The following is a 72,089-nucleotide window of genomic DNA, read 5'->3' as shown; positions in this document are numbered from 1 at the left end:
AAGAGGATCCACCTTCAGGACTTCATGTGCCAAGAAACCTTACTTTTGGATCTTCCATGCCAAGAAGTCTTGCCTTCCAAACTTCCTCATCTTGCCAAACATTTAGTCATTTTTGACCTATGGAGATATAATCCATCAAGTATTAAGTCGTTGACATATTTGAACATCTGCTTGTCAAGTATCAGTTCTTGACCTACTTGACTTCCACTTGTTAAGTATCTCATCCTTAATCTATATGGACTTCCACTTATCAAGAATCTGATTCTCGATCCACTTAGGCTTCCACCTGCCAAGTATCATGTGTTCAAACTACTTGATCTTCCACATACCAAATATCTAATCTTCAATCTACTTAGACTTTTACTTGCACTTGCAATATCAAAGTCACATGCACAATTGAGACATCATATAAGTAATCACATTATAATCATAAGTTAAACCTTTATTCAAATATCAAAACCACACACTTGAAGGCATGATTGCTCCAACAATCTTCCTCTCTTAATGTTTGATAACCTATTTAAGTTAGGTCATAGAAAAACAACTTTCATGTCTTGCAATTCACAAAAGTGTTATGTGAATCACAAAGTGAAAATTCCCATCACCTCTCTCAAAGTGAAGGTTAACTTTATGTTTGGCAATTCACTTCTCCCAAAAGTGGAGGCTCTTAACTTAAACCCATCACTTCTCCCTTTTTTATATGCATAAAAAAATCTCCCTTCAATGAAACATGTCAAAAGTCGCTCAAAATTTATATGACCACTTTTCCTCCTAGAAAAAAAAAAGATTTCAATACTCATATAATGGGTTCACTTGATAGTAGTTGTAGTTAATCAAGGTGTTCATTGAGATATAAGCCACTTGTAAAATCACATTTACAACTGTGCCACTTGTTGAGATAACTCGTACTAGATCTAAATCTCATAAGATCAAAATTTCAACCTTGAATGGTGATAAAAAAAAATGCTTGTTGTGAGATACCCATGAAAAATGTACTACACATAAGAAAATTTTTGTGTATGGTGCCTTTTGAGAAACAATAGATAAATGCAATGGTCAATGGAATAAAGATTAAAGTTGAAGAGGTTCCCACTAAGCCAACAATAGAAGTGCTAGTTAAGGAACGAGTTAAAAAAAACGTCCACAAGATGTTGAAGCAATGCTTACCTAAGTCTAAGACACCTAGTAGGTTAGTAGAGTTTGTAAGGAGTTGGCGAAATATGGATCTCAAATTTCTCCACATGGTGATGTACTCCTTTTGGTTAATCCTTAATCGAAATTCCAGGCTTAATATTGGAACAAATCCAATAGACAAACAATATTCAATGGCAAAAAAAATTGCTTCAATGAGAACAGAAAAAGTTTGTCTAGGCTTAAGAAAGAACACAGATGTTTGAATTCAAAACTTAGCCGTATGCCGTGAAACAAATGAAAGGCAGCATCAATGAGAACAGAAAAAGTTTGTCCTCTAAACTGAGTTTAGTTTTCCATGAACAAGAACAAAGAGAAGAGAAGCTAATCACGCAGTCTTAGGCTTGATTCTCTTCACCCTTGAGTAGAGGAAAACTCCAGCAAGGGCAATCCCAGTACCTGAAATAGACAAGTTTTTTGATGAAGGAATCGGGAATAAGACATGGCGGGGTTTTCACAACCATTTGGCTAGGTAGATGGACAATGTAAGTCTTACCAAGTGAATTGATGGGTGAAACCGGAGTCCTGAAGAAAAGGACGGAAGTGACGATGACAACAACACGCTTCACACAGTTGCCGACAGAGTGGGTTACAGGTGTTACTCTTGCGAGTATCATGTATGAAACCTAAGAAATCAGTTTCAGTACATGAGTTAGACCTCACATATACATGTTTTTCAACACAGCAATTTCATACATAATATTTTCTGCTAGTGTGGATATGTCTTTGTGACATGTTGATTACTCTTTTGTTTACAGCTTTCATAGATGATAACCTTTTGAAAGCTTAAATACGACTTTGCTCTAATATGTATGCCGGAATATAAAATATCATACCTGCTGATAAGCATGGAAGCACATTGCAGCAATAAGTGATCTCAGATATAATTGCTTGAGATCCAAACCCTGAATAATTGAACCAAACAAGAATAACAACATTAGATATTTGGGAAAGTCATTCAATTGTTGATGGACTTCTAAGGCAGCAGAATGTAACTTCACATTATCTTAATGCTAAATCTATAAAAGAATAAATCTTCTAGACACTTACAGCGGACAGCACATATGAGGGGGTAACCTTGATGCCCTCCACAAACAAAGTTGCAGGAGCAAGAAGGAAAAATGACATGACAGTTATTATGGAGAAGAGATTTATGTTATCCAATGATTCCTGCAGCAGACAAGCAAATCGCATGAAAATCTGTTTCCAGAACATTATCATTAATGTTAAATCCCTCAATAAAAAAAATTAATTACCTCTTTCTTAACCATGACTTTCTTGCTAAGCACATTGCGAGATTGGAAAGTTACATTAGAAGCCATTGCGCTCCAGAATCCAGCCCTAATTAGAGTCAAAGAGATTTGGTACAAAGAAAAACAATGGATGTATGCATATTTTTGAAGAAAAGCGAAGATGAAAAAGGACAGGAAAAGCCACAACTGATTCATGCAAACATTAGAAGGTTCAATATTTGTAAAAACCATAATACCTACCAGTTAAAAGAAGCTTCAGTGAGAGAGGCCAAAGCAACACCACCAACAATGGGCATAAGAGATAATACAACCCATATAGTAGGCATCTGCACAGACATCAATTAAGAAACAAAAAATAAAATAAAATATATTAAAGCTACAAGTTCCAAATTTGAGAGAAATTAGAAAAGTTTTCAGCTAGCTTCAATCGGCGACCATGAAGAAGATTGAATCATAAGTAAATCTAATTGTTTTATCCTATCTCAAATACATGAGATCCTGATTCAAGAGAAGGAATCACCTCTCCTAGAAATAAGGCAGATAAAAGGACTGAGAAAAAGGGCTCCATGGCTTTGATTGTATGTGTGAATGAAACAGCAACCTTGCCAAGGCTCATATTTGTAAAGAGGTTGCCCATTGTGTGGACCGCAGCCAATGGTAAGATGGCAGCAAGCTGAAGAGAATATATAGTAAGATAAAAGGTTGTCATCAATCTAGATTTTGCATCTCACAAAATAGTACCTGGGAAGCAGAAATCTTAGGACGCTTGTATAAATTAGTGGCCCACATGAACAAGACAAGAGCAGCTCCAACAGCAAATTGAACTGTCGTGACAGTAAGTGGGAATGGAAAGACCTTCAAAACCTGTGACATACACAGGTGACTAGCATGCCATTTATGGAAGATGAGATAACAGTAAACATAAAATAACCTTATGAAGAAAAATCATCATTTAGCGCACAAGTGGTGTTTCAACCATGTTCACAACAAACTAGATACTTAGAAGACACTAATTTATCAAAATTTGATGTAATGCAATCAACAATTGTTGTTTTATTCAATAATCGAATAACTAATAGTTATAACCCAGGAGTGAAGCAAAATATAAGATAGTTTCCACACTTTTTAACTGAAGTTGTTGACTCACCGTTGATAAGTTTAATATTATCATGTCAAATCCATGCTATGTATAAATTGCATCGACTCCGAAAAATTTCATGCATTTGGCAGCAAATCAAAGACATAGTAATCCCAGTCTTAAGATAACCCAATGAAGTGGACTTGCATATATTTTTCATCTAGTTCAGAATTATATGCTGCTATAAAATGATCAGATACTTTCAACATGTGATCTTAGGCTTAGCAGATTGCGTTCAATATTATCCGCCGAAAGTAGTTCTCGCTGTTTTGGTGTTAACTTGTAATTTCAAACCATTGAAAGTGTAGTAATCATAGGAATGCTCAAAAGCACCCCCCCCCCCCCCCCCCCCCCCCCCCCCCCCCCCCCCCCCCCCCAACCCCCAATAGAAAAAAGTGAGATGAAGCAATATTAAGGACCTAAATCACACTAACTTTTGGCTCTGTAAGCATTTGCACCAATTAGAATACAAAGACAAAAGGCTGTCTATGATCTATCCCCACTATTCAGGGTCCCTTAACATAGTTCCTATACTACTGGAGCCTCCCACATTGTCCCCTCTATCCAAGTCATTCAGGACACTCCATCAATATAATAAAAGCTGATGTAATGCCATTTTTTACATGATTTATAGTCAAATTTGAGAAACAATGTTCAAGTTTTCTCTAATTTGAATTTAGACTAGAGAAGCAGTGCTAGTCCAAAGCCATATCAAGTTCTAAATTCCTATAAATTCACCACAAATATCCCATACAATCCTGCACTAAAAAATATAATATTAAGGAAATTCCAAAAATAATCCCATGAGGCCCAAAGATATGAGTCAATAAGTAATGTAACACAATGAATGAACAAGGACACGAACCTCACCTAGAGGAGCATCTCTTACACAGTGACATAATTGAAAATTGTATTAACTTAAAGATGAAAAAATTATAGGACTTTGTATTTCTTTTATAAATTCGACTAACAACAAATGTGGAAACACATTACTATAATTATTCCCTGTTTATTACCAAAACAGAAAAAGCTTCCAAATTAGCAAACAACATAAATCTTATTTAAAAGTCGTTGTGGACACGCCATTCTCAAACATTTTCTAGTTTATTTTATTTTATTGTAAATGCGTCAATCTTGAATTAATCTCCAATTTAATTTCTGCACTTATTTCCTTTGCAATGCCAATTTATTTCCTTCTTGCATTATTCTCCCTCACCAAGAAGAACTCAACTCTATTGAGTGGAGAGATGGAACTAAGAAATCAATTTCAGTGATGGTGCAACACATAGGTGCGAGGTAGAGGTGCCTCTCTAGCTAAATCAATTGAATCTTACTCTATTATTCAAGAAGCTTGGCTCCAGGACAAGATGACAAAGCTCATCCTTAGTGATCCAAATGTCTTTAATCTCTAGGAGCTCTTTCCAACTACTAAGTACCTATGAAGATATCACCATCTGGATGTCCAAAATGTGCTCAACCAGATGAGAAGATTGTATCACCGATGGGAGCAAATTGTTGGCGCTGTTGATATCCAACATGCAAGCAAATCAACAAACAAAGAGGAAAGCTTAATGTTCCCCAAAATGGAAAAGTCTTTAACATCGAAAATAAAATTTGAATGATAATTGGATAGATATTCAAATCAATAGGTAAGTCAACATGTGCATTATTTACAATTTTCCTCACAATTGGAATGGATTAGAGTAAGCATGAAGTTTTTTAAAAAAATCTAGGAAATACTTCATGGCAAATGCAAACAAACACATGCTCTCCTACATTATACTCAAACTTATAATGTGCATTTCTTAAACTTTTTGTCTAATCACTCAATGCATTTTTCTCCAAACAACAGTGTCTCTTTTTTATGTGCTCAATTAATCTCTCATATGACTCAAATGAATGGGAAGTAAAAGATAAGAGAATCAAAGACAAGCTTTCAACCAAGATTTTGAAGGACTATAACGGAAAGATTGGTTAATTGAATTGATGAAAGCATACTTGGCAAGTGGCAAGTTAGGCAACTATGAAATGGTCACCTCATTTGTATAAGGACATTATACCTCGGCATATGTCTACATGGGATTGAATGGATATCAACTCTAAAGCAAAAATATCAAGTTTACATTTTAAGAAAGAAACAAATTTATGGTAAACTGAAAAAAAAAACATGTAAGAACTAGAGAATTTAATAGAGAAATTATTAGAGTTGTTTACTCCAGGTAATCCCCACTTTCATTATTGTCTATTTACACACAAGGCCATACACCATGTGGTATATACAATTAGGTTCTTAGGTCCATAACATTCCCTTCAAGCTCATCCACAAATATTAAAAAAACCTTGCTGATATACAATTTTAGAATTTCATAGGAATTTGATTAATTAATCTTCTATTGATCATTGAACTTATATATTAGGTGACATTAACTGGAACTTAGGTTATGCCTTCTCTCTGATGAAGCAGCAACCAATTACTTAGGTTTCATCTTCTTATAGAAGACTAGAAAGAGACTATGGGAATAGCAATTTAATTGTCACTTTAAAACCTCATAAGCTTTTTGGTGTATCCCAAATACGTCCAACTTTTACAACAAGACTCTTTATTAAATTATACTTCTTACGCAACCTTCATAATTAGTGTGTGCTCTCTGTTTCTAGTTCATTTTAAAACTTGGTAGATATTACAAAGACTAAATGATTTTGAACTAATCAAAATAAGAATGAAAGTGAGTGTGTGAGAGAGAGGCGGATAGGAAAAGAAATATATAAAGATGGGGAAAAACAGGGATAGAAAAATTGACATTTATAAAATATTTAAATTTTTTACAAATTTAAAACCATAAAATACTTTATTAACAAATTTCAATATCACTTCTAAACATCAGAAAATATTATTTGTTTTCTTGTAAAAATGTTCCTTGCAAAATATTTGACATAAATTATTTTCTAGCAAATAAATGGAACCTATGGGTACATTCTTATTTATTGGCTGGCGAAAAGAAAGCCTAATAAAATACCTAAACTTAAGAGAAATGTCTAAAAAATAAAGTGAACTACTTAACGTTATCCCTGTGAAGAAGCTCATAGATACACTAATTGGGTTTTAATCTTGGAAAAAAAAAGAAAAATATAAAGAAAAGTTCTTCATATCACTTTTTAATAAGGAACACCATGTGATTCTAGAATAATCATCAATGAAAGCTAAAAATCTACTTGAACCCAAGAGTGGAGCTGTTACAATTCAGACCCGAAAAATCAAAATTAACTAAAGCAAAAATGCCCAATATAAACTTATGGAAACTATTAAGGAACCAAGACCTAATAATTTGCTTAATTGACATGACTCACAATTAATAGACTAAAGACTAGACAAATTAGAAACCATATGTTTGAGCTCTGAAGACTAGGATGATCAAGCCAATTATCTATCCAATGAGGTGATTGGGTCATTAGAAGAGAAGACGACACTGAATGCATTGTCAACCAGTGTAGTGTACAAGACTCACATTCTACACAAATTGCCTTGCTCATCCTTAAAATCTTAATGAAACAAAAATTAAATAATATGTTATAAAACAATTCGAAAATTTATGAATTAACTGATGGGAAAATAAACTTAATGAAATCCAAATATAGAAGCACAAAGGATAGAAGCAACCAAGGTGAACAAGAAATACTTTGAATGCCCTTAACCTATGAATGAGACATGTTAGTGGCATAAGAACAAAGAAAGATAATACTACTAGAAATGTGCTCAGAGTCCTCTAAATCTAGAATCCAAGAGGATAATGCACATGAACATTGATGTTAGAGTTAATTGGTGGAGATAAAGCATTAGTGACATCTTGGAATTGGAGGAAGCACGAATATTTCTTAACTTAGACAAATCATATTGGACAGTAACATTTGATTGAATCGCATGAGTTGTGTATAAAGGATGGTTGGTAACTAGCTATGGAGAGTAGGACACTTGGCCCTGTTTTGTCCACCAACACAACCTCTCCGATGGCCTTCACCACTGTCATGTAATCCTCCATATGGTGAGTAAAGTGCCAAAGTAGATCAGATACCGAGAGATCAGAGGACAATAGATTTGTGGTAAAAGCTCACATCATTTGCATGTAAACATCTGAAATTAATGGGCATTACAAGTGTAGTCAACAGTATTAGTATCGACATCGATATCAATCAATCAAAAATCCCAAGTACTAGCTGTATGGAATCAATGAGATCAAAGTGAGAACAAAATTTTCAAAGTTATATGGTAATGCATTACAGATATAATTAATAGTAGTACATTAATATGATTAATATTATTTACTAGCTAAAATCTATTATCTTTACAATAAATAAGTATCAAAGTTATTCAAATTTTAACTAATGAATATATATAGTTAATGGATAATGCTAGCATAACATCATTTATTGACAACATAATTATTAGCTAATAATTATAGCATGAAATATGAGTTCTTTAATCTGAAAATATGAACAATAATTAGTACCAATTCATAAACCTATCAATATTATACATAATATAATTGAGACAACAGCACTATTATAGTTATTGACACTCTAATTAATCAAATAACCATCCCTATCCACTTTATCACAATTTTAAGATCAATTTTTATTTCCCACTATTAATATTATTACTCTTATTGTTAATATAAATTAAAATTCATTAATATAAATAAATCATATTCTTGATATAATTATGCAGATAAATAGTAGTAAATATACAATTAGAATATCACAATCATATTTTTGATAAATCATATTCAATTATTATTGAAATTTTTATTATTAAATTAATCATTAAATATATTTGGTAATTGTATGATTAATAATATACCATAATGTAATTAATAAATAAAATTAAAACTGAATATACTTTAACAGATATTTACAAATTTTATTAGTTGAGTTAACAATATCAGAATAATACTAGTATTAGTCTAATTCTCTAATGGTACTAAAATACAAGGGTTGAAATCTCGAACCGTATCGCGCGATACCAGCGACAAATCTCGTTCCACCGACGGACCGGCACCGGCACAAGAATTCCAGCCGAGATTCTGTCTGGAGGCGTCGCCCGAGCCCAGCGACACCACTAGAGGCGTCGCGCGGGTCCAGCGACGCCTCCGGAGGCGTCGCGCGGGTCCGGCGACGCCTCCGGAGGCGTCACGCGGACCGCGCACCCTCGTCGCACGCGGTCCATTGCAAACTTTTTTTTTTAACTTTTGATTTAATCAAGATTTTAATAATCAATTCCTAGCTATAGTTGGAGATAATTCAAATAAACTTAATTAAAACTCATAAAATTATCCTATTATTTTTACAAAATATTTTATTTTTTATTTTTTATTTTTAAATATTTAGATTAAATTTTTTATTTTAATTAATATATTTTATATTTTAAAAATACCGAAACTATACCGACACGGTACGATACGATACCGAAACTGTATCATTCCGGTCCGGGACCGAAATCTCGACATGACTCTATATTTTAAACCTTGCTAAAATACACTATATCATCATACATAGATTTACTATTACTAATTAAGGGACTATGGTTTGGGTGCTTAGAGATACAATTCTACATGATTCAAATTGGACTTTTCTCCCTCCTTAATGAATTCTTTCTTTAAGTTTGTTAACTTTAGTATAGGCAAAAAAGAATAAGGTGGTGGAACCTTTGGAAAACAATGTGGTAGTAGATCAAAGATCAAATTAGGAGGCCCAAAATAAAAATGTGGCCTCAATCTAGAGGATTCTGGTAAAACATAGCACAGAAAGAAGTAAAATAATAAGAATTGAGTGGTTTAAAGTTAGAAACAATTGACAATTAGAAAAAAAATTCTATTAATTAATTATTGCTCAAGGAATTACAATATTATTATATTTACTATTAATCTATTTTTTAATCTCAATAACCCCATTACACAATATCAAGTTCCCATTAGAAATTATATCATATTTAATATAAATCTCTGCCAATATATATATACAATTGTTTATAAATTTGATAATTTTTATCAAATAGTTGTTGAAAACTGTATTTTTAATTAAAAAACACAACTATAAATTGTAAGTATGTTATGCATAATAATTATCATAGTAATATAATAATTAATTAGTGTAGAAATGAAATATTATACAGCTATAACTTATAAGTAGGTTATCCATAATAATTTTCATAATAATATAATAAAACTGATTAGTATAGAAATGAAATATTATATTTAATGTGTTTCATAAAGAACAATTATATGCATTTATAGACTTAGATAAATACTTTCATCATACAAATTCTATTAAAATAACTAATTTTATCCAAAACATAGGCATAAGAATACATAACTTTAGACCAGGTTATAGCTTGTAGCTTGTAGCTTGTAGCTTGTTACAAACACCCAAAAAAAATATCTTAACAAAAAAAATTGAAATTCTATCAATATGGTCACCAAGTGAATAGCAGCAAAACCACGTTAGGCGACTTGATGTCTATAGTTTCCAATGACTCAATTATTCATAAAAGGGTGACATTAATGTCTATTGTTTCAATGGGGTAAATTATTCATAAAAGGGTGACATTAATAGACCCGTTAGGTGGCGATGATATTGACTTCCAACATTTAAGCAGTTGAAGGTAGAAGAGGTTGAAAAGCATAATTTTTGCCATTATTGTCACCATACATGGAGTGCAACAAAGTACAAAGGATATGGGTTATAGTGTTGGCTAAGCATGATTGAGATGACATACACTTGTGAGGCATGCATCACCTCTTTTGAAAACCTCTAACCTAAGAAAAAAGCTTTGATACCATGTAGAAATAAAATATTATATTGCAATGTGTTCTATAAAAGGTAAAAATCAAAAGGACACCCCTAATTATCGGAATCGTCAAAAGAGTGCCTCTTTTTCAAAAAAAAAAAGTTAAAACAACACCCTAGCATATTTATATCTTTATTCTAGTGTAGTTGTGGCAACTATGTTGTAGATTCTATAAATGTGTAGCAGTACGGTATACCTGTTACAACGTAGTAAAATAAATTAACTCAACTTAATCAAAATTACCATATATAAAGTACTGTTATATCAAAATACTCTTTATCAACTTTATTAAAATTGCTCAAACATGATTAAGATTGCTTCAACTTAATCAAAATCACTTTAAAATTGTTATCGCAGCTACATAATAGCTACTACACTAATTTTGAAAGTGATTTTGACCAAGTTGAAACAATTTTGATAAGTTTAAGCAATTTTAACAAAGTTGATAAAGTTATTTTGATATAAAAGTGCTCCATATATACTATTTTTGACCAAGTTTGATATTTCACAAAAGAAATCTCTTAATTATTATTACAAGAAGGAAGTCCTATTTATATGCAAAGTTAGGACATATTCTAAGAAATAATTAGGACTCTATTCTAGGAAATAAACCAAGATTCGATTCTAAGGACTAATTTATATTTTTGATAAAATACAAATTATGATGCCAAATTATCCCTAGCCATATTTACAATATTCTAACACTCTCCCTTAAGCTAGAGAATATAAATTATGTGCATCTAGCTTGTTACATATGTAGTCAATTCGGAGACCTTTTAGTAACTTAGTGAATATATCTGCTAGTTGATCATGTGAGTTAACAAAACTAGTAGATATCTCTCCCGATATGACTTTCTCTCTGACAAAGTGATAGTCGACTTCAATATACTTTGTCCTCTCATGAAAAACTAGATTCGAGGTGATATGCATAGCAGCTCAATTGTCACATATAAGTGACATTTGTGTAACCTCTCCAAACCTTAGTTCCTGAAGCAACTGTTTAAGTCATATAAGCTCTTGACTGGCTATGGTTATTGCTTGATACTCTGCCTCTGCACTGGATCTTGCCACAACATTCTGCTTTTTGTTTTTTCAAGAAACAAGATTATCTCCGACAAATATACAAAACCCAAAAGTAGGTCTTCTATCAGTGGAAGATCCTGCCCAATCTGCATCAAAATATCCTACGACTCAAGTATGTCCTTTATCTCCATACAAAAGACCCTTTCCTGGAACGCCTCTGATATATCGAATAATGTGAATCACAGCATCCCAATGTTCCTTGCATGGAGAGTTGAGAAACTGACTTACTATACTTACTACAAATGAGATATCCGGACGAGTAATAGTAAGGTAGCTTAGTCTCCCTATTAATCGCCTGTACTATTCAGGATCTGAAAGAAGCTCCCCTGATTTGGCAGAAGCTTGACATTAAAATCCATGGGGTTGTCAACTGTCTTTGAATTTAACATTCCTGTTTCTTCCAGAATAGTCATTGCATACTTCCTTTGCGATATGATGATCCCATCTTTGGACTATACTATTTTTATCCCCAAGAAATATTTGAGTTTGCTGAGATCCTTTGTCTGTAAATGTTTGAAAAGATGTTGTTTTACCTGTGAAATCCCGAGATGATCACTACTTGTGATAACAATATCATCAACATAAACCACTAAGTAGATACAACCAGTAGATGAGTGGCGATAAAAGATAGAATGGTCAGCCTTGCTCCAAGTCATGCCAAATTGTTGAATTACAATATTAAATCTAACGAACCATACTCTGGGTGACTACTTGAGGCCATATAAAATTTTTCACAAGCGATATACAAGACTAGATTAGAAGCGGTGACTGAACGCGTCGCGAGGAGCAGCAGGTGCCGCCAGATCAGCAGGCCCAGCGGATCGGAGCAGATGCTGGCAGAGGAGACGCGAGGTCGCTAGTCACGTCACGATAAGGAAGCGGAGTCGTCGCCGCGCATTCGCAAGGTAGTTAAGAAGGCTGTGGTCGCGGGAGAGGGAAGCAGAAGAGGAAAAAAATCAAAGAAACCTAATTGACTCTGATACCATGATATTTCACAAAAGAAATCTCTTAATTAATATTACAAGAAGGAAGCCCTATTTATATGCAAAGTTAGGACCTATTCTAAGAAATAATTAGGACTCTATTCTAGGAAATAAATCAAGATTCTATTTTAAAGACTAATTTATATTTTTAGTAAAATAAAAATTAGGATAATTTACTAAAGTATCCCTAGCCATATTTATAATATTCTAACAAAGTTAATAAGGATATTTTCAAGATGAGGAATAGGCTGGGACATTGTTTTAGGAGGTGCTCTTTTGATTTTTGCCCATTTATAAATGACTTTTAAGCATAACTAATTTTGTTAAGAAAACTAATTTTATTTAAAATATAGACATAAGCATAGGTAGCCTATGACTACCTATGCCCCATCCTACTTACCTTAATTAAATATTATATTTATAAATCCAAAACATTTAACAAATACTAATCTCCTTGTAATTGATAAATACATGCTTGCAACTCATAATCCTATCATACATGCACCCTGTCCAATTCAAAATATACTTATCTAACTTAATTATTAAATGTAATATAATTTTATCACCAAAAATGATGTCACCAATGAACTCTGACCATTCATCTTCTTTTCTACATGCATGGACAAATCAAGCACATGCATCTCCTCCCAAGCAGCTGGTCAAATGAATTTCCCCACTCGATCTCACACCCAATACAAAGAAGAATCTCCTTATTGTTGGAAGACCTTAGGTCTTGATTGGTTCATGAAAATTTTTTATTTTAGTTTCCAGTTATAAAAAATAAAATCATAAAAAATTAAAAAAAAACACGCATTAATCACATGATTCACCTTTTATAAATTCAAATGTGTTAAAAAAAGTTAATTCTGAATATTTATTTGATTTTTTTTTTAGATTTCAAATTCTATTTTCTACGAAACGGAGAAAATTTTCAAAGATTTTTCTAGCCAACAAGAGCCTTTGGTTGCTCCAAATTGTACTCCTTTGCATGAGATCATTATGTTGATCACAATCCAACTGGGCCATTCCTATTGGAACTAGCAGATACTTATAAATATGCTCACAAGATCTCAGTTCTCACAGGTTCTAACTGTGGATGGACAAAGTGAAGGAACGATGGAAGAGTTTGTCAGAACAATCTTGCAGAATTCTAACAGTGATTTAGAAGATGTTTAGTAGTCAAAAGTCTAAAATCTAAATTGCCTCAGTCGGAAGAGATTGTCAATCACGCCATAATCTCAATGGTTGTAAGTTGTATCCCCAACCCATACCCAAGTCTCATAGTAGTAGTAAAGGCAACAAAAGATGCTCATGAGGTTGGGACCAAGATTAATCGAGTGTCATATAAGAACAAGCAATTAAGCATCAATTAACTCCCATTAAACTCTAGTGGACTCAAAAATTCAGACAACACCAATCATGAGGTTTCATAGATAACCTTAGTCCATCAACCAAACTTGAATGGTTGCAGTTCACAAAGGATTCTTCCCATTAAGCTTCTTTATGGTGATCATTATGGATCCATAAAGACTTGGAGAATTGGCGGTAGGAGGCAAATGAAAAGTAGTTAATGAGTTTGACATTATAAATCGAAGGGAGCTTTGGAGGTTGCACCAAATAGGAATAATGCTTGAAGCCAAAAGAAAGGGGAAATTATTTATGTTCCAAAACAATGCGGTTCTTGCTAGTTAGAGTTGGACTAATGGAAGAGAGATCCAGCAGATTCCTTGTTGACAAGGAATGGGAGAATGTGAGTGACTTGATAGAGTATGTTCTCTAGTTTCTTTCCAACATGAACAAAAACGGATGGGTCTGACTTGATGTGGTGCTAAGAGGACTGATGCCATACATCTCATGGGGGAAGTGGTGTTTCTCAGTGGATTCTCACACATAGACTAGGTGTGGTGGGCATCATTGAAGCTGCTCGGTGCTATGGGTGCTCAAAGTGAACAGCACAAGCAACCGGAGGTTGACAGTCGCATGGTGCAAGAGAGTGTGCATGTTGTGACCACTAGATGACTGACAATGTGTCAAGAAGTGCAAGCGAGCTTTTGCAGTTGTGACCAGTGTAAGGCTCCTTGCAGTTCTTCCTATGTTGTCCAAGAGAACCCACTAGAAGTCGATTGGATGAGTTGGGACGATATCATGATGATGACCATGATATTATCCTACCATTTAGGATTCAATGGGGAAATTATTTGGCCTTCTCATTCTAGGAAGTCCCCTACTTGTATCTACATTTGTTATTATATCTTTAAACTTAACACACTATGTCATGTAAATATTAGGTCCCTAGGTGCATAACACAAACGAGTAACACCAACACAAGTTCCTACCTTGTTGAGGATAGGTATTCCAGTATGGAACATGTTGGTTTAACCATGGCATGAAGGTTGGCATTTTCACCCATGATAAATCGAAATGCTAAAAAAAAAAAATCAGATGTCGATTGATCATATGAAATTAATGCTTACCTAAATCTACCGAAGAAAAGTAGTAAAAACAAAAATAAATAAATAAAGCCAAAACTTTTATCTTGTGCTTGCCAGATTCACTTAAGCATCTTTTGGGATGTAAAAAGACTTGAAAGAAAAGGATCAGCACTACAACAGTTGCTGCTCGTAAAAGAATATGGCCAAAAGCTGAAGGAATCAGAAAAAGGAAATTAGCACGTACAAAACTACCGATCCGAGATCTAAAAAGGCGAACATTTTTGTGCATAATAAATAAAACATAAGGATTCTGGGATCATTTAAAATGTAGTTCTAATTCTTGTCAAACGGATCTGAAGATCCCAGAAAAGGTTTTACTCAGGCTTTATTATAGCACAATCATCGGCAGCATCACATGACGCAAGCACAGGAAGGCAGGAAGAAATAAGAAAGCGCAAGGGGGCGGCGTACCTGCTTGTTGTAGATATTAAAGTAGATGTTGAAGAGATACCAGAGACCGAACAAAGCGCCAAGTTGCAGCGTCTGCAGCACCCCACCGGAGTCGGAGGAAGCGTCCCCATCGCCGGGCGAGGCGCTCTCGGGGACGGAGGTGGCTCGGTACGCGAGGGCGTCCTTGCGCCTCCGATCTGAGAGGGAAGGGAGGCAGACCAAGGGTCGGAGAGGCGGGAGGCCTTGGAAGGAGGATGAGGCATAGGAGACGGGCCGGAGGCGGAGGAGGGGTTGTTTCCGGGTGCGGGGATCGTGGGGTTTAGGGCGGAGGAGCGGAGTGAAGGAGGGGGAGAGAACGGCGCTCTGCATCGCTGGTTCTGGTGTGACTAGAGAAGCGCGTCGGCGTCGGCGGCGGCGGAGGGAGGAGGGAGCTCGCGGTCGTTGGGGAGTGGGCACTTGAAAACGGGCACGCAAAGTTAGCGACTGAGTTTCCAAGGAAATGACCAAAAACAGTCCTCGTTACTATTCGATATTTCCGCCACTTTATTTTATTGTATTTATTTATTTTGGCAGTTGCTATGAAAAGTCACTTAGAAAAATCTTTTTTTCAATTCAGATCTCTATTTTGGCAGTTGCTATGAAAAGGCCCCCGGGACATAGCTGAGTTGGTTACGATGTAACAGAGTTGCAGAAGATGACAAGGGTTCGAATCCTGGCGAATTCAGGCAACACCCTCCTGTGTTGTGACCAACTGCAGTTTCCCGATTTACCTCCTCACAAATGGTCGGGGGGGGGAGGGCGATCGTGTGGGGCCACTAAGGTGGCAACGGTAAGGTTGCTGCCATGTGACCTAGAGGTCACGGGTTCAAATCATGGAAACAGCCTCTTGCCAAAGGCAAGGTAAGGCTGCGTACAATGGATCCTTTCCCCGGACCTCGCATGGCGGCAGCTTCGTGCACCGGGCTGCCCCCATCTCTATTTTTTTTAGATACTTTTAGACCTTTTAAAAGTTAAAAAAAATAATCCAAAAACACTCATATATGATTTTTTAATAATTAAATATTAAAACAATTTTTAAATAAAGAAAATAATGATTTTTTTTTAATTTAGAACTGATAAAATTTTTTAAAAATATGTCCAAATAATTATTAAGGAGACGAAAAATTCCTTTGAAGTGTTATTGAATAGTTATAAATGAATTAAATATTAATTGATATATAAAAAATTAATTAAATCAATAAATTTAAATAATTTATTAAATAAATAAATAAATTTATTCCACTCTAATATTCATAAATAAAAAATAATATTTACATAAATAAAATTTATGAACTATATTCAATAATAGAATTATTATCAAATCTCAAAAAGAATAAATAAATTTATAATATCAAATTTATTAACCAACTAAACAATTTTAAAATGTCAAAGATTGGAACAATCAAATAAATTTAAATTCAAAATTTGATAACATCTAAATAAATTAATCTTAAACTCATAACAAAATTAAGTCAAACTTGAATAACTATTTTAACGACCTCATTCATTTTAAACTTGATTTGAATTAATTCATGTTGCTTATTAAATAAATTTAAATAATATAAAGTTTAGGTAGTTTAAACCGTACTTGTTATGTAATATTACAAGTGCATATATTTACTATTTCTAATTCTATTACGATCATTTTTATTTTAGAATTTAATTATCAAAATTTAGTTGATTCTCAAAATATATTATAGAATTTTTAAAAATCATATTAGGCATTTTAAATAATAATAGGATACATGACCTTTTTTAAAAAATTATCTCTAATTTTAATTTATTTATTTTTAAGACTCATCGTTTTTTTAGAATTTTTTTCTTTTGGTTTTTCAGGAACCAATTTTTTTATATTTATTTTCTGGTATTTTTTGAAAAAAAATATCACTAAAGCATTAGTGAAAAAGGATTATAGTAAGTTAATAATCACACCTTTTTTTGCATATTTGACCCCTTTTAAAAGAAAATTACTTAAAAAGGGTCTTAATTTTCAATCTTTGATCAAGAAATTAATTTCTTTTTCATAATTATCCATCTAAAATCCTTACCTCTGAAATAGTCGAAACCCATTAACCCTTGTATACAATTAAATTTTAGTTAACCTTAGTTGAATGATAAAAGATAATAACATCTTTTCATATATAATAAATTTTGGCATTCAAAAATTTTACTTCAAGTGTTGTTGAGTATTAAAACAACGAAAGTTAAGTTGGCTAATAATTTTTGTAAAACCAAATTATGTAACCAGATATTAAAATATTAAATTTTTTATGTTTGATACGTAGTATTAAGCATTTAACTATGTACTTGATAGATGTTCTCTATACTTTCATATAGTAATTAAAAGTCTATTTATTATCTTTAATGGTTATTATGATTATTTTTGAAATTTACATACTTTAGAAATGAAATTAATTGTCAAAATATACTATATAATTATTATAAAACATCCTAAATATATACTTATATTATTTTTATATTTTCACCATTTAATTAAATTTAGTTACAATACAAAATTAGAGCGAAGAAATATTATAATACTTGAATTATTAAAGTATTTTGATCAAATAAAATTATTTTAGATGTTAAAAAAATATATCAATTTAGTTAGCAAAATTATATAGGGCAAAAATTAAAAGGGTGCCTTTTTTTAAAAAAAAACATCACATGGGTGGCCCATTTAAAGTGAATGATCTGAAATACCTTTAATGCATGTCTGATTTAAAATTTTTATATTTTTGAATCGGATTTAATAGTTTAGTTTTCTAAACAGTCTAAAATAGACTTTGTAAAAGCTAACAACCAATTGTTACATGTTATATTAGCTACCTACTAGCTTCTACATAATCGATCATGATCAAATAATATTCATTTAAAATATTATTTGTAGTATGTGTCATGGAGTTGCCTTCATTTGGTTTGCTCATTGAAATATTATATTAATTAGTTTATCACTTTTTAATAAATACAATCAAAATGATATAATGATCTTGTTTAGAAGTTAACAACTAGTTGTTACACGTTGTAGCAGCTACTTATTAACGTCTACACAGTCGATCATGATCAAAAGATGTTCATTTGAAATGTGGGTGTCATGGAGTCTCCTTCATTTTGTTTTGTTATTTGAAATGTTGTTTTAACCAAGTCTTATAATGACACTTTGTAGAAACTAACAATCAATTATTACATGTTATAATAATTACATGTTAGCTTCTACATGGTCAATCGTGATTAAATAATATTCATTTAAAATGTAGTGGATGTCATGGAGTCCACTTCTTTTATTTTGCTCATTGAAATATTAGTTTAACTATGTTATCACTCTCCAATAAGTAATGTCAAAATAAGATAATGTCACTGTTATAGAAGTTAGCATCTAGCTGCTACACATTATAGCAGTTATGCGCTAGCTTTTGCACGGTCATTGTGATTAAATAATGTTCATTTGAAATGTAGTGGGTGTCATGAAGTCTCCTTCGTTTATTTTGCACATTAAAATATTATTTTAACTATGTTATCACTTTCCAATAAGAAAAATCAATATAAAATAATGACAATATTGTATAAGCTAACAACCAATTGCTACACGTTGTAGCAGTTACTTGCTAACTTCTATATGATCAATTGTGATCAGATTATTTGAAATGTAGTAGATGTCAAATCTCATTCGTTTGACTCATTTAAGAACACATTAACAATAAAATAAAATACAGAAAACTGAACTTATTAGAGTTTATAACAAGAAAATCTATTTTTGAAATAAGAAAAAAGAAAAAAAAAAGTTGTCATGCAAATAAGATCTTAAAAAAACCTGCAAACGAAAAAAGAAAAAAAAGCAAACCCTACATTGGGAGGAAAAGTTAAACCCTAAATTAAAGAAGGGAGGAAGAAGAGAAGAAGTTTTTAAGTTGAAGTTCCAGGAGGTTAAAGCTCAAACCTTAGACACTAAATCCGGTTTGGAAATATAAAAAATTTAAATTAGATTTACATTAAGCGTATTTTGGACACTTCACTTTAATGGGGTGCCCATGTGATGGTTTTTGAAAAAGAGGCACTTATATGATGTTTTGATAAATGATGGACACCCTTTTGATTTTTGTCTAATTATATATATATAATATTATTTGAGAATTTTAATAGAGTATCTAGGTGTTTTTAAGTTGAAATAGACTATGAATGGGTTTCTAAAAAACATATTTTAAAGGTTTAATATAAACGAAGTATTAAAAATATTTTATCAAAGTTTTTTATATTAAAACCCTTGATTTATACTTATGCCTTATGATGCTTGACATAAGTCGCTTTTAAATTTTACTAATTTTCTCCTTTTGAAGGTCAAGAAAACTCTTACAATATATCTTCTTTACAATGAAGGAAAAAAAAAAAGAAAACATACAATAATTGAGACCAGAATTATACAATGTGAGTATGAAAATGTAGAATTAAGTACAAATTTGCCAACCATAATAAGCTTCCTTGCAGGGGCGGAGCCACGAGGGGGGCAGGTAGGGGCCACCGCCCCCCCCCCCCCCAGCATTTTATTTTTTTGAAATAAATTACTAATATTTTAATATATTTATTTTAAAATTAATAATTAATTATTAAATATTTAAAATATGACTCCCCCTCTCGTGGAAACTTGCCTCCGCCCCTGCTTCCTTGGTCCTCTATTATACAAGTTGTCATCAAACATGTGTCATAATTTTTTTTGATTCTACAATAAGCTAGTCAACTCAACCATTTCTAATCAACTATTTTTATGATTGTTTTAACCTTTTGCTTGACAATGAATCTCTAAGTCGATTCACCTTAACTTTAGTCTACTATTTTACTTTTACCTGACAATGACTCTTTAGTTATCTCACTCACAATCTAGTTAGATGAGCGACTTTATTGTGTAAGTTATCTAACGACTATAACTTTTCTTTGCTTGATCAATAATTTTTTATAAACTTCTCTTAGGGATTCAGTTAACTGCCTATTCGACTCAACTTGATCAAACGATTGTTTATTTGACTGCATTCCAAATAGAAATATTTTATTTACAAGTAGACCATCTTGAGTCAACTCCTAATTGACTTAGCACACTACTCAATTAGGATCAACCGCCAAACGATTAGATTATTGACTATGACAAAACTAATACTCAAGTCATTACCTAAGTCAAGTATATACTACTTGAATTCCAAAATACAATTTGCTTGCTCTCACAAACTCACATTAGAGTTTACCTACTATACCTTACTTTGCCAATGAAGCTATCTCTTATTGATCATCAATCTCTCAGATGTATCAAACCTTCGAAACATTTCATGTGTCATCCTCCACTAATTCATCTACGCAATCCATCTTTATTGGTTATCATTAGGGTTGCCACCTTGATGCTCTTCACCTTAGGGTATTTTGGATGTTTCATTCCATCATTTATCGATCTCCAATGGACCTTGTTAGCCATCAAGTCAAGTTCCATGAGCTTTGAGCATAGTTTATCAAGTCCCTACTACACGACGTCATGCACATTATGAACAATTCTAATTTAAATTATTTACCCATCACATCAAAAATTCATGATCGAGCATGACCAATTAGAGCACCAGTGTACTAATATAGCATCGATCATCATTCATGCCCATTGCACTCCAGCTATTGCTGGACGCTTGGAGCTACACCCAATGCAAAAGTTGACTCCTACTAAATGCACTATTATATTTATTATTGTCGCCCATTATTATTGTGCTCTTCTCTCCTTGCCATTCTTATAGAGGTCTTGTTGGTAGTGCTTTTTTTATTTTCAGGAATGATTGAGTTAATTATTATGAAACATATTTACTACAATCGACAAGAGTCGAATTTCGACGAAGTCGAAGTAATGCCCTCTTCGTAATGACTAATTGTAGTTTTCTGATTTATCTCCTCACCGATAGTTGTGGGATCAATCATGTGAAACCATTGAAGTGATGGTTTTCTTTTTTTACTGCAACATTGGTGTTGTTGGTGTTGTTAGATCAAAGTTTTGAGCAATCATAGTTGGGCAAACTTATAATTAAGTTAATATGCCAAAATTAATTAGATATTTGAAATTTAAATTAGATGATAACCAAGTGAATCAAACTAAGTATTTGGCAACGACAGGGAAAGTCTAGCAAATGATGTTGGTAGGTGAAAAGTAGAATAAATGTTGATAAGCGAAGAGTCCATGACCTGGTAATAGCGAAGGTCCAACCAAGGTTGATATTAGATTGAGTGGAAGACATTAAAGATAAATCTTGAGAAAGTGTTGAAGAATTGAGGAAGAAGAAGAAGAAGAAGAAGAAGAGAGGAAGGAAACCCTTAAATAATAATGTAGTAAAATTGATTTCGTTGGATAAGAAGACTATGCTACTTCAGCATGGGAACCAGATAAATGGATTTGACCCGACCCGAGTCGAAGGAACCAAATCCGCATGGTGGCGCCGGAGGTCCACACCCCCACATGGAACCGCTGCATGTTCCTTCTCCGTCGCTGCTCCTCCGAGCGCCACCTCCGTGCCGCCCACGCCCTCTTCCTGGTTGGTAGCCTCCACCTCCACCCTTTTGCCCTCAGCCGCCTCATCCTCGCCGCTTGCTCCCTCCGCCCACCCGCCCTCCCCTACGCCTCCCTTCTCTTCCACCACTCCCCTTATCCCCCCAACACCTTCGCCCACAACGCCCTCATCCGCGCCCACGCCCGCGGCCCCCATCCCCTTGCCGCCCTCCCTCTATTTCGCCGCCTTCTCGCCTCCGCCGCCGCCGACCATCTCTCCTTCCCTTTCGTTCTCGCCGCCTGCGCCGCTTCCGGAGCCCTCGTCGATGGCGCCCAGGTCCACTCCCTCGTCGTCAAGAACGGCCTCTCCTCTGCCGACCCCTACGTCCAGACCGCCCTTCTGCGGCTCTACTCCCACGCCATCGACGACGCCCCGAAGCTGTTCGACGAAATCCCCAACCCCGACGCCGTCCACTACGACGTCATGATGAACGCCTTCATCCGGCGCGGCGTTCCCTCCGAGGCGCTTCGTCTTTTCGATCGTTTGCTGCTCTCCAACTTAGAGCCTGACAACTTCGCCGTCACCACCGCCCTCACTGCCTGCGCCCACGCAGGCGCTCTCGAGCAGGGCGTCCAAATCCACAAATATCTCGCCGCCAAGGACGCACCCTATCCCTGTGAAGGACACCTTCCTGGGCTCGGCTCTCGTGAGCATGTACGCCAAGTGCGGCTGCATAAAAGATGCCGTGGAGGTTTTCGACGCGGTGCCTACAAGAAACAACCACATGTGGGCGACCATGATCGGGGCCTACGCGATGCACGGCTTCCCGGAGAAGGCGATCGCTTGCCTGCGGCGGATGCAGGAGGAGGACCAGTTGCGCCCGGACGGGGTCGTGCTGCTCGGGGCGCTGGCCGCCTGTGCGCATGCCGGCCGCCTGGAGGATGGCTTGCTTCTATTGGGTGACATGGAGGCTAAGTACGCAGTGTCGCCGGAGCACGAGCATTACAGCTGCGCCGTGGATATGCTGTGCCGGGTGGGGAGGTTGGAGGAAGCTCTGCGGCTCATACGCAGAATGCCGATGAGGCCGCTGGCCTCGGTGTGGGGCTCGTTGCTGACAGGATGCAGGATACAGGGAAATGTGGAACTGGCGGAGACAGCTGTGGCGGAGCTCCAGCGCTTCACCGAGGGCGATGGAGACGACGAGGGGGTGTATGTGCAGCTGTCCAACATCTACCTGAATGCCGATAGGAAAGAGGAGGCTTGCAGGGTTCGGAAGCTGGTCGGGAGCAGAGGGAGCAAGAAGACGCCCGCGCGCAGTGCCATCCATGTGGAAGGGAAAGCGAGCTCCTTTGTGGCAGGGGATCAAGCGCACCCTCGGCGGACGGAGATATGGACGATGCTGGAAGCGTTGACAGATCATATAAGCTCCTGCGCTGAGGATGACAAACCTTTTCATGGATCTGAAATGCATGCATGATGCTTCTCATCGAAGTGAACCATCCACAGAAAAGAGAAATTTACAGAATTTAAATGATCAATCCTTCTTCTGGACCTCAGTTACAGAGATGAGCAAAGTGGACAGAAGATTTCACTAAAATAGTTTATATATCAACGCTCGTTTGATCGATGAGATCGCGGAATGTGGAAGCATTATAAATCTCTGAGATACATCAACTTTCAGTGTATTTGGATTGATCGCGTGGCTTTCATTTAGAGCAGAAGAATTGAAAATTCTTTGTAAGAGCATTCAACTACATTGTAGCAGTCTCTTTCTAAGAGCATTCAACCACATTGTAGCAGTCTCTTTGTAAGAGCATTCAACTATTTGGATCATTTGTCTGCCATGGGCAAGTTTGCAGACATTCTCGTCAATAATACATGTTCTATAAAACCACTCACACTTCAACGCCATGAGACAAGATTCTCTTAGGTTCTTGACCCGTTTAAGCTACATAATCTCCTAGACACTATGAACACGAAACATTTAGCCTTTACGGGGTTCAAAATGCTTGTATCTTACTCATTGGTTTATGACTCATGATTAAGTCACTCCCGGAATCCTTCCATCTTTTCTCATTCTCGAATGTCTTTCAGAGGTAAAAAAACCTCTTACAATCTAAGGTCATAAAGAATAATAAGAAAGATACAAATAAGTAATATAATAAATTAGAATAAGAGCTAAAGCAAGGCATTCTTCATTTGTCATTGCTTTCTTGCACTTGTTTTCCTTGCTTTCACTTCTATATGATTGCTCAAGAATGCTATCAAATTCTCCTCTTATTTTCCTTCTTACGGATTTCTTGTTCTGAACAACTATTTGCTATTTCCCACTCAATTAGTCGATTGCTAACTTATCTCAATCAATTGATCTCATGACTATTTTAGTCAAGTTGATTGCATTGCATCTAGTTGACTACTTGACTCCTCAACATCTACTTGAGTCAAATGATCTATCATCTAGTCAACTAATCTTTTGTAGCTCGTAAACCATCCATGACTCTTGTCAATTCTAGCAAATCAACTATCATCATTGTCAATTCTTGTTGTTCCATTAGTCAATTGTTCTTATCCATTAGTCAATTAATCTTTCTTCAATCAACTGCCTAGTCTACTGATCTATGTACAAAAAGAATTTTATTCATTGGTGATTCAACTTGAGTGAATTGTTTAATCGACTTCCATTAGTCAAGTGAATTCAAGCTTCAATTGATTAGATTATAAATTCTAACCAATTCTAAGGTTAAGTCCTGTGCAAACATATCTTATCTTCAAGACTTCCTCATATATCTAATATCGACCAACCTTGACCTATAAGAATTTTCACTTGCCAAGAGACCTAGTCTCTGAGATTTCAGCATGCCAAGAGGCTTGCCTTCAAAACCATTATTTATCTAATTCTAGTCAACTTTAACTCATTAGGATTTCCATTTGTTCAATCTTAGGTTCACCTTTACTCACTAAGACTTCTATATGCCCAAAAGCCTTGCCTCCAAAACTTTCTTCACTTGCCAACGTCTATTAGACTTGTTCCTTGTCATCAATAGGATTGTTGGAATACCAGTAACAAATGTGTTTCACTCAGTTTTGAGGTTTAACAGTAAAATTAAAGTGTTGTGAGAAGTTTTGAAAGTTGAAAGCTAAATTGTGGAAGTGGAGTGAAGTGACACATGGATTAGGGCATTTAGAAGTGATCAAATGGTTTGAAAATTCAAATGGTGAGTGCCACTTCATTCTAGAGACATCCTAGAGTGTGTATGAATTTCGTGCAAAGGCAACAAGAAAGATAAGGGAACAAAATTAAAGCCAAAAACAGTGAGTATCAAGAAGTGTACAAGAAATCTGAAATCCAATTTTGCCAAGGCTATTTTGAGCGAATATTGTTGTTTCTTTAGCATGTAAAGCATGGGAGGTTCTCTATCAGTTAACTAAGGAATGAGAAGTGTTTTTATTTTGGGAAATACAGAAGTTGAAAGGGTTATAAACCTCATGTGCAAGTTTTTGGAAATCATGTGCATGTTTTTGGATTTGTGCAAAATTTTGGTTTTCATTTTTGAAATTGTCAAGTGTCTGACAAAGTTATAGTGGAAAATAGTAAGGGAAGAAATCAGATTGAAAGAAAAAAAAAAAAAAACTGCAGAAATTCAGAAACTCAAAATGCAGAATCTGTTTTAAGTATTTTAGCTGCTGTTTTGAAGGTGTTTGAGCACTGATCTGAGCTGAGCTGCAGGGAAATTGTAGTATGATGTACAATGGAAATCAAGTGACAAAGTGGAAAAAGAATGGAAGGAAATCAGGAAGAAACAGTAGAAAAGAAAAGAGAAACCAGAAAAAATTCCAGAAAAATGCAGAAATTGCAGTTATTTTCAGCTGGGTTTTGGAAATTTTTCTGGCTACTGATTTGAGCTTTACTTGCAGTAAAATTGCAGTATGATGAGCATTAGTAATCAATCTTCATGATGGAAAAAGAATGGATGAAAAACAGTGAAGAAATTGAGAGAACAAAGAAAGTATCAATTTGGTTTTGAATGGTTTTTGGATTTTAAGTTGCCATTGATACTTTGCAATTATGGTTTCATGTGAATTGAATTTTGCTTGCTGATGATTGGTTGCTATTTCTTAGCTCTTGTGAAACTTAAATGTGAAGGAATTGGGTTTGTTTTCAAAGAGAAACAAAAGATGGCATATTTGGTGGATTTTGAGCAAAAAGAAGAAAGAAAGAGGAGTTATGTATCAAGAAGAGGAATTGGCAAGGGTTTAGATCAGAATTTTTTCATAGAATTGAAGAGCAAACAGAAACAAATGTGTTACAAAAGAAATGAAATAGAAAAGAGGGCAAGAAGTCATTGATTAGCATTTAGTTGTATCCATATCTACCACTATCAATTCCTTTCCTTTCAAGCACTTTTCTTTGAAATTTTCTTTCTACAAAAATTCATTTCATTTGTTTCAGTTCATGATTTGCTTTATTGTCTTCAATAATCCTTAATAGGTGTGGATTCCAAATCATGAATGCTAGTGGAGAGTAGATATCAAGCAAGCCTATGGAAAGCATGAAACATGAGTGTTTGAGTGAGCTCCACTCTACATTGATCATGACTTAGCATTTAGGATGAGAGCCACTAAAAACTATTTAATAACCTTGTGAGCATGAGTGTGATACATTTATCTCAATTAATCATGAAGGATGAAATTTGCTAGGTGGTTAGCCAAGAACAAAGGTCTAATTCATGGCTTAGATTTTTGATACTTAATAATCCTAGATAACTTTCTTTCAATAGTTTTCTAATTATGATTGAGGATGATCTAGGGGGGTACGATAGTAGGAGTTTTTCTTAGTTTTATTATTTTGGATTGAGCGGGACGCTCAAGGGTAAGTGTGGGGGAATTTGATGAGTCAAGGTTTTTATGCAATTTTTAATCAATTCAATTCTGGATTTTTACATGAAAATAATTATTAAATGAATTAATTTGATTATATTTGTGTCATGTGGTATAATTGAAGATAATATTATAATTTCTATAATTTAATGGCAAATTTTACATTAATTGGGTTTATTTGATTTTAGGGCTCAAATCGGGTCAAGTTCGAGCTCAACCAAGATCAAATCGAGTCAAATTTGCCAAATTGATCAAGCCAACATGGAGGACATGATCTAGATCGAGCCCGATCAAAATTCCAGAATTTTTCGCAAACCCTAAAGCCCTAGATCAAGTTCAGATCATCAAAATCAAAATGGACGGCCAGGATTTCATGATTAATCAGGGATTTGCTATATAAACAGAAGCTTAATCAAAAAACGCGGCGGCACTGTTCTTCGTTCCCCGCCGCGCGTCTGCCCTGCCTCGCGACGTAACTCCACGAGCGCCCGACTCCTCCCAAATCAACTCCATTGTATTCCTTGATCACCAAAGAAGCTAAAGCCGGCCGATTGGGTATAATCCAGCAGCTGGACGAGGCGCAAAAGAGAGGGTTTCTCCGGCGGCTCATTGCACTGTTCCAGCGAGTTCCGATCGTTCTCAGCAAATTCCAGCGGCGCCGTCCTTTGAGGGGTCCTCTAAGGATTGCGGAGCATCCCGGTATTACCAGAGAATCAATCGAAGCAAACTTGAAGCAGTGAAATCCAGATTGCAGCATCTGATAGCTCCTGAACCGAGCTCTGTTCACGCCGGACGAGGGTTTCTTCGGCTGTTCACGGTTCGGGCATGCGAGCGAACATCACAACGACCAAGCTGAAGTTTCAAAGGGATTCGAAGGAGAAGAGGGAGTTTATCAGTTTAATTTTTTTCCGTTTCTGAAATTCTGCACTTTCTGTTTTCTGTTGCTGCAGTTTAAGATTCTGAATCTTGATTGTTAGATTGATTACATTCTTGCATTCCTGTTACTTAATCTCTAGCTAATATTGGTTGTCCTAACTTGTTTAAGGTGTTTCCTAAGTCTTGTTTTAAGATTTCTTGCGCTGAATTGATTGAACTGAATCTGAATTTTGTTACTGAACTTCACGGTTTCATGCCAAACAGCACTGTTTCCGTGCCAAGTTCTTCATCAGTGGGTTAGGTTTTTACAGGTTAAGTTTGCAACCTTGATGTTGGTAAATTGAATTTGAGCAGCTAGTTGTTTAGCCGAGTTTAACCCTTTTTGCAATAGGATTTGTCATTTCAGATAACTTGAATTTGAGGTTACTGTTGCGTGCCAACCTAAATCTTTAGTTTAGCTAGGTTAAGAACTCTCAATGCATTTTAGGATTCAGCCATCAAGTTCCATTAAATTGAATTAAATTGTTTAATTTTTCTTGCATCAATAGCTTTGAAATCCAATTAGATTGCACTTAAGTTTAGATAGTTAGGTTTCTTCTAGTTTTAGTTTATTTTTGCATTTCGGATTAGGAGGTAATTTGATTTAAATTGCATTTCGTTAAACTATCGCATTTCATTCATTTGCTTGCCATTTTCAGTTCCATTTCATTCAAAACCCCAAAACCCCCATTTATATTCGAAAAACCCAAAAAGAACGACACAACCAAGCTTGAATTAAACAATTTTCTACTAGTCCTTGGAAAAATACGACTCGAGGCCCCTATACTTCATTTAGTTGAATTAATTGTGGGTTTTCGATAAATTTATAAATTCTAATTTGAAGCCCTATCGTGACATTCTTCTTGGACTTTCTCCATTTTAACACTTATTGGACTTTTTACTCGCTAAAACTTGTTAAAATTTTCATTATCAAGTGTCTAGTTAATCTTGATCCACTTGGATTTCATTCATTGTCAAGTATTAGTCAACCTGACTTAAATACTCAAATAAAACATATTAATCAAATATTAAAATTCCTTGGTTTAACAAGATCCTGCTATGGATTGTTGCATGAAAAACTCCCCCTCTTTCCCTTTTTGATGTTTAAAAATACGTTTGAGTAAGATAGTTAAAACTACTCTAATTCCATTTTATATGTTAAGGTTAAGTGAAATTTTATAACTTAAATGTTTCATTTCTTGCCCTTTGACATGTTAGTGTTGAGATCATCCCGGTACAATGCGCGTATTTACATGTTTCGTAAATGTGCGCAATGGAAATAAATAAATAATTAAAGTTAATTATTATAACACATGCATGCAAAACAGGAAATAACAGAGTACGAGGCATGATAGAAATTAAAATTTTGCAGAATAACAAATTATTCAACGCGTACCTTATTGATGATGTTGAGTGAAGTTGGCATCAATCGAGTGGTCTTTGTCAAAGTTTCGCCTCTACTGGTGATCCACGTTAAGCTCTCGTTTGGATGACTTTGGAAGCCACGAGTCGCGTCATCGTCTTCGGTACTAACCGATGATCGATAACAATCGATTCGAGAGAAACCTGTTTTCAAAAAACACGCAAAAACCTTTGTCGCGATCATTTTTCGGGCTTTCTAATTATTACCAGAAATCGTATTCCCAGTGTAGTTTTCAATGATCAATCTTTGGCCGCTGAATTAGGACCAACTATCAGAACCTTTCCGATCTTAATGGAACGTTATCTAGAAGCTTCACAAGCTTTCGATGGTAAAACCCCGATTGTAACCTGATAGCGACTTCGACAACGACTAACGACTACAGTTAATTGTCTCTCCGGTGGCCAAAAATAGTTTCCGATGATGGAGAGTTTTTCGACAGTAACCCTGCGCTCCGGAGCTCTAGCAACAACCTGGCGCTTCGGCAACAAACCCAAACCACAAAACTAACAACTTCACAAGCTGCTCCAGCGGCTTCATAAGCCAGCTCTGATAGTTGGTCAGCTATGATTTCTCTGTTTGGGTCGCTTGCAATAGGAGGCATCGGGCACGAGTTTGAGAAAGGAAGCCACAATCCTTTTCTTCCCTGTTCTCACACAGGCGAACCCGAGGCTCACCCGATCCCTGAAGGCGGCAACAAGGGTTCTCCAGTCGTCGGAGAAGGAGGGCGACGATCGTGTTCGGGAGGAAGAAAGCACAGCTGGTGTGGCACCGCGCACGGGAGGAAGAAGGAGAGGCTACGGTTTGCTTAGGGTTCCGGCCACAGGGAGAAATCGAAGGGCGTCAGGTGCGATTTTAAGGAGGAGAATCATGCCCTATTCTTCCTCGTGACCTCTTCCTCTATTTCTTCTCACACGATCAGGGGATGAAGGAATACCCATTCCTCCTTCCTGTCGTCGATGAGGCTTCACTCGAAAGAAGCTGATCGGTTGGCTCAACCAGGCGGAGAAGGGCACACCACCAAGTGTTGGGATCGTCCTGGTGCAATGTGCGTGTTTACACGTTTCGCAAACGTACGCAGCGGAAATAACATAATAATTAACAGAAAATTATTATAGCACATGCAACACAAGCAAAAATAACAACGTACAAGGTATGATAGAAAATTAAAATTTTTGCAAAATAACAAATTATTCATTGCGTACCTCGTTGACAACGTTGAGCGAAGTTGACATCAATCTAGCGGTCCTTGACGAAGTCCCGCCTCTACTGGCGATCCACGTCAAGCTCTCATCTGGATGATTTCTGAAGCCACGAGTTGCGTCATCGTCTTCGATATTAGCCGATGATCCATAATGATCGATTTGAGAGAAAAACTTAATTTTTGAAACCACACAATAACGTTTGTTGCGATCATTTTCTGGAGCTTTCTAACTATCATCGAGAATCGTATTCCCGATGTAGTTTTTCGGTGGTCAATCTTTGATCGCTAATTTATGACAAATAATCAGAAATCCTTTCCGATTGTGGTTGGAAACTCTTTCCGTAGATGATGGAATAATTTTTTCGATCACTTCACGAGCTTTCGGTGATGAACCAACTTCTGGCAATAAATCCCAATTGCAAACCCAGCAACTTTACAAGCTACTCGGTGCTTCGACAATAGCACAGCACTCAGGCACTTCGGCAGCTACGTCAGATTATTGGAAACAATTTCCAACAAAAGACGGTGCTCCGGTGGCCAGCCGCAATTGGAAAGATAGTCTCCACCTCCTTCTCCTCTCTAATCCATAGAGATTGGTCAAACCAATCTCCCCACAACTAGCCGGCTACAAGGGGTAGCTCCGGCAAAGGGAGGCGTCGGCAGTCACACTAATTATGTGTTTATGCCCATTTTTCATTGGATTCTCTCTGTTATTAACCCTTACAAGGAGGTTGTATATTTGTTGGATTCTCTAAGTCATCGCATGCGTTATGACGATTGAAAATATATAGTAGAAATGTGAGGTCACACTGATTTTTTTATGAAATAAACTTCAGTCAGTAACACACTCATATATCAAATATTATTAATGTATGCAGGGTCTTAAGATTGTTTAATTCAAGCAAGGGAAGGAAAGGTCAAAAAAATCTGTGTAGGAATTAGTACATGTATTTATAATTATGTTTAACATATATTTTAATATGTATATTTGTCTTTAACAGATTGTTTCCAATTACCATAGGCTCCTCGGCAACCAGATGATAAACAATGTGGTTATTATGTGATGAGATTTATGAGACAAATCATTGAAGCTGAAACTATCGAAAGAGATAGACTACGATCAATAGTAATATTTTATTGCTTGTTCCAAACAATTTTAAATAAATTATTTATCATTTTTCAGAGTAAATTTTGATTGTTTTTCCATTAACATAATCTATGTGTGTTCATAGTTCGTGGCAGTGGAGTACTCTCGGGAACAAATTGATGAAGTGTGTTCCGAGTTGGCAGAAACTATACAAGATCATATTTATGAGTAGGTATGGAATGCCGATCTACATAATCCAGCTGATATTTGCAATAAATATATTTATTTGTGTCATATGCTCCTTGATAAGTTAGTGTTATCTTGTGTTGTGCATGTAGTAACTTAACTGGAACTTGGATGTGCAGGTTTTGAACGTGCATGGGGCTTTGAACGTGCATTAATGGGGCCATTTTCTGGAACACATAGGTTTTCGTCTTGTATACTGAGCATGGATGTAATGGATTTTACAACTTAACTTGCTGTATATTGAACGTGCATGGGGCTATAAACATAACTTGCTGTGTACTGGATTGTTAATTACTACAACTTTTGTAACAGTGGGCTTGGATGTAATGGATTATATACTTTCATGGTAAATATAGACAATGGTTTTGTATATGGTTCTATAATATTTTTTATTTATTGCTAAAAAAATATATTTCATTTCAAAAGATAATGCTTTTTTAAATGTGAAATAAGAATAAGACAACATTTTTTAAACATCCTAGAATTCAAGCTATTTGGAATAAAATTACAACACTTTTTAAACGTTGCTAAATGTGTTGTCATACCCATAAAAAATAACGCTTTTAAGCGTTGTCGTTACTACCATAGACAACGCTTTTTTTACGTTGTAAAAGTGTTGTTGATGTTAACAAAGACAATGCATAAGATGTGTTGTCATTGAGAGACCCCTTTTACAATAGACGATTTTACAACGCTTTTTCTGCCAGATAGACAACGCATAAAAAGCGTTGTGTATTAGATTTTTTCTAGTAGTGGAATTTGTTGAACTAATAAAAAATGAATTTGAAATAAGTTGGATAGGTGACTTACATTTCTTTTAGGGTTACAAATCAAACAAACAAAAGATGACAATTATATCTATCAAAATAAATATGCTAAAGACTTAATTATAAATTTGGTATGAAAAATGCAAAAGAAATTAAGACACCAATAACAACAAATGTAAATATTGATAGTGACCTAGAAGGAAAATAAGTTGATTTGAAATATTATAGAAGTATAATAGGTAGTTTATTATACTTAAGTGCAAGTCAACATATATTTTATTTACAGGTGATATGTGTGCTGAATACTAATCAAATGCAAAAGAATCCCATTTAACCTTGTAAAAAGAATATTTAAGTATATCAAGGGATATTAAATGTAAGAATGTGGTACCCTAGGAATAACAATTTTGAATTAGTAGAGTACTCTGACTTAGACTACGCTGGTTGTAAACTAGACAGAAAAAGTATAAGTGGAGGATGCCAATTCTTGAGTCCATGTTTAGTCAGCTAGTGTAGCAGAAAGCAACAATGTGTTACTTTATCTATTATTGAAGCAGAGTACATAACAATGAGGGAATGTGTAGCTCAATTACTTTGGATGATATACATATTAAAAGACTTTAACCTAAATTGTCATAACACTAAAGTCCTAATTGATAACATAAGTTCAATTAACTTAATAAAAAAAATTCAATACACCACTCTATAACCAAACACATAAAAAATAAACACTACTTTGTTAGGGACCATATCGCTAAAAGAGAAATTGTACTTGACTATATTGGATCCAAATCAAACCTAGCAGACATATTCACTAAACCCCTACTTGAAATTGAGTTTAGCACACTTAGAAGACAACTAAGAATATGTTTAGTAGAATAAAGTTTATGTTCAATCGTTTATTTCATACAAAAGTCATTGATGATTCTAAATAGTTTATTTTTTTTATAAAAATGTACATCATTAAAACTCATGATGATCTTTTAAATTTATACATATATATCAATTTAATTTTAGAGTTTTAATAAAAAATTTTAAAATATAAAAGAAGGTTAATAAAAAATATTTTAAAAGAACTTTTTTGTTTAGTTATATTGTTTAATATCTAATTACAAGAAAATAAGGAAAAGTGAAATAAAATTAATAAAAAATAAAATAAAGTTTTAATTATTTTATCATGGATTTAATTGAGGACATGATAAATCTAAAATTTATATCAAATTAATATTATTTATTTTAAATAATCTCCTCAATTTATTTATATATTTTTTTTTAAAATTTAAATTTATTAATAAATTTTGATCAAAATCCATTATTGACTCTAAGAAGCTCGATTTTATTCTAAATTCATACGGTTACATTCACGGTGCAAGGTCTTCTAAATTTATACATATTTTTATTTTTAGAATTTTAATAAAAAATAAAAAATTACAAAAGAGCGTTAATAAAAGTAAAAAAATTTAAAATTGTTTTTAGTTTTTTAGTTTTCTATCTTTTTTTAATAACTACTTACAAGCGAGAAAAAGTGAAACAAAACTAAACAAGAAAAAGTAAAAAAAAGAGTAAAAATATTACTTTGGTGCTACTTTGGTTAAAGTATTGCCAACTTGGTATTGCTTGTTAGAAATGTGAATAGAACCAAGAAAATGGAAAGATAAAGAAGACTCATATGGAGGATTTTAGTCCTACATTGGTAGTTGAGGGGCAACTTAGTTGGTTTATAATGTATCACAAGTATGGATGTTGTGAATAAATGCATGGGGAGAGGTTTCTCTCACGTGTGGGTGTGCAGAGGGGGTGCAAATTTAGGGCCCGAATTGCATTAACCGCAAGGCGACTCGTGTGCGAGCGCGACTTGCGCGCGTCAAATGTACGACCGATCAAGGCATAATTTGCCCAAGCGGATCAACCAAAGCACCGCCAGAGGGGACAAATCTGTTTTAAGGAAACTGCGTTGAACACAGATCTCGACATTATCCTTTTCACCCTCTCGACACTCGATTCTCGACAGTCTCAGCCACTCAGCTCTCTCCACCAAAGATTGTCGAACATTGCTATGGTCAAATCATCACCACTTTAATATTGATTTTGTCAAAATATCACCACCTTAATGCTTTTTCATTAAAACACCACCACCTTGGCGCTTCAATGGAATATTAAGGTCCCCGGGGCCATGGTGCCGCGGTAGGACATCCAGGTTGTCACCCAGGCACCCGCGGTTCGATCCCCAGCTACGGCGTATTTGTAGGAATTTTCCTCCAAATGGGGATCGCAATCAAAGGATGCTGGGTATCTGGGTTGCCGTTGCGTGTGCTTCCCGATTTACCCTGATGGCCGGTGGGAAACTTCCGTGGGACCGGGCCGGCCTCCAAATGGGGATCGCAATCAAAGGATGCTGGGCATCTGGGTTGCCGCTGCGTGCGCTTCCCATTTTACCCTGGTGGCCAGTGGAAAACTTCTGTAGGATCGGACCGGTCACCCCAGGGATTGAGTCAATGTGACTAACTGAGATTTATTATTTTTTTCAATGGAATATTAAGAGATTTGGTTCAATAGGTTCCTTTCAATTTTTATTTTGAGTCTCGCCATGCTAAAAATCTCTTGATTTATTTCAGCAAAAACTCTTGGTTCATGAACTATATTAGTTTAGAGAAATTATTTATAAAATTTAGTATTTTTTACTTTTGACATGGTTTCATATTTGAACCTAGATATCTCTAATTTACTCTAGAATAACATCAATAATTTCTTTACACTCTCTTAATCTTGTCCATGATAAAGTTTCAACATTTTAAAAACATATAAGTCATCAATGAATTTTGATCAAAATTCATTGATAGACCTAAATAAGTAAATTTTAGTCTAAACTTTATCAAATATATTCCTTTTACTCTCTTGAGTCACACCATGCTAAAAAACTCTTGATTTACGATCTCTATTAATTTAGAAAAATTATTTTAAAAATTTAATGTTCTTTACTTTTGACACAGTGTCATATCTAGATATAGACACCTCTTATTTACTCTAGAACAATACCAATAGCTTCTTTGCAATCTCCTAATCTTGTCCATGCTAATGTTTTAAAATTTTATAAGCATCTAAGCCATCAATGAGCTTTGACTAATACTCATTGAAGCACTTAGATGTGTCAGTTTCAGTGCAAACTTTATCCAATAGATTTCTTTCACTCTCTTGAATCTTATTATGCTCAAAAACTCTTAATTCAAGACCTTATTAGTTTAGAGAAATTATTTTAAAAATTCATCCTTTTTTACTTTTGGCATAGTATTATATTTAGACTTATACACTTCTGATTTACTTCAGAACAATACTAATAACTTTCTTATACTCTCCTGATCTTGTTAATGCTAAAATGTCAAGATTTTAGAAGCATTTATGTCATTGATGGACTTAAATAACTCATATTTAGTCCAAATCTTGTCCAATAGGTTCCCTTCATTCTCAAGTCTCACCATGCTCTAAAACTCTTAACTCATGACCTTTATCGATTTAGTAAAATTATTTAAAAAATTTAGCCTTCTTTACTTTTGACCCCTAACAATGAGTTTTGGTTAAAACTCATTGATGAGTTAAATACCTCTAAAATCTTAAAACTTTAGCATGAATAAGATCAAGAGAGTACAAGTAAGCTATCGGTGTTTTTGTAGAGTAAATTAGAGATGTTTAACTCCAAATATAACATTGTGTAGGATTGATCTTTACGTTAGAAGGGGTGAATATCCTATCTTACTTTTCATCATTCTTTTTCTATCAGATTAGTTATGCAGAAGAAAAATAATAAACATATAATAAATAAGACAAGAATACAAATCACATTTTAACGTGGTTTGGCAACCTTATAGGTCCTTACTCCACCTATGCCTCAAATGTGAGTGTTAAGATTTCCTCCTTCCTTGAACCCTTCCAACGACAAGGAAATCTGTTACAAAATTTAGTAAGACATAATCACAACAACAATAAAAGTAGTAATAAAAATAAAGACAAGAAAACTCATGTTAGTCCGGTCTAAAATCCTAAATGTCGTGACACTCTTCTTGGCACTTCCTAGATCAAACTAGCAGAATTTGAACACTTTTCTGAACACTAAGACAGAGAGATTGATTGTGATTGATGATGGAAGTAGATGCCTTGACTCCCCTTTTATAGAACTCGATCAACACTCTTCTGATCACTTGGAAGCGCTTTTGGTCGACTTGACTTTCCTTGCTCGACTGCAAACTCAATCATCTTTGAGTTAAGTTTTAGACTTTTGATTGCCTAAAACACCCTTTGGTCACCTAAAACTAGTCAAAACTCATTCATTGACCGCCAAACTCGTACAAGATAAAGTCGACTTCCGGTCACCCAAACCAACATAAGTTCGATTGACTAGACCAACTCACCTTGAGTTCGACCTTCGGATGTGCTTTGATCTTTGAGTCTTTGTCCAGCTACAACCTATAAGATGACGCATGCAAACAATATTCAAAACCTTGGAGTTCAACTCTTAGCTGACCTACCAGGACTTCCACTGCCTAGTTCTCAACTAGGTCTTCCATTGTTTAGTTCACAACTAGGTCTTGTCATTTGCCTAGTTCCTAACTAGGACTTGCCATTGTCTAGCTCCCAACTAGGGCTTGCCATTGCCTAGTTCCCAACTAGGACTTGTTGCTCACTTCTAAGCACTTGGTCATTCTTTGACTTGCTTGGACTCTACACTTTTACTTTCCATTAAACATATTATTCAAACAAGTAATCAAAACCTTGGAGGTCGATTACACCAACACATTGTACCAAAAGTAAAGAAGATTTAATTTTTAACTTAATTTTTCTAAACTGATAGGGGCTATAAATCAAGAGTTTTTTAGTATCGTGAGACTTAGGAGAGTGAAAGGAGCCTATTGGATAAAGTTTAGATTAAACTAATTTATTTAGATAAATCAATGAGTTTTAGTCAAAACTCATTGATAGCTTAGATGTTTTTAAAATTTTAAAACGTTAGCATGAACAAGTTAGGAGAGTGCAATGAAATTATTGATGTTGTTCTAGAGTAAATTAGATATGTCTATGTTCAAATCAGATATCATGTTGAAAGTAAAGAAGATTGAATTTTTTAAACATTGTTTCTAAGTTAATAGAGGTAAAATTAAGAGCTTTTTAGCATAGTGAGACCCAAGAAAAAAATCTATTGGATATTGATTTATTTAAGTTTATCAATGAGTTTTGGTTAAAATTCATTAATGACTTAGTTGCATTTGAAAATTTAAAACTTTAGTATGGAAAAGATTACGAGAGTATAAAGAAATTATTGGTGTTGTTCTAGAATAAATTAAAGATGTTTAGATTAAGATATGAAATCATGTCAAAAGTAAAGAAGATCATTTTTAAAAAAAAAATTCTAAACTGATAGGGATCATAAAAGAGTTTTATAGAATGATGAGACTCAGAAAAGTGAAAGGAACCCATTGGATAAATCTCTTAATATTTCATCTTTGGAGCACCAAGGTGGTGGTGTTTTAATGAAAATAGCACTAAGGTGATAATGTTTTGTAACAAGTTGGGCATGATTAATATCTATGCTCCAACTTGAGGGGGAGTGTTAGTTATATTTATTAGAAGTTGGTTATATTTATTAGAATAAATCTCCTAGAATAGGTCCATAAACCTCCTATATAAAGAGGGGCTTGTATCTCTTAATGAAATAAGATTTACTGATTTATTTGGTTAACAGTACCCAACTTGTTACATATGTAGTCAATTTGAGGATGTCCTTTGTCTTCATACAAAAGAACCCTTTCCTGGAGTACCTCTGATATATCGGATAAGTAATAGTAAGATAGCTTAGTCTCCCTACTAATCGTCTGTATCGTTTAGGATTTGAAAGAGGCTCCCCTTGATTTGGCATGAGCTTGACATTCGGAGAGTTGGAACTTGCTAGCTTGCTGCCGTTACTGGAAGAGGGTAGCGCAGAAGAGAAGCGGCTGATGTTGTTGCTTCTGTTGAGAAGAGAGGAGACGCAGACGAGGAAGTCGCTGTGATGGTTGCGTCGCGACAAGGAAAATGCGCGACGAGGAAGAAACAAAAGCGCATGACCACGGGAAGAGTGGCGTCGCGAGGAAGAAACAGAAGTGCGCGGCCATGGGAAGAGTGGCATCGCGAGGAAGAAATAGAAGCACGCGACCACGGGAAGAGTGGCATCGCGAGGAAGAAACAGAAGCGCGCGACCACTGGAAGAGTGGCGTCGTGAGGAAACGTGCTACTCGTCGCGTCGAGGAAGACGCGCAACGAGGAAGAAACAACGAACAAAAACGCACGCGAGGAAAACGCGTGGTGAACAGAGAGAGAAGGAAGTCGTTGCGTTGCAACGAGGAAAACGCGCAACGAGGAAAGACGACAAATAGAAACACACGCGAGGAAAACGCGTGGCGAACAGAGAGAAGGAAGTCGTTGCGTCGCGACGAGGAAAACACGCGACAAGGAAAGACGGCAAATAGAAACACATGCGAGGAAAACCTGTGGCGAAGAAAGAGAAGGAAGAGGATTGGTTTGGGCGGATAACCCTAAATCTGAGGAGGGAGGAAAAATCCAAACCTAATCGGGCTCTGAGGATCGTGCCGAATTGCTGAAAATGGCGTCACAACCCCTCGCTTCTCATCTCCCATACGGAGACAGGAACGTGAGTGGTAGCAACGGACTTTGCATGGGCTCACAGCGTCGGGCAGATGTTGATAGAGTCGGTGTTGTGGATGGAGTAGGAAGGATGTTGAAACTGGAGGTGCCGGAACTTCCTCTGCTTCAGATTTTTTTTTGCTATTTGCTAGGAAGAAGCAAATCAGAGAAGAGAAGAAAAAGAAAAGACTTTCTTTCTTCGGTGATCAGCGGCGAACGGACACAAACCAGGGCATCGACGGTGTCCACCTCCTGTTACCGTCGCCCTTGCTTGCTTCAACAGCAATTGGCGCCGCTGCCACCAAGCATCCTCCTTGAGCCAACAAGCTTTGCCACCAATGCCTTCTTTTTCCCAAACCACCATCAGCTTGGCTGCTTGCTGCACCAGGTTCTTGAACCACCTCTTGGGAGCAGCACACAACATCTACTGCTCATCGTTGCCTAGCATCAGATGCTAACCGATGCTCCTCCACACACCACATTCACCTTGATCAAATCCAGGATGAGACCATTCAAGACCAATGCTAAATCCATAAAACAGACTTTGATTTGACATTTTGCAATTTAGTCTAGAAAATTTAGAAATCTATAATTTAGTAATGTTATAAAACTCTCATTATTGCAGAAAATATTAACAAAACAAAAAAAAAAAAAAAGACAAAAAGCTTCCTCAGATTTCATCTAGGGCTCCACTTGAAGGGTAATTAAAATTTGACTTGAGCTGGACGTTGTGGAACAGATTCTGCTACGGAGGCTCGAATCAACACAACATCATTATTAATTCTCACATTGAAAATAATTGTTCCAATTTGGTGCGTAGTTAATTTTTGTGCAATACCCATTTTCTTCACATTACATCTATGTCTTCATCATCTTTATTTGTCTATTTTCCTACCTATTTCTTAATTTATTGTGTAACTTGGTTTTATTCTCATTGATTGTCAAACCTCTAATTGGTTTTGACAAGAAATCCCTCCATCCAAGAGGTAGATACTAGATGTGAGCACGTGGAAGATGAGCTTCAGATTCACAATCTAGAATGAAAAACTAATAGATTACGTGGCTGCTAGTGTAATTAGCAAGTTAGTAGAGGGCAAGAGTTTCAGACCTACAAATTCATAAATACATCGCATATAGTTTCACGATCACCTAAATATCATTCACAGTGGGAATATCATTCTGTTCTCTATGAAGAGGACCACTTTTCGTACCCAATCTAGACCTAGATATGAGACAGATACCTGCTTGGTTAAACTTAAAATCAATAATTCTGATGTCAGATTACACCTCAAGCACATTTTTTGATTGGATCACTGAGATGGAAAATTACTTTGACTAGTTTGATACAACCGAGATATAACGAGCACAGTTCGCAAAATCAAACCTATTTAGTTCGATAAAGAAATACTATCAAAAGTGTTCAAGATCAGTATGTCTCAAATAGTGAAGACCAAATCATACACTAGGTATAACTGAAATAAATATAAAATAAAAAGTGTCCTTGACACACTTCAAAAGCTACTAGTGAATTATGTGGATCAATCTATAAAGCCCAAACATTACCATAATTGAATACTCAAGTAAATTTGATAACTTATGCATGTGATGTAACCATGGATTGAAATTTCGAACCGTATAGCACGATACCGGCGAAAAATTTCGTTCTGACAACGGACTGGCATCGACACAACACCGGCACAGGTGTTTCGGCTGGGAGACGCCTCCGGAGGCATCGCGTGCCCTCGGTGATGCCACAGGAGGCACCGTGAGGGCCTAGCAACGCCTCCGCGCACGGGCCGCCCCCCCCCCCCCCCCCCCCCCCCCCCCCCCCCCCCCCTCAATTGCACGTGTGGCCAGTTGCTTTTTTGTTTTGTGTTTTTTTTTTACTTAGATTTAATAAGATTTTAATAATCAATTCCTAAATATAGTTGGGGATAATTTAAATAGACTTTATTAAAACCTGTAAAATTATATTATTATTTTTTAAAAAATATTTTATTTTGTATTTTTAAATATTTAGATTAAATTTTTTTTATTTTAGTTAATATATTTTATATTTTAAAAATACCGAAATTATACCGACACGGTACGATACGGTACAGAAACTGTATCGTTCCAGTCCGGAACCGAAACCTCGACACGGCTAGATATTTTAAACTTTGGATGTAACATCGAAGAAAAATCCTAATTTGCTACATTATTAACCTTGAGCATAAAGTTTGCTCCGACCTCAATAGAAAAAAAATATAATAAGGCTAAAGAAATCGATTAATTTGTAACAATCCTAAATTTTAACCATTGGGCTTCTCAACTGATAGCACTTCCACTTACAAGGCGCCATCACAATCAAGTAAACCTACTTGTTCGATTTTAATTTAATTGATATACTTCTAATATAATTAACTAAAGTATATTTAGTTAAATAGATTAAATCAGAAATTAAATTAGATTTTTAAATCGATTAATTCAAATTGATTAGCTTGATTAAATTAAATTCGAATTTGACTAATCTAACTATAAGTAGATTAATTTAAACCAGATTTTACATCTATTGTTATCAACTAAAGTTATTGAGTTAATCAGAATTAAAATTAGAATTTTTAATTCTTTTCATATATTTTATCGATTCCACTTTTCCAATATAATCATAACCAGGTTTTTGGAATCCCAAAATTGAAGTCGAAACCAATACTACCAACAATGCTAGGAACGACAAAATGATATTTGCTTCGTGAGGCAACATCTCATCCAAATTGATTAAGTGGTCATGCTGAGAACACGTTGTAGAAAAGAAACTAAAGCTTCTGTATATGATCAAAAATATTGTAACTTTACAATTCAATCAAAAATTTTAAAAATTATCCAAAAAATTGAAATTATTCTACAGAAGGCAAAAAAAAAAAAAAAAAAAGCAGAAAAACAGTGTACCTTTCCCAGAAGAGATCCAAGAAAATGAAAAAATTGAAGATGTTGCTCATGAACTAAGGCGGATCCAGGATTTGGATACAAAAGGTGACCAGGTGTTTCCTAAAAATAAAGACACAAATAAGACAAACTTGAGGATAACATCAAAATGAAATAAACAAAACAAAATTGTTCACTCGAACAGTTAAGGCATCCAAGGTGATAAAACAATCATGACCACCATGACAAATTTGACGGGAAATAATTCACTTTACTATTTATAACAATTATTTTATCAACTAATTACTTTGATACACAAATGGATCTGATTGTATAAAAGAGATTCATTTCCCAATTTCTTTTAATATCATATATTAACCACTGTTATGCTAATATCATTGTATGTTATGTAAAATTGAAAGCTTACAACAATGTAGTAAACTCAATTATTATAGGGAAAGCGAGAAAGTTCATTAAGGCATGTCCCTCTGAATCATCAGGGCGGCATCTTTGGTTATACAAAAATCAACCGAGCATCCATTTTTACTACTTTTTTTAAAAGAAAATTTTAGTAGTTATACAAAAATTGTGTGCAACTCAACTAAAAATCAAACAATCTTTTTATGTAAACTATTGGGTATTCTAAAAGTATCAACAACAATATTCGATCAGTTGGGCATTGCGAGAGGTGAATAATATGTGATTCAATTGGAGCCAATACCTCAAGATTAAGTTTTGATCAAAAATCAAATTTTAAAAGATAAATATTCCTTACAAAAGTAGTGCATTTGAAGGTGATTTAGACTCTCAAAACAATTTGTAAAAAATCATTTTTATATTTTGGTTCAAGAATGAAATAAATATCAGTTCTGCATCTAAGAAACACTTGTTTGATCTAAGGAAGATCTAGACCAATCCTAACAGTTTTTGCCAAATTGTTCAATTCTGCTTAAAAAATTACAAAGTAAAAAAGAAAAGGGAATGCTCTTTGGTATTTAACTAAAGAGATGCAAGCCTTGGTGTTCTAGAAAAAAGTATTCCCCTATGGCTTTTGCTCCAATTCTATATAGGGATATTTTCACCCCCTTCGTCTATACTAATTACTATCATTATACTAATTCTTCTTCATATGATTATTTTGCACCTTAAAATTCTTCTTTTCAGCCTAATTATCACATTCTTGGTTCTCACACTTCTATGGGTACAACATATGAAAGGCATTATGCCGCAATTATTGCACATTAGTTGTGACTAGTGAGAATATATGACCAAGTAAAAGAATTGTCAATAAGATTGCAAAAATTGAACTGCATACATATAACATCAAAAGCAGCCCAAGATTTTCAAGAAGTGCTGTAAAATACGGTTGCAAACCTTGAGCAGTCCATATTGAGCATCAAAAGAAGCTTGAATTATGTTCTCCATAAAATCTTTAAAAATCCCACCACCATCAATCCCAGCTTCCTCAACCCCAAATTCATTAACAAATGATATTCGAATCTGCTTGCATCGACAAATTAGCTGAATAAGAATCTCAACAAGAAACATAATACTTGCTCTCACAACGTAAAGTGCCATTATATCTCATCTAGCAAATAGGTATGTAAACAAACTAATACCATACCGGTCCTCGAAGATCATCCTCTGACAATGTACTTAGCTGATTGAAAGCATCTTCAAGTATCCGATTTCTTCTTATTTTGAACCTCAGTCTAGTTAAAGCAGGATGACCTCCACTTCTTTGTCTAGAAGCCACTAACTCTGACTGAAGCAAAGCAACACCATTTGAAAAATCAAAATTAATTCTTGGCATATTATCAAGTAAGTATCAATTTGGTAGATAGTTTATTTGAGCAAATTGAGATAAAAAAGTCATGCAAATCAGTTGGCAACTCTTGAATTTAACAAGTAAAATAATGTTTGAGATTGTGAAGTTCATAGACATACAGTGAAAATTTTGACTCTGATCGTAAATGGCACCAGAAATGGAGCTTGTTTTAGTATGTCAGATGCTCGAGTATTTTCAAGTAAGGCCTGGTCAATAAAGAACTTTATTAGGAAGAAGATTTCTAAATGGAAAGAAAACAAGGGAATAGCAGGGATATGGACAAAAGGAGAAATAGGTTATGTTCACTTGAGAAACAAAGGTTTCACTCCTTGCTTCTTGAAGATGGAAATCATCAGCTGACATGAACTGCCTTCTATTATTCCAGTCCTGCAACTGCATTGAGTTTTTTTCCAAAAAAAAATTAATTAAAAAAAAGACAAAGTAACCTATAGAACTGATCTTCTCTAATGCCAAGAAAAATGCAAAAACCTGGCTTAGAAGCTCAGACATTGCAACCCTAGCTTTAACTTTAATTAGATCCACAGAAAGTGTCTTATCATCTGAAAGGTTTTTCGGCGACCTCTGGGAGGAGGGTACATGGCTATGTATGGACCACAGGAGCTGCCATAAGGCCTGTTGAAAGAAACCATGATCACATTATTGACGATGAACTATCTGGTCTGACAGGGATTAAGTGCAACATTCTAGTAAGACTAACATAGTTTAGAGACCAAATGATATGCATCAAGTTTCCAATTAAAAACAGCTTGAAAAAGAATATTCAGTAGACTAATGCAATAAAAATACCTGCTTTATAACAATAACCAAGGATGGAATGTCTGTTATTTTAACTGGTTTCTCCTGCTCATAAAATTCTTCAGTATCCACAAACTTTAGCATGTGCCTAAACAAATGCAAGAAATTAGATATTTATCATATTCAAAGATTTCCTTCTGGTGAATAATTGCATTAATTCTATAACATTGATAATTTTTACATATATCTATATAATAGAAAGTCTACTTTTAGATCAAATTTTAGTTGAAGTAAAGTTTTAGCATTGTTCTCTCACAATCCACAGAAACATCTCTCAACCAATAGTGAGCAGGCGAGAGACATAAGTGAGGCAAAAGATCTAGTGAACGATGGCAAGAGTGAACTAATGATCCTTGAGCTCGTGATAAATCTCAGGATATGGCAAGATTAAGCAATTTATGTGGTGACAAAACTTCTCTACTTCCCATGTCCTTTCTCTGGGAATTACACTAGGATCAGCCAGAACTAGATCAGTGTGTGTTCAAAGCCATCCTAATTTGACCAAATACTAACTTCATTCTAGCAATTTTCAATCTCAATTAAGTCAAATTTCAATTGATTCTATTAATTTTTTTAGTGAAGTCTAACTAATTTCTAGCAAATAAATTTAAATCTCTAGTTTCTTACGAAGTTCTCAATCTCGCGAGATGTCAATTTCTTGGGAAAAAAATTGGATAGACCTTTGATGATCCAATTTAATGCAGGCAATTTGTATAGGTATTGATCAATTGTGCCAATTATGAGCGAACCAACTGACCATACAAAACAGAGGAGATGCAACAGAGCAAAAGATAGATCTTGTGCCTCAAATGGCAACTTCACACACAAGGGAGAAGCAACACAGAAAAAGATAGATCTTGTACCTCGAGTGGCAATTTCATAGGATTAGGTGCCTCGATCAATGATTTCAAAAAAGCAAAGAGAAATTTAAAGGTAGAACATTGAACTTTTGTTAAATGATAAGAAATTTCTTAAGAGGCTCTACATTAATCTGATCTCACAAAACTTCAAGGCAAAGCAGACTAGACAGGATTAGAGCTTCTACACAAGCTCGGAAATTTACCATTATAAGGTCATCATGAGAAAACATTAACATGTGGTAATAAAATCTATTTTACCACCAAAAAAATCAATAGCCTTACTTGTACAAAGGACAGAAAACTGCCAGTGGCAACAGCCAACCTGGATTATCACCAGGTATATTATTTGTGAACTTAGAATATAGTGGCCATCTTTGATTCTCATTGCATCTCTTTATATAACTCCAAAGTGCAGGAAGAAGATCAGTTCTGTAAGCTAGCAGGGTCATGATGAGTTCATGAGGTAGCGTACAGAATGTAACATGAAGGAAAGTGCAAACAGCACTAATTGCTTCCACTTCCTCATTAGAAGGCCAAGTCTTATCCGAATATCCAGTTTGCAAAGCATCTTTGAACAGAGCATTGACCAGTTAAACATGCTGGGTTTCAGGTGTAAAAAAAAAACTAGCCAGCTTCCAATGATAAATGAACCTCAGAGGTCCGTTAACTAAAACATGATTGAAGCTAGACCCGTACCAAATGCTGAAGAAGTCGTGAATCAATTGAACTGGATATCTGTTTTAGTAAATCAGGACTTACAACTTCTTTATGTTCATCATTCATAGTCAAATCCTCATCAAGTGGTCCTGAACATTCATAGCACAAACGTCAATAGCAAGCAACAAGAAAACAACAGGATCCCACTAAAGCATTAAAACAGTAACTGCTAAAAGCAGGAATTAAAAAGATTGTTTAACAAAATTAGTATCTTTGGAAACATAATTTAAATTCTTAGCAAGCTATATGAATAGATAACATAGATTAAAAAGCAAAAAGGTCAAATTCAGTAGCTCTAAAAAATATCAACATTTAGTACCCGCACATAAACTGAAGTAAAATTATGAATAATTCCTTGTAGTATTGACATTCCTGACTTTCTTTGCTGACCGAAGATTTAATTTATCATTTTCTACCCAGGATTTAAAATTCATGCCTTGCAACAGGAATTTACCATTCTGTCTGAGAAATGATATACAGCATTGTCGACATAGTTAAACTTCTACTATGCATGGAACACATGTGGATCACTAGACTAATCCAGCTTGAAATATATCAATTTTCTGCTTTTATGGAAGTAGGCACGTTCCTCGTCAAAGATTTATAATATACTTCCTTTGAGATAAGGAATTCCTTTGACATGGTAAGCAACCTCAATACCAACAACAACAATCAAGTCTTATCCCACTAGATGGAGTCGGCTATATGAATCCTTCTATATCATTGGGTTCTATCCGCCACTATATTATCATTTATATTTAAATAAATTTTATCTTGTTTTACTGTTACTAACCAAGTTTTTTTTTGTCTTCCTCTTCCTCATTTAATTTGCATATTTGTCATCATTTCACATCACCTAACTAAAGCATTTATTAATCGTCTAAGTATATATCCTTATCATCCTAAATGTGTCCCTCGGAGTTTTACCTCAATAGGTTCTTATTTTATCCATTCTTATTTGTCCATACATCCACTTAAACATCCTCACCTCTACAACTCTCATCTTCTGCTCATGTGTTTGAGTCATAGACCAACATTCAACTTAATATAACATAACAAGACTAACCATCGTTTTGTAAATTTTCTTTTAAATTTTAGAAATATTTTACGATCACAAAAACACATGACATTCTCCTCCATTTCAATCATCCTATTTGTATTCTATGTAAGACATCTCACTCAATCCCTCTAATTTTTTTATCCTAAATACTTAAACTTTCAGTTACAGACAACTCGTCATCTCCTATCTTAATAATTATCTTATTACATCTAATATTGTTAAACTTAAATTTTATATATTTTGTATTTACTCTATTAAGCCTAAAACCTTTCACTTCTAGCATTCCCACCAAGATTCGAGTTTAGCAGTTATTCCTTCACGTATCTCATCTACAAATAACATGTACAATGGTATCATATCTTGGATGTGTCTAATGAGTTACGCCATAATTAGTGTGAAAAGATAAAGACTTAAAGTTAATCCTTGATGTAATCCCATCTTTATGGGAAACACTTCGGTTAATCTGCTTAAAATCTTCACTCTTATCATTACATCATTATACATATCCTTAATTAGTTCAATATATGTTATGCTAGCACCTTTCCTTTTTAGAATTCTCCATATAATTTCCCTTGGGACTTTATCATAAGCATCTTCTAGATCGACAAATATAATATGTAAGTTTTGCTTCTATTCTTAATACTTTTCAATTAGTTACCTAAGAAAATGTATAGTTTTTCGTATCAATCTTCCAGACATAAATCCAAATTGATTTTTGATCACCACAGACTCCTATTACTCTTTCCCAAAATTTCATGATATGACTCATTAGTTTAATACCCCTATAGTTTGCACAATTTTGTAAGTCTCCTTTATTCTTGTATAAGGGAACTAAAGTACTTACTCTTCACTAATCAGATATTTTTATAATTTTTAATATCAAGTTGAATAACTTTGTAAATTATTCAATACCTTGTTTCCTTGGCACTTCCATACCTCCATCAGAATATCATCTAGTCCAACTAATTTTCGATTTTGCATTCTATTTAAAGCTTTTTCTATTTCTGAAGGTTGAATTCTACGATAAAAATTTAAATTTCTATATTCATTTGACCTAATTAAATTACCTAAGTTAAATTGGTCATCTAAACCTTCATTAAAAAGTTGATGAAATCTCTACCATCGCACTTTTATTTCTTCATCATTTACTAGTACCTTATTGTATTCATCTTTAATACATCTTATTTGAATAAGATCACTTGTCTTCCTCTCTCTTACTTTAGCTATTGTGTAAATGTCTCTTTCCCCTTCTTTTATATCTAATTTCCGATATAAGTGTTCAAAAATTTCATTCTTAGTTTCATTCACTGCTTTTTTGGCCTCTGTATATTTTTTTAAGTTTTCCTCGTTCTCACCATTTTGCCAATTGTAAAAAATATCAACAAACGTTTCTCAATCTGTTTAATATAAAGCAACATCCGAGTGAATCTCTTCTTTTGTATCTAATTTTTGATATAAGCATTTTAAAGTTTCATTTTTGACTTCATTCACTATTTTCTTAACCTCTTTTTTTATCTACTATATACTTTTTAAATTTTCTTCGTTCGTACAAGTATATAATACCTTATAAGTTGTTCGTTTTTTCCTTCACTTTTTCTTGTACTTTCTCATTCCACCACTAAGATTCTTTACTTGGTGGTGTGCATCCTTTTGACTCACCGGGTACACTCTCAAATACTATTTTCAACTTTAATGTCATCTTATCCTATATATTGTGTCATGTGTATTTCTCCTAATACTTGTACTCCTACCCTCTCCTTAAATATATTTTAATTCTCATCCTTTAACTTGCACCATTTAATTCTAGAAGTCGTGCACATTTTCCTTCTATTAATACTATGTTTGAAACACATCCAACACTACTAACTTGTGTTGGGCAGTTAAGTTTTCTCCAAGGATGACCTTACAATTTTTACAAATTTTTTTTATCCTTCTTCTTAACTATAAAAAAATCAATTTGCAACTAGTATTTCCCCTTTTGAGTGTGACCAAGTGTTCTTCTCTTTTCTTGAAAAACGTATTCTTATAAAGTCATATGCTATTATAAAATCAAATATAATTTTTCATTTTTTATTTTTTGTTCCAAACTCATAACCTCATGCACCCCATCATATTCCTCATTTTTCACTCCTATATTATTCATTTAGATCTTCTCCTATAAAAATCATTTTATTTGGCGGGATCTTTTATAATACCCATCTAAGTCATCCCAAAACTTAGATTTTATGATTTCATCTAATCCTACTTGAGGTGCATATATACTAATTACATTAATAGTTTCTTTCGTCACCACTATCTTAAAAGTTATAATTCTATCCCCTTTCTAATTACTCCTACTACTTCATCTTTTAGCGAACTATATACAACAATACTTACTCCATTTCTTGTTTTATTATTTTCTGTGTACCATGACTTAAAACTCAAATTCTCTATCATCTTTGTCTTCTCTCTTACCCATTGTCTTATATACAAACAAATAGTAATTCTTCTCATAATTATCATATCTACTACCACCATTGCTAATGAGCGTTCCTAGATTCCATGTTTTAAATCTTAGATAGTTAATTTTCTTATAATATTTGTTCTTATCTAACCTATGGTGTAAGAACTCTTGCATATTTAACACTACATTCAAGTTCTCATGGAGATGTAGCGGTCCTTGCCAAGATATTACAGTCAGACCCTACAACACGTTCCTTCCGGCCTAGCATTAACACAATAGTTTAATGGATATATTCATTAAACAGTTGCCTGAAAGTGTCGGGTGGTAACCTAACGCGCAACCTCACCCTTTTTCATCCGAACTTGGGACTGACATTGGCAGGCATCCCTCAGTATCATAAAAAAAAAATAGAATGTTTTTTGAAGATGATATTGTGCTATGATCTTCTTTGTTAACTATAAATATTACTAAATGATCTTCTTTGTTACACTATAAATATTAGAAATTTTAGCAAAATCTTTAAACCACTATAAGGGCATAGTTGGGGCCAGATATTGCTTTCTTAAGCTTTGAACAATTCAACATCTATAGAAACAAAGAAGTTACTCAATATAACAATATAAATCTTAATTTTGTAATTATATTCCCCTGATTACATAGTTTTTTTTAGTTTCTAATGCATTATATTCCCCTGATTGCATAGTTTTTTTTTTAGTTTCTAATGCATAATTGCTATTGAACCAAACCAACATATGAATTAACTAAGGTCTAGGTTGTGTTGATTTGAGTTTTATTATCTAGAACTCAACTCAATGAAGAGGAAAAAATAATATTGAGTGAAGATGATCGAATACAAGGGATCCTAAACCCTTTTATAGGCCAACAATAAGACCAACTATTTATAAAAAATACAACTAGACTATCCCCAATATCACATGCGTCAATATTGTTTTTATTTTTAAATATGTATACTAAAATAATTGTTTTAAAAATAAAAAATAAAACCTAAATTATTTTTTAAAAATATAAATTAATTCAAAGAGTTTAAGAATAAATTTAAAAATTATTCATCATTTTCTTAAGTTATTTAGAGACTTAAAGTTATTTTTTAATATACTTGAAAGATTTTATTTTTTTAATAATTAGTAAAAAATTTAAAACTATAGTTTGAGATTTATATATTGCTATTTTAATATCCTTAAATTTACAAGTAAGTTTTGGCATAAATTAAAAAATTTAAGATTAATTTATAAATTACTTGTTAATTCTAAAAACTAATAAAAATCTTATAATAATTTTTGATATTTTAAAATTACTTTTTTAAAATATAAAAAAATAGTGGTTATTTTTTAAAATCTAAAAATTAATTTTAAATTTACATAAATAAATTTGAAAAAATGAGAATTATCATCTAATTAGTTAAACTCAAATTACATCTAAACTTTCTTTAATCTATTCTTTTTATGTTGTTTGACTCATAATTTCATTATACAATAATAATAATAATGACAAAAATAAATTTTTACCTTTCTAGGCACCTCCACGACGTCTGTCAATCTGCCATCGACGCTGCTGACCCGGTACTTCCAGTCGCCTGTATTCCCTTTCTAGACACCTGCATGCTGACGTGGAGGTTCCAGATGAACTTTGACTTCCACAGCGTTTATTCGAACTCAGGCACCTAGAACCAATACAGGCGCCTGGAAGCTGAGGTGTCCCGACCACTGGAACAACACCACCTCACTGCTTCGTTGGTCTGGTTCACTGACATTCAGTTGCCTAGACCTTCAGTTGCGCTTGGATTCCAAATAGAGTCATTCAAAATCAAAGTTCCCGCCTCTCCAATCCTGCATTACAAGTTAGTACAAATACCAAAGTTGTAGAAAAGGATTAACAGTTTTCTGAACTGTTAAGTGGTCTTAACTTCATGTATCCAGTGAAACCTTGGGTTAGACTGACGTCTACTGTTCCACTCTAGGAATGCGCCCTTACCCACTCCACTCGGGAGAATTTACCTGATTTGGACTTCCCGCTTAGCCTTGATCCTCGCCTCCCAAGATTTGCTGCTAGGCTATTGGTTTCCTGACTGCCTAGACTTCCACCACGCATCCGGTCATCCTGACCTACCTGGATTTTTACTATGCTTCTGGTCCTCTTGACCTGCCTGGACTTGCACCTAGTGCACTTGAGCTTGCTAAGACTTCTGCCTAATTCTTCAGCCAAGACTTGTCTTTGCCTAATATCAACTAGGACTTACTTTACCTCCTAGCCTTAACTAGGACTTTCTTGTGCTCCCTGCACACTAGATAATCATATCAGTATACAACACACACTTGACTTGAACCTCGTGTCATCATCAAAATCAAGGTTCGATCATCTGGTGCTCTCTGCACCAACAGTGAAGAGAAACCCTAGCTCGGATGCATGCGTGAGGAAGAGAAGAAGTTGGAAAACCCTTCTTTCCTTCTGTTCGGTCGCCGCCGACGCTAAATTCATTTGTGGTCCACTCGTTACCGATCGCTGGAGAGAAAGTCTCCGCTAGAGGATAGGCCGAACTGAGCTTTTCTTTCTTCTTTTAGTGTGCAAGCATTGTCGGCAGCAACTTCTCCTTCCCTCTCCCAATAGCGACGCCTTCCCTCTTCTTTCCCTCTATTCTGTCACCGCCACCAATACACCTCTTTGATTCGTCCTATGACCGCCACCAGAACGTTGTCGGATTCCTTCCTATTGTGGTCGAACCACCGAAGGAGGCTTGGCTATCATTACCCTTATTGTTTGTGTTTTGCCAGAGAGGAGTTTTTGTCGAGAGAAGCTTGGTCATTGTTGGGGCCGCTACCAGATTAGGGTTTCGCCATCGGATTGTTTGCCGGAGAGGATTCTACTGTTGGAGAGGAGTTTTTGAGGGTTTAACATTACCGGAAGCTTGTGAAACTTCCAGAGAATATTCCATCGACATGGGAAAGGTTTCGACTATTTTATCCTAAATCGACATTCAATAGGTGACTACTAAAAACCACTGGGAATAAGATTTTCAATGATAGTATGAAAGCCCCAGAAGATGATCGTGACAAACGTTATTGCATGTTTCCGAAATTAAGTTTTCTCTCAATTCGATCATTTTCGATCGTCGGCTAGTACCGAAGACGGTGATGTGACTCGTGACTTAGGAAGTCGTCTTGATGAGAGCTTGACGTGGATCACTAGTAGAGGCGAAACTTCGATAAGGGTCGCTCGATTGATGCCAACACCGTTCAACAGCATCTACGAGGTACGCGTAGAATTATTTATTATTTTAAAATTTTTAATTTTTAGTTATTTCTTATACACTGTTTTATGCTGTATTTGCATGCATGTGTTGTAATAATTAGTCTTAATTATTTATTTATTTCCACTGCGTACATTTCTGAAACATATAAACATGCGCATTGCACCAGGATGATCCCAACACTTGAAAGATTTTATTTTTTTAATAATTAGTAAAAAATTTAAAACTATAGTTTGAGATTTATATATTGCTATTTTAATATCCTTAAATTTACAAGTAAGTTTTGGCATAAATTAAAAAATTTAAGATTAATTTATAAATTACTTGTTAATTCTAAAAACTAATAAAAATCTTATAATAATTTTTGATATTTTAAAATTACTTTTTTAAAATATAAAAAAATAGTGGTTATTTTTTAAAATCTAAAAATTAATTTTAAATTTACATAAATAAATTTGAAAAAATGAGAATTATCATCTAATTAGTTAAACTCAAATTACATCTAAACTTTCTTTAATCTATTCTTTTTATGTTGTTTGACTCATAATTTCATTATACAATAATAATAATAATGACAAAAATAAATTTTTATATCACTAACATATTAATTATATCAATTTAATTAATTAATATATAAATTATAATTAAAACAATTATAATAAATATAACATTGATATTTATAACATAACTGTTATAGTTATTATGCTAGGATTATATAAGATTGTTATAATCATTATAACAATAAAAATTTATAAAAACAGTTACAAATACTGTTATAATTATAATTATGGTGCCAACATATATATATATATATATATATATATATATATATATATATATATCAATTTTAATCAAATCTAATTAATTAAACTTATATATCAACTTTAATTAAAATTGATATATATATATACATATATATTTCAGTTTAATTAAAACTGATATATAAAAAAAATTCTTAAAGTTGCCAACCCTCACTTTTCTCCTCCTTGTAGATTTCTCATTTTCGATATTGCCACTCCTAGTTACTTCTCTTTGGCACGTGATTCAGCTTGAAATGATCAACAATCATCCGCGCGATGACTGACAATTACATCTTGCGACTACTTCTAAGTTCTATTACCATATTTATCACCTGTCACAAACAACGCTGCTACAAAGAAGAGTTTAACACTTGTTGGTGCTCGCTACCTCTTGTTGCCACTCGTCATAGGTAGCCTCTCACCAACGCTCATTGTTGCATTTGATAAGATTTTTGATATTTTATAACCCCTTGATCCCTCCCATTTTATCGATAGAAGGAGCAAGCACCTTGCTTCTTACTCTTTCTCTTCCCCACTTTTCTATCCTCTTCTTACTTCTCCAGACATGTGATCTTCTAACTATCATTGACCATATACAACCAAATCCAAAGGCAATTGCAACCAAGCACCACAATCAATTTTGACCCCTCCCAAAGGCTGATTTTTGGCTTATCATTATAGACCAATTCCATAACCACAATCTTCTTAACTTCAAGAATCATTTAGTATAATCTTGTCAACATCCTAAACCATGCAAATACAATTACACCTCAATTGTATTCCATTGTGTCTCCAAGCCATGATCTAAGATTTCACTTCGGGTTACAACAGCTTTTGCTCCCTCATCAAAATACTCCCCACCAATTTGTTGTTGTTCTCAATGACTACTCCCTCAGCAAAATACCCCCACCAATTCATTGTTGTTCTCAACGACTACCTCAAGATCCTCTGCTATAGACAATCTTAGTGTCATTGCCATGCCCAAAAAGTCAACCCTCACCACAAGCTCACACTGCGCATGTTAGATTACTCCCATCACAAGTTCACACTAAGAATGTTCAACTAAAAAGAAGAGAGAAAAAAAATACTATTCTGTTTATATCGTCACCAAAACCAGCACAAGTCTAAGCATGGCTCATATTCATCTTTACAAATCAATATCCTGAGATATCTATAATTTGAGAGATTAAGAAGATAATATCTATCTGAGAATATTTTATTCATTTGAAAATCAGATCAACTAAACAACTTCAATCCAAAGAATTGCATTGACATAGTCCATCAGTTAATGTACTTTTTCTTTGCAAATTTTATTCAAATCAGTATCCCGACTGTGATATCTTAAATTTTAGGAGGGATTAAGGACAAAGGAAATTTGAGAATTAATCAACTCAGCAATCATAATCCAAAGGGTGCCACGGATAGACTCCCAATCTCTCCAATCGTGCCCTCTTTGTTATCATCATGGAGTGTACTTAATTACTTAAGGCTCCTATAATAAGTTGGATGTTGCTTAATTATCTACGCTCCAGCTTGGAGTTAGTTATATGGTCTTAAATTAATAATTTAGTCTTACTGATTTGGTATGTAATTGAATATGCAAGAATATTCAAAGTGATAAAGGAATGTATATGCATGGTCCACTTCCAAAATCTTTATACATGACCAATTTCATATTCATATTTAGCTTCCAAGAAAAGTATACACGGAGGACCGCAAATAAACCAAATCACTTACTTTGTCTAGGCAATTCATCCATGGAAGGCAATAATCCCAATAAAAATGTTGAAATAGTTAGGAAGTCGATTGCCTAGATAACAGAGTAAAAACAAAACAAATAAGTTGTCACAATAAATATCAACTATAACATAAACAAATAGTTTAACCTATGACGGAAACAGTCCATCCTCCTGATTTATAGATTAATAGTTAACTTGTGAGGTTAAATCGTTAATAAAAACCAATAAGCATGCCATCCATTTCAATCATCATATTGTTTGAATAAAATTGTACCATAGTGAGACGAAAACACAATGAATCAAACTTACACGTGGTGAACATTCCCAACCAAAGAACTCTGACATAAACTAGTTGACACTATAAAAAGGACATCAAAATAGCAGGTATAGCATCATAAATATAGAAATTAGATCAGAAATATTTCCAAAAATCCATCATAGTGGCACGAATATTCCAAACTCGGGAAAAGTATCAATTTGAACTTAATTTCTTATACTAATTAACTTAATCATAAATCAGCATTCAAACAAGTGTTAAAGTGAAAAGTATAGGAGTTTGGCTTTACAATTAAAAAGAAATAACTAAATGAAAATTGTAAGATGAGCATCTTTATGGAGAACAATGTTGAGCAGTGTGCGAAAAGATACACAACAAGTTAGTGTGGTCCAGTTGAGGAAAATTGCACTTAGAGAAGCCACATACCATTTGTATCATTCTGTAGTGTTGAACAGTACAATGTCAATAGCATATCATGCCAATATTCAACACATTTTAAAGTGTGGCTAGAAGAAATTGGAAGGGCTTTACTATTTCAATTTCCTTCATCTTTAATTAGTTTTACTTCTAAAATAAGGTCATTACTTGTTTACTTCTAAAATAAGATGAGGAATTCAGCAAAACAAGTTTAAAAAATTATAATAAACATAATGGCATCTCAACCAATATGTCTACTAATGCATTATAAAGAAAATTGATCAACTTAATTTTATCATATAATATCAAATATTAGTATTAAGTTAAAAGATGAAATCATTATATAGTGAGATATCTAATAAAACAATTTTGTATTTTATTTTCACATCAGGAGTTAAACAAAATTAGTTTTTTATTTATGATTAAATTTACAAGGTAAAATCAACTAAAAATAATTAAATAGATAAATATAACTATATAGTATAGAGTATAGTTGATTTTTCAATTATTCAAGAATCAAATATACATAAAAAAAATATTTAATGTTAATTGAACTATATACTTAAATTTAATTATCCTAGTTTATTAATTGACTATATTTTAATTAATTTAAATTTATCATAAATTAATTTTAATTTTAAATGGTTATGTAGATATAAAATATTAATAGTGAATTTAATTTATTACTAACCTATAAAATTAATTAATACCAAATACAATTATTACTTTAGAATATTGATCTTAATTTGTATAACTAACTTATAGTATAAGTACGTTATTAAATAATAACCTTTTTATAAATTTATAGCTATATTAATAATCAAAATCTTTTAATATTTAATTGAATAAATCATCTATATTAATAAATTATTAAGTTTAATGATAAGTTAATACAATTACGTTTAATAAATATTTTCAATCTATCGAGTATAATAAATTTTATAATTTATTAAGTTTATTAATGTAACTAAAAAATTAATTAAATTATCTTTAAAATTTATAACCTATTTGATATTTGTATAACTTAGCAAGTTAATATAACTTATAGATCAATTAATTAATGTTATTAAGTTTGCATAGAGTAATTAAATTAATAAGTTGAATAGCCTTTAAATTATACATACCACTCCCCCTCATGATCTAGGCGTGCTCTTCTTCCCCCTTCCCCCTTCCCCCTTCTTCCCTCTTCCCTGTGTGATCCACCTCCCTCGGATGATTGAGACAAAGACGCCTATGATGTTTGCTTTAAAAACACCCACTCAGTTTTCGCTTCCTTCTCTTCTTCTCCATGTTTTTATTTTCTTATTCTCTGCTTAAATCATATGTCCAACAATCAGATTCTGTCTTGATTTGTACTGCCCAAAACAGATGATTAATCTTGTCTATTAACCCATTAGCTATTTGGGCTCTAATTGGGCTCTTAATTGACTGGTTTAAATGGCTACAATTTGGGCTAAATGGGTTTAGTTAATTGGGCTCCTCAATAACCCTAATTAACCTCACAAAATTTAGAAATTAATTTGACTTATTGCAATTTAATCCTTATAATTTTGGTATTTTACAAATAATAACTTTACACTCAAATGTACCTAAAATGAAAAAGGAATAATACGAGGTTTTAAATATTTATAAATAAAAGAAATTTGAAACTCTACACGTCAATTGAAAATTTTCCAAATTTGAACATACAATTGATAAATAGCTTTACCTGCCACATTTTTCAAGCGAGATCTAAAAATAATGGCCATTTCACCATCGTAATGATCACTAATATTTGAAGCATTAGGGTTTCGGAGAAGCTCAAAGAGAAGGGAAATATATATATAAATCATGAAACATTGGACAATTAGATGTCGTGCATCCCGCAAAAGTTATATTGCTAAATTAATACAACATATCTCAGGGGTTATGAATCGACAGGAGATAAATGCAGCGTTAATAACTTGTATCAAACCAGTTTGGTACCTGTTGTGATTCAAATACGAAACCTACAGTTGTGAACTCAGTCAAGAGCAAGAGCTGCAACCTATAATTAATGGTTCATCGGAAAATTCACTCCATCGTAAGATACCTCCTCTAGATGGAAGCTGGCAGATGGCAAAGAAAGTAGCACTGATCTCCATGTGAATGCCTGTCATAAGCCATTTAGAACAATCATAACTTTGTTTGCTTATCCAATTGCAGCGGGTTGCAATGTTTGATCATCTGAGCTTATACTGTGGGAGCCAGGAGAGCTGTTGTCACTGGAAATGTTTGATTCAGTGTTTTGAGCAAAAACTATTTCCTCCAACCTTGTCTTGGCATTTCCATTATAGTTTTTTCCCCTCCATACAACAATTTGCTCCTTCTCAAAGGTCACAAGGATACAAGGAACCAAGTCCTGCATCATAACTCAACAAGTTAATTTATTTTCATATAGGCACTAAAACCAAAACCAACAAACGTATCTATGCAAAGTAATCATGAAGTCAGGAGAGGGTGGGGAAGCATTAGAATTCTCTTAATCAAATAGCATTCTTAAATTTTTCAACAAAATGAAAAAGATAGAATTCTTCAACCATGTAATAATGTCATGATATGTAAACAAGTATAAATGAAACCAATAGGTAGAAAATGGAAATAATGAATTCTGTAACATTTCTCATATTACTATAACTTATGGCCAACTTCCGATCACACTTGTGGATACATCATGTGATTTTCTTTGCTTGTTAAATGTTTGCACATATATGGTTTAGGTAACAAAAAGAAAAAAAAAACTCCTTACCCTAAGCTTAACCCCAATCTTCTTGTAGTCACTTCTCTCGAGGCCTTTGCAATCTATACGAACAAGTTCATCGGTCAAAACTGCATCACGAACCATAGGTACAAGGCTAGCATAATATCCATTCTTCGCTACAAGAATGCCAAAAAAGATCATCTTTACAAATCATTGCCACAAAAAGCAGTATGGTTACAAGATGCATTACCAAGCTTTGTCAAAGCAGGTACAGCAGAACCTCTCTTCCTCATTTCCTTGGTTTCCTCAATAGTTAGATCTTCAATTGTTGTTTTAATCAACCTAGGATACACTGGTTCATGAGGTTTCCACAACATCAATGGAATTCTAGGCCTTTTGTGGGGATTATAATGTCTTCCCCTATACAAAATTATTTGCCCACCATGGCGATGTATGATTAATCCGCCAGTCTTTTCCTGAAGGATGGCAAAAATATTTTTGGTGTATTAAAAAAAACTGCACAGGACATAAGTGACGTGCATGAACAATAGTTTACCCACTACAAAAAGAGATACTAAAACTGGCCAGATTAAACATGCATCTCAAGTACTTTCTCATGGAAAAAAGAAGGAATCAAGAATATTAGTTAACAAAATAAGTTATCAACTTTTATCTAAACCTGATAACATAAGAGTTTAATCAGGTAAAAGTACCGGCAGGCATATCACTTACAAGAGTTAAAACTAAAGCATCTTTTTTGGTATACTCATTATAGGACTCAAAGATGCTGTGATAGTGTCATTGGCTTACAAATAAAATGTTTGCAGACACAGAAGAAATAAAAATATGTAACACAGATGAATAAAGTTTATGACCTCTCGAGTTACAAAATCAAAAATTACTTTGTCCTGACAAAGACTTGACTAACGGAAATGTACAAATAACTTGCATGCCGTCATTTGGATTTGGAAAAGGAAAGCATAATACCATAGTACCTAATTGGAGAAAATTGGATAATGATGGTCAGATTGGCAGATAACTAAACTAGTTATTAAACACAATGTTGAAAGTGTTATGCTATGGTAATTGATCCAATATTATAACTGGATACATATCACACACACCAACCCTTTGATTGCAGCACATATTAGCGAAATTGAGTGAAACATAATCCACTAGCACATTAATTTAAAAAGAACATAACGAATTATGACTTTTGCAAATCTATATTTCTTAAGAAGTCATCAATTTTGAAACTATTTTACTAGCTTTACCTAGCATAATGGTACAACCAGTTGAACATAATGATACATCAAGATTCAAATCTTTCATATAAGTACATAAGCACAACTACTGAAAAAGCATATATATACCTCAAGTTGGGTGCAAACATTTTGCATATCAACAGTTGGCACACCAAGACACTTAATCCTTACGGCCTCAGCTTTCTTCCAATTATTGTGAATGTCATTCAACATGTTATGTGTGAGGCCATCTCTCCCTAATAGAAGAAATCTTGATAAGAAGAATTGTAGAGTTTAAAAAGGAATGATTGATATATCTATCAAGATATTTAAAAGATTTCAAATTATTACAACATTCAGGTTTTAAATGAAAATATAGAGTTGTATTTTGTCCAATTGCTTAAAGTTCAAGAGAGGACACTAACATGGAAGAATTCCAAAGCACCCACAATCAACGACATTTGTTAATTAGGAGCAGCCTTAGGAACTTGGATAAGTAAAAAATAAAATAAAATATAGATAAAAATCTCTGACTCCTTGAGCCCAAGATTGAGAACAATTTGCTCATAAGGGGTGAGCAAAATTTTGGTTCAACCGAAATAATTGACCGAACCAAACTAATTCAAAATTCGATTTGGTTTATTGGAAAGTTCATTTTTTTTTAAAAAAAATCATTTATTTCAATAAAATAAGTTTGGTTTTGGTTTCAATTTTGAAAATTGGTTAAACCCATTTTTATTAAATAATTAAAAAAATGAAAATATTAAGATTTTTATTTTTATTTACTAAACTGATTAAGTGTTTATTAAAAAGTATTTTAAAAACAATTGGTTATATTGATTAGCGAGCAAATTTATCGATCGTTTATTCGGTTTTAATAGTAGAATTGATTGGTTCGGTTAGTCGAAAAAAATTTGATTTGTTCAATTTTAACAAATTCAGTTCGGCCAGTTCGATTTTAACCAAATGATCACCCTTATATGCCCAAGGTGGACCTCTCATCCAGGCATGTCACTATAGGTCTTCATCCTCTTGATGTAGGTAGGGCACAAGTGATCATGATTTTGTTATGTAATTCATCCAAGTTTATCCACATTGCCAAGGTGAGGATAATTATCATACAACATTATGTGGGCAAAGTACAAAGCAAGGAGTGGTGATCGTTTGCATAGTTGATCCTCTATTAGCAGGTTGTTAGAGCTTTTCAGAGTTGATAGATATATAGGAAAAAATTGTGGTTGTGAAGATGAACTAGTCGGGGAGCAAAGAAGATGGAAAAGTATAAGGCATGTGCAAGGTTTGTCCCTCGAGACTAAACACATTATGAAGGATTTAGTGATGAAGGTGGTAGGAGAATGCCAGGATTAGTCGAGCAATCAGTAAGAATGGTACAGGAAAGGAGAAGATAGGGTAGTGATGATGCCAACATCAAATTGGTCAAAGAGAGGATACTGGAATTGGCTTTCAGGAAGCTCGAAGAAGTCTGATGTATACAACATGATGGTGAGGAATGTTGAGTTCAGGATCTATAGGGTCATTCTCAAGTTGATTTATTTTTTTCAACAACTAATCCCATTTGATAACAATGGTCTCATTCAGTTAGTGATATAGATTAAGTGGGTGATTCTGCCATTTTGCCATGCCAACTGCACGTCATCAAACAGTTGGACAAAAAAAAATCAAATGGTTGATAGATTTCACACTAAAACTAAAAGTTATGATATGTTTAAGATACAAAAATTCATACAAAGGAATGATATATTTATTAATTAACTTTTAAAAAAAGGATATATATACTAAGGACAGGCTGGCATATGAGGACTGCAAGACATACACACTGTGCCAGCAAGCAGATGAGATGGCAGACCACCTTATTTTTAGCTGCTCAGTTACTAAACCTCTATGGAACATGGCTCGTTGGTGGCTGCATATTAATCAGGAATTTAGGACAGTGGCTGGACTGCTGGAAACTTTCCAGTAGCGGCCCCATGGAGGAAGCACACTCGCATTTGGGTGTCATGTATGGTATATCTGATTTGGCAAACCCAGAAAGAATCAGTGTCAACACGAAGGGAGTGAGCCCAACATTGAGAGGATATTTAGAAAGGTCCAAACGCATGTGTTTAGATTTTTTAATGCTCCTCTTGTAAGATCGTGAACTTCACGTCTCTTAATACAATTTACATTTATCCTTAAAAAAAACCAATATGTACTGAACCTACATAAGCAAAGTGAGATATTTGCCCCAAAGCCCAGCCTTTGCGAACATAAAAGAGCCGCAAACAGAATGTCACTCCAATTTTCAATCAAGAAAAAAAATATTGGAGAGCTAACATGCGCAAATAGTTCAAAGTAAGGGGGGAAACTACCGAGGTGAACTTCCCGTCTGGTCCGGTGCTTCTGGCATTTGTCGACCAGAGATGCTATCTCGGCGGGCGTAAGGGGCTTCCCCAGAATCCTCGATCTGGACTCCTTTGCTGCTTTCTTCAAATCGATGATTCCAGGACCATCCTCATTATCAACCGATGTCACCGTAGGGTCGACGGCTGGAGCACAGAAGCCAGTCCAGATACGGTCGACACGATCTGGTCCGAAAGGCGAATACTTGGGCTCCCGTAGCCCGATAGGCTTGACGTTTGAACTGCTCTCCGTGTAGCTAAAGCGGAAATCGAATGGGAGGTCGGAGTGGAGAGGCTTCTTGCCAGTGCGGTCGAGTGATGACGGAGGCCTGTAGGGAGGCTTCTTCTTCTTTTTTTCCTTATTCTTGCGGTTATTGTTGGCTTCCACCTCGGGATTGTGAGGGCTAGAGTTGTTATGGGGACGAAGGGAGGGAGGTGGCACGAAGCCATAACGATCGAGAAGGCGAGGCAAAAAGGAAGGAAGAGAGGAGGAGATGACACGGGAGGCGAGCAAGAGGGCGGCGAGGGTTGGCTTCCGATGAGGAAAGGTGGTATCAGCAAGCATCGTAGCCGTTCTCTCTCTCTCTGTGGCTGGCATAAGCGACTGACTGCCGATATATACATCTATACAGGCGGCTGCAGGAAATTGAACCGGACTGAGATTTTAACCTAATGAACCGGCGAAGCTTTAACCCAGCACTGAACCGGCCGGAATTTGCAATTGAACCGGATTTGTTTTGATTTGGACCGGCTGTTGAATTTGGGCTGGATTTGGCTTTTGAATTGGGCTTAATAGTGGACCGGCTGGAATGGGTTGCAATTGAACCGGCTGTTGACATTTGATTTGAACCGATCGAGCCAATTTGACTGATCAAACTTGAGTTGAACCCCATTTGAAATCCTGATTGAGCCATATTTGATTTTTAAACATGGTTGAGTTAATTTGAATCCGATTTGAGTCCAACTCGAACCAAAATTGATTTTTTCTCCAAATTGAATTCCCTGCAAAATAAATTACAACCAATTAATATCCATAAATGTCATAAATCGATGCAAATTACAATAAAGATCATAAATTCCTCCAAAATAAAGAAATAGCCCAAAATCCCTATTTATGATATGAAATGTAGTCCAAACCGGTCCAATCTAATCTTAATTTACCCGTAGAAAATGTCACTCTTCAAATCCCCCACACTTATTCTTTCACGTCCCGTGAAAGTAAACTAATATACATTATTTTTCACCCTAACACTATCAATCAAATCAGAAAATTGCAACAATAAGTTAAATAAGAGTGTCAAATCCTAGAAATCCAAACAATCTAGAACTCAAGTCATACGTAGATCAACAAAATAGCAATTTCAATTCACTCTAAATAAATTGAGAATGATGACTACAAAAACCTCACAGGATAAAAAATGTGTGGCTCTCATCCTCATAATCATGTGAAAAGTGGATCTCTCTCAAGCTACCTATGGTTCATGTACTACCATATACTTGCTCTACTTCTAATCTCCACCACTATCATATGCATAAAGTCATATAATCCATGAAGATTTATTACAAAAGAATAATGAATAAAGAATAAAAAAAGAATAATGAATAAACGAAATAATGGAAGGAAAATAATGTGTGTAAAGGGAAAATGAAGATAATAGATACAAGTGGAAGAAATGAGAAATTTACATGCTTCATAAATGAATCAATGGAATTATGCCCGATAAAACTCAAACCAAGCTAATGTGGGGTGAGCTAATAGCAAGAAAACAACTCCTAATAACCTCCTCTAGACCCTAATATATTTCCAATAGACCTCCTAATAGGGGAACAAGAGTTGCAAAAACTCGCTATCACTATCTCAAATGATATCACCAATTCAAACCTTATTTTTATTTCATTTCATCCAAAAAGAAATAAACTCTTTTTTTTTTTTTTTTTTTTGTTTTGTTTTTTTTTTCACAGATCACTTTTCTTTCTTTTTTTTTTCAATTTTTTTTTCATAGAAGCTTTTTTTTTTCAACATGTACTAAAGCAAAATGAAACAAAATAAAAATGCAACCAACTAAAAAAAAATAAAAAGCAACCAAAATAAAACTACTGGTCTATCAATGGTGAACTCTCTAATCAACAAGGATCACTCACCTTGAGGGGGTGATGCAGTAGAGTTTTCATGATTTTGGTGAGTGCATGCACCGGTATTACCAGGAAGTCCAAACCTACCATCAGGATGTTCGGGACTACTATTAGGGCATGCTAGCGTATCATAGTGACATCCAGAGTTACTTTGAGGAGGTCCGAGGCCTTCATCAGGAGTGAACAGCTACTGCTCAGTGACAGAACAAGCATTATCAGCAGCAACAATAGATGTTTGACATGATGCAGCGGATGCACATGTCATATCAGGCTCCTCCTCCTCCTCCGCCTCCTCCGCCTCCTGCTGATGATGATGACTAGTTTGGGATGATTTTGTGTTATGTTGGCCTTCTAGTTTTGGCAGAGTATATATTATATATTTGATACACTTATGGTGTGTTTGGATGGAGTACTTTGTCTTGTTTGGTGTATGACATTATTTTTCATGCTATGCTATTATCTGACTTCTTCAGATATTTTTCTTGCTATATGTGTTGATGTTCTATTTGTGTTGCATCTGAGTACGTTATGGATTTATATATTTATATATATATATATAGAGAGAGAGAGTTTTGATCTGCTGAGCGCCTTATGCTGAGCGTCGCGTGAGCGCCGCTGAGGTGGAAGCCTACGTGGCTGGGAATTCTCTCCGCGCGCGTGCGTGCACAAGCGCAGAAAACGTAAAACCCTAACCCGAGCCCTAACCTCTTCTAGCGAATCGATTCCGCTTCCTTCTCCCTGCCGGGTGCCGCGCTCCCTTCTCCCCCTGCCGCCGCGCTCGCTACGCTCGCCGCTGCCGCTCTCTTCTCCCCCTGCTCTCTTCTCCCCTTGCTCTCTTCTCCCCTCGCCACCGCCCTTGCCCGCTGCCTCTCTTCTCCCCCTGCTCTCTTCTACCCTCGCCGCCACCGGCTCTGCCCGCCACCTCTCTTCTCCCCTGTTCTCTTCTCCCCTCGCCACCGCCCCTGCTCGCCTCGTGACCCTGCTCGCCGCCGCGTGCACTGCTCGACATCAACCTCTGCTCGTCCCTGCTCGCCGCCGCGCCGCGTCCACTGCTCGCCACCGCAACCTCTGCTCGCCCCTACTCGCCTCCGCGCCGCGTGCACTGCTCGCCGCCGCCAACCTCTGCTCGCCGCCCCCTACTCAAACTGTTCTTGTTAATCAAAAGGGTGAATCGGAATTCAGAATGAATCCCTCTTACTTTTCGTCTTCAGATTAAGGATTTATTATGCTGAAGAGGAGATCTATTATGCTGAAGAGGAGATCCAGATCGGTAGGTGGCAAGGAGGGCTTCACGATGTCTGATTCGAACGCTCCTCAGTCTCCCTCTGCAAGCAATAACCTCAGCAAGCCACCGCTTCCTCCCATTGGCTCTTCCGGAGCTTCTCCAAGAGGTTTGCAGACATTGAAGCCGTCAATCTGTAATAGAGTTTTGGGATTGTTTGATGTTGAAGGTCTGCTGTTTGGCATAGCAGGGCGATCTTAGGGAGTGTGAGTGATTACTGTGCTTATCATGCCAAGTGTCGAGTGCCCAGTGCTGATCTTGAAGCCACCAAAGGGGAATAGCTGAAATCAGAAGAGTTTTAGTGTTTGTCTTATCCTCTAAACTGCTTGTACACAAACGAACATGTCCAATAAGTTCTTAGAACAACTGGCTTACAGTAACACGATCGAATGATCTAACATGTCATCTGAAATAACAAGAATCCAAATTGAACCTTTCAAGAAGATTCACCTGGCTAACGACGAGTTTCTTACAGGGAAAAAATATTGGAAGATACAGAAAAAAAACCAACTCTCCAGCAGTAGTGAATTGAAGTATCTAATCTTGAAATTGTTCATTGCTCGTACAGGGAAAAAATATTGGAAGATACAGAAAAAAAACAACTCTCCAGCAGTAGTGAATTGAAGTATCTAATCTTAAAATTGTTCATTGCTCGTACAGGGAAAAAATGTTGGAAGATACAGAAAAAAAAACAACTCTGTATCTAATCTTAAAATTGTTCATTGCTCGTATATGTCAAGAAGTAGAAATATTTCCCTTCGATGGTCCATCAATCACAATATTAACAAGTCCTACTGCCATTTCGTCCCTTTCATCCTCTCTTTCCTTTGCTTTTCTGAAGGAGCAGCTGCTGTTGGAGGTTGGGCTTGATCTTCCTGTGGCAAACTTGGCTCACTGATCCGTGGCACAAAATTTTCTGTGAACTTACTGTACGAGGCATCATCCCTAGTAGTTCCATCTTTAAAGCCAAGTGATCCTGTAAAATAAGACAAGATAGAAAAGATTTTTTATTCTGCCTATTAGAAATGGTGAAATATGCAGTAATTTATCAGAAGCCTTTTGCACATCCATTAGATTAGTTGGTTTAATACTAGGCAGTTCTTCCACCATGTCAATAATATGTGCTGTAAATAAAACAAACACCTTCATCATCATATATGATCTCTATAAATCTGGTGGTTGAAAATTAGAAGGTACAGGAGCCAGATGTGTTCTCTTTACTCAAGCAGACAAGAGATATAAAGAATATGTTCCCAAAGAATTGAGGTTTGAAGCAATGGAATTAAAGGAGAGTAGTAAAGAAGGGAATAAGAGGGAGAGAAGAAAAAGATGGATCCTTTGCAGGAAAACAATGAAGTTACATGATTCTTAATTGGAACTGAATGAACTATTTGGCTTCCAAATTCAAAGGCAATTACAATTCCAAATTATCAGTTCAATCACACAAGGAAATATAATAATAATGAAAAAGATTGAAATTGAACTCAAAAGAACCATTCCTTTGACAAGGAATTGCTAACATGCCGAATGATATTCAATCTAATAAATTGGAGGTTTTCTTTTCTTTTGGCAGAATAATTTGGACTGTTAAAATTTCTAATAATCAAACATTCTTTGGTATTGAGGGTTAAAACAAGGGTATAGCTGCACATAATGCAAAAGCGGAAATAGTAATAACATAATCAGATGTTTACTTGATACTTTTATGCAGCCTTGTAATAGGATGTCAAGGGACACAATGCATTAAGACAGTAGTGTTACACGACCTAGATTTCTATGTTCTGGGAATTGTTTGTTTACTACCATGGTTGCTTAGTATTGCAAGTACTATAATATATCAAATATGATTTACTTTGTTACCTATCCATTTGAGTTGAGCATATAATGCAGTAGTGTTTGTTGGTTTCCAAACAAACTATTATGGAAGAAACTATGGAAACATACTTGCTATAAAAAAAAGGACTTGAAAACGAGCTACTTATAGCAAGTTGGTTTTACTTGTTTGCTGAGTAATGAGATACATCCAACGATAGCAAATGATAATACCAGTTAATTAATGGCTCAAGACTTCAGTAGTACACAATTATTGATCCTCTCACCAAGCCTGATAACAAGTTGTCTTTACAACCAGTTTTTTGAATTCAACCCAATTACTTGGCAGACAATGCAAACCACATAGTTAACCTTGGACCTGATTTAGTATTAGGAGATTTATTCAAGGTCAGTAGTCCCTCAAGTAGGAATGCGCTAATTGTACACAATCTACATAAGGCCATTCAAGGTCATTCAAGTCACAAAGGAAACAGGATCAATAATATAACACAAGATAGGCTTCAGATTCACTTACATGCCATCACCAAATTCTTCATTAATGATCTCTTTGATGCTTTCTCCAAAATGCATAACTACTTCATTTAATCTAATAAATTAAAAAATAATGGGTAGTGTCAATAGACAATTCTAAAATGGCATAAACTAATATTGGCGCGGCGGCGAGTAGGGGCGAGCAGAGGTTGCGGTGGCGAGCAGTGGACGCGGCGCGGCGGCGAGCAGGGGCGAGCAGAGGTTGCGATGTCGAGCAGTGCACGTGGCGGCGAGCAAGGGCGCGGCGGCGAGCAGGGTCACGAGGCGAGCAGGGGCGGTGGCGAGGGGAGAAGAGAACCGGGGGAGAAGAGAGGCGGCGGGCAGAGCCGGTGGCGGCGAGGGGAGAAGAGAGCAGGGGGAGAAGAGAGGCAGCGGGCAAGGGCGGTGGCGAGGGGAGAAGAGAGCAGGGGGAGAAGAGAGCGGCAGCGGCGAGCAGGGGGAGAAGGGAGCGCGGCACCGGGCAGGGGAGAAGGAAGCGGAATCGATTCCGCTAGAAGAGGCTAGGGCTCGGGTTAGGGTTTTACGTTTTCTGCTTTTGCAGGCACGCGCGCGGAGAGAATTCCCAGCCACGTCGGCTTCCACCTCAGCGGCGCTCACGCGACGCTCAGCATAAGGCGCTCAACAAATCAAAACTCTATATATATATATATATATATATATATATATATATATATATATAATATTCAAGATTTTACAATTTACACACATTTCACGATATTTTAAAAGCACCCTAGCCATGTCAAATTGTAGGAAATCCAAGTCTTATTGTATATTGATACAAAGTCCCAAGTTTCATATTTTTGAAACTTTGTATCAAAATACTATTTTCTTATGCAAAATATTTTTGAATTATTTTTCCCTTGTTGAATATAACATATGTAATGACGGCATAAAATTTTATGAATTTTTGATGAATATTGAATTACTTATGAATTTTTAAAATTGACACTGAAAATCTATTTTTCAGTCATCAGTCGACTGATGTGCCTATTTTTTTTACTATTTTGCCCTGTTTCTTGATAGTTGGACATCCTTTGATCTCTATTAATTAATGCATGCTCTCGGAGCATATTTTTGGTCTATAGGAATGTTCAAAATCTATAACTTAGATGTCACAACCAAATTGTTGGTGCTTGTTATAGGGGGAGTAAGGTTTTAGGGGGAGCCCGTGCCAAAACTAGTCAAATTTGACCTTTTAGGCTCCTTATTGGGATTTTACTCTATCTGATATTTATATCTATTTTCTTGTAGTCACATGTTTTTGATGATTGTCAAAAAAGGGGGAGAATGAGTTGTTTAAAGTTAGGATTTAATGCTACTCATGATTTAATGCTTTTATAACAATGTTCATGTTGTTCATGCTTATTGATTCATTATCACTAAGATTATTTGTTGTTATTTTTATAAGTGCTGTATTAAAGACTTAACTTAAACGAATTTTTACCAAACATCAAAAAGGAGGAGATTGTTGGTGCAATCTTGCCCTAAGTGAATTGGATTTTAATGTTTAGCTAAAATGAGTTTAAGTTAGACAATGTTGGTGATCTAACTTGTGTGATTTGAGTTCACAGGAAAGTCCAGGAATGAAGTCTTGGCATGTGGAGAAGTCACGGAGGCGCGGCCTCTTGGAAAATGGTGAAGTCCTGGAGGCGCGGCCGCTTGACAAAGGGAGACTTAGCACAATGAAGCTGAGGGAAACGTCTCAAGCTAGTGCAAGGATGGGCACGAGGCTTGTGGAAGACGTTTGAAGGCTTGCGTCAAGGCTAAGGGATGAAGAAAGAAGCTGAAAGGGGATTTTCAGCTTAACCAGTCGACTGGCCCTGCTAGCAGTCAACTGGTGTTTGATCCGGAAGCACACAGAAAGATCAGTCAAGTGAAGTCGACTGATCGGTCGACTGCTCCAATCGATTGGTAGATGCCTCAGTCGACTGGTAGTCGAACGTTGGGGCTGACAGCTGCAAAATTAAATATAAATTAATGAGACATTGAAGCCCATCAGTCGACTGGCTCAAGGAGCAGTCGACTGATGCCGAGAAGAACATAAAAACTCAGTTTGACGATTGGAGAAGTAACGATTCATTTTCGTTCAATCTTTCACGAACTCCAATCATTGTAAACTACTTTCCTCCTCCTCCAAACTACAAAAATATTCTTTGAAAGGAAGAGATCAACTTGTGAAGGTTTCTCCGCCTTCGAAGAAGTTCTTCGAGAAGGAGAAGTTTTTTTAATGGAAAAGGTCGTCTGTGTGTGTGGACCCTTAGATTAGTCACCTCGTAGAAGAGGATACCAAGTAAACAAACCGGGTTAGCGATTGTGATCTTTTCTTTGTTTTTATTCTCGCTTCTACTAATGATTTTGCAGAAAAGTTTGAAGAATTGCTATTCACCCCCCCTCTAGCAAACGCATCGGTCCCAACAATGTCATCCTTCGTTAGGTCACCTACATAGTCCACCTATTGTCATTTAGTCCTAGAGTTTAGCTCATGTTAGGTCCTAAAGTCATTGCATTAAGATATCCAATCTCTCTCAACTTGCATTCCTTTATTACATCACCTACCGAGTTCTCATTCCAAGTCGTCAAAGTTGTTGAACTACATCGACATGAGTTGACTCCATTTGTGAACTACCAAGTAATGCACAAACGCTCTCAATGGAGTAACCGCGAACATGCTACTTCAAACTTGCATATGATCTGAAAAGAGGGTGTTTGGGATGTTCTTGGGGATGCAGCTCAGATGGTAGAGCGCTGGCTTAGCATGCGAGAGGCACGGGGATCGATACCCTGCATCTCCATGAGATTTTACATTTTTGTTATGACTTAAAATATCTTAAGCCATAACAAAATCTTGCCATGAGATTTTTTATTGGTAAATTTATTTTTTAGCACTTTACGCGATGGAAATAAATATATATTTAGGAGAGATTTTAAAATCTATAAAAAGTATGAATGATAACATTTTTTTAAAAAAATTGGCTTGTTTGATAGATGTTGAGCTTTGATATATCATTGTGGAGTTACTAGTACCTGGCCTGTTATCCTTCCACGGTTGATGACGGGTGGATAATAGCTGCTCTGTGAAGCCAGCCTGACTAAGTGCCCTCAACACTATGAATTGATCAAGTCAAGCCTACGCCCAACTCTTTCGGTGCACCATCAACTTCGAATGGGTAGGTCAGCAATCACATGGTTAGCCCACATACCAAAGCTCATCGACAACATTCAAACCACTCATTGCCCCCACATGGGGTCACAAGCTGACACAGGTGCGTGTTGGTGCGGGAAGCATCCGACGATCGAACCTAAGTTTTGATTATGGCAAAGGGATTCAAAGTTAAGTCTATTTGTGATCTAACGGTTTGAATGAGTTTGCAGGAAAGTCCTAAGTGTACTTAGGCAAAAGTCCTAGCTGCGGTTAGGCAAGGGGAAAATCCTAGGGGGTGGTAACCCTAGGTCATAGGGGGTGGTAACCCTATGCGGAAAGTCTTGGTGGGTCGAGTGCTTCAGGCAAAAGTCCTAGGGGGTGGTAACCCTAGGTGGAAAGTCCTGGTGTCGCGAACCAGGTGGAAGACTGGACCAGCCGGGAAGCGGAAGTCCAGCAGAAAGTCCGGGAGCATCGAGCGCCGAGCAAAAGACCAGTCGATCTGGAGGATCGTACTGGCATCAGGTAATCTCTCCTGAGGGGAGTAGGTGAGGACGCGTTCCCCGTAGAGGGAACAGTAGGCG

General features: G+C 35.3%; 3 protein-coding genes, 1 long non-coding RNA gene and 1 pseudogene across 4 annotated transcripts; 2 read left to right on the top strand and 3 right to left on the bottom strand.

Moving 5' to 3' along the window:
* Positions 1-1,321: 1,321 nt before the first annotated feature.
* Positions 1,322-15,843, bottom strand: LOC141846061 (phosphoenolpyruvate/phosphate translocator 1, chloroplastic-like). The gene is made up of 9 exons (XM_074734049.1): positions 15,393-15,843; positions 3,186-3,308; positions 2,965-3,117; positions 2,685-2,770; positions 2,448-2,532; positions 2,242-2,361; positions 2,028-2,096; positions 1,688-1,817; positions 1,322-1,590 (listed from the first exon to the last, which is right to left on the bottom strand). Exons 1-9 carry the CDS (start codon positions 15,738-15,740, stop codon positions 1,520-1,522), a joined length of 1,185 nt encoding a protein of 394 aa, XP_074590150.1. The 5' UTR covers positions 15,741-15,843; the 3' UTR covers positions 1,322-1,519.
* A 6,051-nt stretch (positions 15,844-21,894) lies between these two features.
* LOC141846060 (putative pentatricopeptide repeat-containing protein At3g28640) lies at positions 21,895-23,776 on the top strand. The gene is given in 2 exon segments (XM_074734048.1): positions 21,895-22,579; positions 22,581-23,776. Coding segments are annotated over 2 exon segments (1,494 nt in total). The 5' UTR covers position 21,895; the 3' UTR covers positions 23,391-23,776.
* A 16,425-nt stretch (positions 23,777-40,201) lies between these two features.
* On the bottom strand, positions 40,202-55,596 carry LOC141845952 (E3 ubiquitin-protein ligase UPL6-like; annotated as a pseudogene).
* Positions 55,597-58,071: 2,475 nt separating this feature from the next.
* On the bottom strand, positions 58,072-63,161 carry LOC141846490 (CRS2-associated factor 1, mitochondrial). The gene is made up of 5 exons (XM_074734530.1): positions 62,558-63,161; positions 60,318-60,445; positions 59,195-59,420; positions 58,993-59,120; positions 58,072-58,605 (listed from the first exon to the last, which is right to left on the bottom strand). Exons 1-5 carry the CDS (start codon positions 63,150-63,152, stop codon positions 58,396-58,398), a joined length of 1,287 nt encoding a protein of 428 aa, XP_074590631.1. The 5' UTR covers positions 63,153-63,161; the 3' UTR covers positions 58,072-58,395.
* A 2,359-nt stretch (positions 63,162-65,520) lies between these two features.
* On the top strand, positions 65,521-66,382 carry LOC141845757 (uncharacterized). The gene is made up of 2 exons (XR_012603284.1): positions 65,521-66,111; positions 66,193-66,382. It is a non-coding gene; the product is annotated as an uncharacterized LOC141845757 (long non-coding RNA).
* Positions 66,383-72,089: the final 5,707 nt, after the last annotated feature.

Source organism: Curcuma longa, chromosome 15 (assembly GCF_044706935.1).
Source record: "Curcuma longa cultivar G26 ecotype Majalengka, Jawa Barat chromosome 15, ITB_CL_G26_1.1, whole genome shotgun sequence".
Classification (NCBI taxonomy): Eukaryota; Viridiplantae; Streptophyta; class Magnoliopsida; order Zingiberales; family Zingiberaceae; genus Curcuma; species Curcuma longa.
The sequence above is the reverse complement of the archived record's forward strand: the minus strand, read 5'-3'. Positions and strand labels throughout refer to the sequence as shown.

Excerpts from the sequence above, each read along its gene's own strand:
- LOC141846490 (XM_074734530.1), bottom strand. The coding sequence starts at position 63,152 with ATGCTTGCTGATACCACCTTTCCTCATCGGAAGCCAACCCTCGCCGCC. Across the intron at positions 60,446-62,557 it reads CAGACGGGAAGTTCACCTCG|GGAGAGATGGCCTCACACAT; the intron begins GTAGTTTCCCCC and ends TTCTTCTATTAG. Across the intron at positions 59,121-59,194 it reads ACCTGCTTTGACAAAGCTTG|CGAAGAATGGATATTATGCT; the intron begins GTAATGCATCTT and ends GCATTCTTGTAG.
- LOC141846061 (XM_074734049.1), bottom strand. The coding sequence starts at position 15,740 with ATGCAGAGCGCCGTTCTCTCCCCCTCCTTCACTCCGCTCCTCCGCCCT. Across the intron at positions 3,309-15,392 it reads TTAATATCTACAACAAGCAG|GTTTTGAAGGTCTTTCCATT; the intron begins GTACGCCGCCCC and ends TGTATGTCACAG. Across the intron at positions 2,771-2,964 it reads CTGCCTTATTTCTAGGAGAG|ATGCCTACTATATGGGTTGT; the intron begins GTGATTCCTTCT and ends ATGTCTGTGCAG.